This window comes from Drosophila willistoni, chromosome 3R (assembly GCF_018902025.1).
Source record: "Drosophila willistoni isolate 14030-0811.24 chromosome 3R, UCI_dwil_1.1, whole genome shotgun sequence".
NCBI lineage: Eukaryota > Metazoa > Arthropoda > Insecta > Diptera > Drosophilidae > Drosophila > Drosophila willistoni.
The window spans coordinates 14458335-14514749 of NC_061086.1; the positions used below are offsets into that span (position 1 = coordinate 14458335).

Consider the following 56415-nt stretch of genomic DNA (forward strand, 5'->3'; position numbering starts at 1 on the left):
TTGAATTCAATTTGCATTTTTTTTTTGTTTTGGTTTTTTTTTGTTTTGTCAGTTTTTCAACTAAAATACGAATTAGGTTTCTACACTTTTCAAGTTCAATTTGGATTTAAGAATAATCTTTCGATTCCTATTTGGATTTTGTTTTTATTTTAGGCTTTTGTTTTTTTTTGTTGTTTTGATTTTTAGAACTAACTAACAAACATGTGACTTAAAACTTGTTTTTCTTTTAGTTACGAATAGCCATAGAATTAGACATTTACACAAATTCAAATACATACTAAACATTTAGCTGCTAAAAATTATTATTATTTGGTTTTTTTTTTTGGAAATAGTTAAATAAATGTTTTCCATGTGGATTTCATTTTTCTTTTTTAATGTTTATATGTAGGTTTTAAGCGTTTCAATTTCATTTTATTTAGTTTTCTTTTATTCTTGTTTTTTTTTGACTAGTTAGACATTTAGGTAATTTAATGTTCGTAATTCATTTTTTAATGATTTATTTTTATTCTTGTTGGACAGTTTAGGTTAACATTCGCATAAATCGCTCTTAATTAGATTAGAGAAGTTCTTAGTTTTTGGGTGGTTTATCAATTACATAGGTCGCATAAGTTTTATTTTGCAAGTGCCTTGCAAATCGGGTTTGTTTTGGGCAGAAGAAGAAGAAAAGAAAAAACACAACAAAGACTTTTGAAATCAATTGAAACCATCAGATGAAAATTTTCCCTTGAAGCCGTTTCATTTCTTTAAAGTTTTACACAAACTAAGGACAAATTTGTTATGTATAGTGGCATTTGATGGAACCTTGGCTTAATAGGAATAAGGATTTAAACGTAACTTTATAAAAAATATTTCGAATACATTTTAAAGAATTTTAGACAAGTTTTCCGAAAATATTTTTTTGTTTTTGTGCTTTTTAGATGGAGTTTCTTTGTGTGTTTTGATGTATCTCTTTCTAAATTGCATTTTTATGCCTTAGAGCTTAAAAGAAAAAGTATAGCATACTTTTTGCGGGCTGTCATATTTTTATACCCTTGCAGAGGGTATTATAAAATTGGTCAGATGTTTGTAACGCACAGAAGGAGACGTTTCCGACCCCATAAAGTATATATATTCTTGATCAGCATGAGAAGCTAAGTCGATATAGCCATGTCCGTCTGTCCGTCTGACCGTCTGACCGTCTGTCCGTCTGTCCGTCGGTGCGTACGCGTTTTACTCAGCCATCTTAAGAGCTATCGGGATGAAATTTTTTTTGGGAGCTTTTTTTTACCCGGGTGAGATAAAGTATGAAAATCTTTGGGATCGGACCACTATATCATATAGCTCTAGAAGAAACATTTTTGCAAAAATTGGAGTATCCCCATGAAATTTACCAATATGATAGTAATAGATATAAAATCTCAGATGCCAAAATTTGAATCTGATCCGATAAATAGAACACAAGTTACAGTCAATATAAATCGGTTCAAACGCTGCCGGCAGCGCTGCTTGCTGCCTACTACTGCCATCATCAAATCAACAGAGCACACGCATACACACACAGACGCAACGCTACATGAACTGTATGTGTATGCGTGCCGTGCTTTGCTTAGAAAATGATGGAAGAAGAAAAACTTGTGGTAAAAAGAGAAATAATATTTTGTTTGTGTATTAATGAATTGAGTTGCAGGGAAAGAAATTTCAAAAAGGAAAAATATTATTGCCAAGTATACTGCAAGGGTATATAAACTTCGTCATAGCCGAAGTTAGCTTCTTTGATATTTTAACCTTATGCCATCCATGGCCATGGAAGAGCAATTATGTGTCATTGTGTGTGTGTGTGTGTGTGTGTGTGTATGCAAAACTTAAAGATTTAATTATCAAACCACATTGATTGTCTTGACTATGCTATTTTACAAAATATTATCATACCTTTGAAACAATGGATAAACATACAAATTGCTCAATTAATGGAGTTTTTATAGTTGGTTTTACTTTTACTTTCTATATGCAAATGTATATGTATGTATGTGTTTTGTTTTTTATTGCTATTTTCCTATTTCACTTTGCTCGTTTACCTTGGATGAAAGAGAAAAATCATCATGGATGTAGGTACTTGAACGTTAAACGCAAGTGAAGCGTTAATAAATTATGACATGTTAAAAGTTTTTGCTTGTTTACTTCACCTACGTCTGTATGTGCATGTGTAAATGTGTATGTATGTATGTCAGGCTGTCTCTGTGTTGATGCAATTAAATAAAAATTTAATTTAATTGAAAAGGCATGTTTAATGTTCATAAATTTTTAAAATAAACTATAATTGTCGAGTGCTATTCCCTTTTTATACTCCTGCATTAAAGTTGCAAAATTGCTGGCAACAGACGATATTATCTAGTGTTAAAATTATGATTAAACATTGAACGAACAGCAATTGCTTTACAGATTTTAAAAGCAAATGTATTAGAGTAATTAAATTATTATGGAACTGCTTATTTCAGAACTTATAAAAGACACAGAAGTGACTCAAATTAATTACAAGGGCATATCATTTTCGGTGCACAAAAGTTAACATCGGTTTTTTTAATTTTTAGTGTTCATTTGGTTTTTACATATCGGTGGTTGTTACTGCATTAAATATACATATATAATAATATTTTTTAACTTGGTTAAATCAAATTTATGTTCAATTATATGCAATTTTTTCTTGGTAGACAACAAAATTAAGTTTTTAAAATATGCGTTTTTAATTGACTGGAAAAATGTAATCGCTTAAAATTTTGTGGAAAATGTTGTTAAGTTTTCTTTTTTCGTTTACAAAGCCGATGAATCTTTGAAATAGACTTTAAAATTAAATTCAAAAAATTACAAACTAATAATAAATAGTTTTGTATCAAATTTGAAAAAAGAAATGAAAATGCAATTAAAGTAAATTCTTGATACCAATTCCTGTTAAGTGTTTCTTGGTTTCTTTGTTTGATTTTGTTGGTGGTTTAGTTTTGTTTTGTTGAAAATAAAGTTTATTCTTTAATATACATTCCATAAATGTATATTCGTGAATAAATATCTACATATTATAAGTATGTATATAGTAAATACATATACATATAAGACCAATTCGCTTTTGACGGCAGGATTAAATTCATAATATGCTTAAAAAATTACATATTCCTTTTTGTTGTTTGTATTGTTGTTGTTGTTGTTGTTGCTGCTGCGCTGTTAAATTTTATTCATGTTTTCTCGATATTTGGTTTTTGCCTAAACTAATATTAATTGCTAATATGTATGTTTTGTTTTAATCATTTAATCTGTTGCTGTCGCTGTTTCATTTTTTGTTTAACTTCAATTTTTTTGTCAGTGGTGTTTCATTTTGTTTTGTTGTATTTGCAATTACTTTGCTTACTTTACTTTAATATTATTTTCAATTTATAGATCTATAAGCGATATTATAGTCCTTGAATTGCGTATTACGGCCACTTCGTCGTCGTCTTCCTGTCATCAAAGGTCATTGTCGAACATTTGCAATGAACGTGTTACCAAATCGTCCTTTAAACAGGCCTCTAAAAATTCCTCTATCGTTATAATTCCATCTTGATTCAAATCCAATTTGCGAAAAACTCTATCCACCTGTCACAAAAAAGGGAAAAAACGTTCATTATGAAATTCATCGAAATGTTTCATCAAGTTGTAAAAGCGGCCAAATTTATGCAAAGGACCTTTCATTTTATAATCAAATTTCCGTGAAACACACAGACACACATTAACAGCAACGCACAGACAGACCTTCATATACGTATCAATACAAGGCTTCCGGTCATTGCATTTTCCATGCAATTCCCATACTGAATCTTCTCTTGTTTTTATACACATGAGTGTGTTCTTGTAGTGGTCCCATTTGTGTGGGTGAGTGTGTGCGGAATTATAATTACTCATACGCAACATGAATGACTGCTGCAACATGTCATCATAACGAAAGAGCTTAAGTGAAGGACATAATTTTTGTAATAAGCCTACAAAGTGATTCTTTATCCGTCAGAAACAAAGACTTTTGACATTTAATTATCCGTCATTTCGGTTTGGTAAGGTCATTGGTGGGTATATGTATATATATGTATTACCTGATCTCTCGCCTTGCGATCATCTTCAGGTTGATGCGGTCTTCTGCCCATAAGCTCGTGTATGGCCAATACAATTTCACTTAATTCGCCGCGACTGATGCGACCATCACCATTCAAATCGTACAATTTGAAGGTCCAGCGCAGCCGTTCATAGACTGAGCCCCGCAGCAGTGTGGACAACGTGACCAGTAAATCCTAATAAGCAAATGAATGTGTATATGATATGATGATGATCATCAACAATGTAGACAAAACTAATTACCCGAAAACTAATGGCGCCATTGCAATTAACATCGAACGCTTTGAACACATAGTGAGCATATAAACTGGAATCTAGAAAAAATTACAAACATATATTTATAGACATAAATAAAAAAAAGACCCATAAGAAAAGAAAATACATATATTAGAGGAAAGGTTTCAATCTTGTGGGTGTAACTTCAATAATAAATTGCTTTTGTCCAACGGGCATTGAACGTAAATACTTACTGCCATGTGGAAAGAATTTGGCATAAATATCCTTAAAACAATCCTCATGTACCACACCCTCGGGACATTCCTGAAAATAGTGGAAAGTATATAAACATTATAAGAGAATGCTAGAAAATGATGTAAATAAAAGCTTCCTCTATACTTCCAATGCCCATGCAAAGGATTAGGCCAATGTTATTAAAGCAAAACTTCGTTTTTGGAATAACATTTAGACTTTCATTTATTGAGTGACTAACTAAAGTTGCAAAAACAATGGAATTATTCGCAAATAAGAGACATAAACATCATAAAAACAAATTATTAAAAACATTCTTATAAATTTCACTCTAGACTTTTCAAATAATCCAATACCTTAAATTCACCCAAACATAAAGTAAATGTTACCAGGCCGGAGACCTTTGCTTGGTAGACCAACGCTTTAGTTTTCAGTCATTAATAATTTCAATTCTTCCCAAAAACAGGATGATTTTCATCCTCCGCCAAGAGAACCATTATCATGTAATCACTGTGATGAAATATGAAAAACATTTTAAATTGCTCTGTTCCAAATGTATTCTTTTCTTAATAATAAAGGACTCTATACATCCATTAATATTAACAAATTCGATTGTTTACTTGACGAATATTACTCATCTCCAATCCTAACCCTTTGGTGGTGGCCTGGGCTTTGGTGGGGGTCTAGCTCGGGGTTCAGCAGAGCCATGTGACTGGCCCAGAACCATGAGACCGACAATGATAGCAACTAATCCGTATAGGAACTTCATCTTTAGTTAAATGTTTAGTGCGATACAAGAGTATTTATAGGAAAACTTTATGACAAGACAACACTGGAACTGGAATTGCTAAGGAAATTGCAATTAAAATACCTTAACTATAAGATTATTTTCTACACACTCAGTGAAAGAATTTGGCGTTCTTTTATGTATATATAAGTACTTCCTTCATAAAGAATTTTGATTCATTTATATAACTCTAGCAAAGTGTTCACATGTATTTTCTCAATACAGGTAAAGTTCAATGAACATTTTTTAGTTTTTCTTTGGTTTCTGATGCCATGAACATTTTATTATGTTTTAGTTATATGACACAATTACATGCTGATTATTATATAATTAATATGTGTTATGTCAAAAATTGCTATATAGGAAATAGTACATCGTAAATAATGTAATATTATATTATTTTTAAGGAAGTATAATTTGTTATGCAAAACTAATAAAATTAAGCCATGACATTTGCAATTAGTTCAAACCTTTTAATGAACTCTTGCTTTTGCTATAAAAACCATTCGAATGTTCTCAAAAGTTAAGTCAAGATGAATTACCTTGCCGGCTTTGTCGTCCTCCTTGTGGGGCTAATGTTTGTGGGCCAGTCCCAACAAATTGATCTTACCACCACCCGGAAGTGGCGTCCCCCATGGCGTCCTGGATAATCTAATCGTTTGGCACAAGCTGCAACTTGTCCATAACTAATGGGCAATAACTAATATCTCCAACGGTATATGTTTGCAGAACAAACAAAATAAATAAATAAAAAACAAACATAATAACACGTCTTTCTTTTAAAACAGTTTACTTTACCAAATTTATAGAAAATTATAGAAAAACAACTGTTTGCTAAATAATACATTCAACGATTTTTCGTAAGAGAGATGACTTCTTGGGAAACTGACAATCTATTCATTTACTAAAAATGATACGGACTAATATCTACAGGATATTTATTCTGAATGAAATAAGAAAACAAAATCATGCCATTGAGAATCGCAAGGTCGTATGTAGGCTAATTAGAAGAGTGTCAAAGCCGGACTAATCTGACAGACCAGAGTCACATGGATCTACTAATCAATCGACTATTGTGTCATTGTGTCGGAATACACCGAAAACTGTGACGGATTTTGTGGCGGCCTTGGTCTGGTTTTCAGTGAAGAGCTGTGGGATGGAAGAATAATAGTAAAAAGTCGTACTGATGCCAATGCTAGTGATGCGTTTTTGTGAACAGAAAAAGTCTGGACCATTTAAATTAAGCCTTAGAAACAATTAATAGTTAGCTGTTCTGATATGAAATTGTGGTTTTTTATGGTTAACTTAAGATAAAATAAGAACAAAGCTAAATTGTTTAATTATTAAATTCGATCCTTTCGCACCATTCTTTTGACTTGTCAAAAACTATTGAAATCAAAGAAAATGAATGTAACCAATTGGATATTTTTGATGCCCTAATTAAAAATGAAAACAAATTGGTATGTACTCGGCTAATTAGTTTTTTAATCGAATGGGATAAAAACCATTATTAGCAATAAATCCTCTTCTTTACTGGGCGAAAACAAGAAGAATCAATTTTTATTTTCCTGGCACCGGCGATCTAGTTTTGAGGGTGACAACAGCTGAAGACTGTCCCAAAACCATGAGACCAGCAATGATGGCGACTAATCCGGATAAGAATTTCATCTTGACTCTTACTTGATCCACACACAACTTTTAGTATTTATAGTAAATCTGAATAATTATTAGGCTAATGAAACTAATTACCGCACAAATTGAAATTACATAAGTGCCATTTCCTGTATTTGCATTACCGACTTCGTTCTGCCTTTTAAAATAATTGAGATCTTTGCACCAAATAAGCTGCAAAAATAACTCAGCCAAATAAAAAACCTTTTTCCAACATATTTTAATAATACATACCACTTTTGTATATGTATTATATTGTCACACATGCTTAAATTATTTTGGCCAATATTTCGGCAACTAATTTGCCTTCCGTGATAAGTATAAGCATTTTGATGCCAAGAGATTAAAACCGATCCAAGAGAGTTTTTTCATTTTTGGTACAGCTAAATCAAACAAATATCGTAGAGCATAATTTTCAAGAATAACATGTACTAGCTAATATGTACGCTATTATAGGGCCTTTTTTCAGTCGCTGATCGCTAAAGTCTCCATTTTTATCCTTTTTTGAGCACAAGACCAATAATGATAGCGACTAAGGCAGAGAGGATCATTATAGGATTAAAATGGCATTATGTTCTCTTACCTTGAACTTCTGATTCCACCAAATATTTTTAATTACATTACTACAATAAGACTAGAATTTTACTTATCAGCATATCGACTTCTATGATCCGTGAGGAGTGGAAGGGGCAAGCCAGAATAGTGGAAAGTCATTTTGACGCCGAGAAACAAATCTCTGACAATAACATGGAGTTGGCCTCTTTTGATTCCTGTGTCAAATTTTTAAATTCTCTTTTCTGTCGCACCAAATATTAGGATTAGTATATAGAAATAAGTAATTTAAATTTATTAAATCAAATTGTGATATGTTTTTAAAAAGAATTTGTGATTTTACAAATGCAAATTTTAAATATTTTTATTGTGGGCTTGTTCCATTTGGTTTTTGTAGGACAATGAGACCAACGATCATCAAAAATGGGCCAGAAAAATAATTTTTTTTTTATTAATTGATTAATGTGATTCAAATATAGTCCTCCGATAAAAAACAAAACTGTCGAAATCTATCATACTTTCATACGAATAAAATGAAACAACGCGAAATTCAATTGACTTTCTTTTATAGTTTATGAAGACAATACTTTACAATTAATTAGTGAAATAAAATGATGCCAAGTCGAAGAACCAAAGAAATGCTTACAAAAATCGGAAAATTTAAATCTGCAGCTAAATTTGAAATTAGTTTTCCTTAATTTTACTAGACCAATATCTTTTATAAGAGCCAAAAGATGTATTGTCAACTTTAAAAATGTTCCAAAATGTGTTTGTTTGCCGATTCTAGACCTCAATACACTGACCAAATAAAAGCTATATATGTATTAACAAACTGAAACTGTTTAAAAACATTATTGAAAAATCGCCCAAAATTAAAATTTAAGAACCAACAATCAATGTTGAAATTTTGACCCATCCGATAAAAATACAAACAACTTGAGATGTACTCGGCTAAATAGTTTTTTAATAGAATGGGATAAAAACCATTATTAGCAATAAATTCTCTTCTTTACTGGACGAAGACAAGAAGAATCAATTTTTATTTTCCTGGTACCGGCGATCTAGTTTTGAGGGTGACAACAGCTGAAGACTGTCCCAAAACCATGAGACCAACAATGATGGCGACTAATCCGGATAAGAATTTCATCTTGACTTATTTGATCCACACACAACTTTAAGTATTTATAGGAAATCTGAATAACTATTAGGCAAATGAAACGAATTACCGCACAAATTGCAATTACATAAAGCACACTTATGCACTTGTATTTCATAGTCAATTTGAAATTTCATGTATTTACATTATTTCACTGATCAACAATTTGAAACTTACAACCTTTGAGAATTCCAAATTAAGTTTTTAAAAACTTCAGCTACCGTTTCTTCTTTTTTAGGTTTAAAGTGCAAAGAAATGGCTTGAAAAATTGCTAAACCAAAAAAATAAATTTGAATAATAGCATGGAAACCAAACATTTTTGTACATGTATTATATATACCATATATATATGTATATATATTGTTTTTGTAGTTGAGTTCATGTATCATAAATGGATTTGGACCAATATTTCGACTCGTGGTAAAAATTGGTATATATTCCTCAAATATCAGCATTTCGATCCAATTGAAGAGTCGTATCTTGTTGAATGAAGATGCCAAGAGACTAAAACCGAAATACGATCCAAGACAATCAACCTTTTTAATGTCAGTGTCATTGGGGTTCCCCTCGACTAAGTAGAATTTATGATAAACACTAGTGTTTGGATTTTTATTTTATTATTTTAAATAATTTTTTAAATGTAGTTCCAAAAATGATAGCAACTAATCCAGAGAGGATCCTACCATGCCATTATGATGTGACATTGATGTGTCGCATAATTAAATTCACTTTTCTGACGCACCAAATACTAGAATTGATATTTGTATATAAAATTCATTAAATAAAAAATTATTTGCAATTCGTTAGGCCAACAATGATAATGAACGGGGGGCTGAAATAAACTTTCTTATTAATTAATTAATTGTTTATAGGGACATCTTCCTTTGATAAACAAACAAGTTATCAAACTCTTATGCAAATATTTCATTTGGCGAGGAATTCAATTAACTTTCTGTCTATTTTAAAAATATGTTTTAAAGTCTCAGTACACTAACCAAATTGAAACAAGAACCAAAAATCAATGTTCAAATTTTTTATTGCCACTGTAAAGAATTTCTTTTTGACCCATTCATTAAAAATGCAAACAACTTGAGGTGTTATTTCCTGAATGGGTTTTTAATTGAATGGAAGAAAATCCATAATTATGATCGGGTAATTACCGGACGGTAATTTACTCTACTCACAGCCAAGAAACCAACAATGGCGACTAATCCGGATAAGAATTTCATCTTGAATTACCTGATCCAAATAGTACGAGAGTATATATAGGAGACCTCACTGACTGTTGTGTAAATGAAACAAATTTCTAAACAGATTAGATACAGCCCACTTAAGCAAATGCATTTTTTAATATTAAATATGTAATTGGTTCCGTTACGCTTTTTACTAGTAAATTCAACTAATATATAAAGTACAAGTTCAAAGTTTAAGTATATATGTATAATGTAGGTATCAGGAAGAAAGAAGCGTTTTGCAAGGTGTTTATATATATATATATGCCATATATGCCAAATCGAGGCATTATGCAGCTTGAGCCGTTAATGCAAGATATGAACAGATACAGTGTATACAGAACCAGATCATGCATAATGCATTAAGTTTTTCTATTGAGAATGCCTCTTTCTATTGGTTGGTCGTACCAACGAGTGACAGAAATTTCATCGCAATCGGTAATTTGCACATCGGTTGGTCTCTTTATTAGACAAAGTTGTTTTTGTTAATAATTTTAGCAGAATTGAGTTGGAAACCTAGAATGCTCTTTGAAATATTCTTCTGATAGAAACTGAACATGAAATTTTACATCATATAGTGTCTATTTTTTTCCGCCAGCAGGTGCAGGTGTTGGCGGTGGAGGGTATGGAGGTCGTGAAGGTCGTGGTGGAAATCTTTTGGCTTTCGGTAGACCATAGGTCTGGCCAAGCACCATGAGGCCAACAATGATGACGACTAAGCCGTACAAGAATCGCATCTTGAGTTTACTGATCGATGCGACATGAGAGTATTTATAGGAAAACCTGATGCTTATGTTATGTAAATGGAACTAATTATTAAAGTCATCTATATTTCCTATATACTACAATCAGCCTACATACATCTCGAGTAAATCGCTTAACGTATAACTTTTATGTAGGAGAAAGTTAAAAGCTTCAAAAATATGAAATTTAACTAGTTGCTGATATACAAGAGAACACAATACAAACTAATGCTGGTAATCTCTAAATGGGAAATAAAAGAAAGAATAGACATCTGTTTTTTAAAATATTTTTTTGATAGAAACTGAACATGAAATTTCACATAATAACGTCTCTACTTTTATCTGCGAACACGTGGAGCTGTTGGCAGTGGAGGGAATGGTGGTCTTTGGGCTTTTGGTAGACCATAGGACTGTCCAATGACCATGAGGCCAGCAATTATGACAACTAAGCCGTACAAGAATCGCATCTCAAGTTTACTGATAGACGCGACCTAAGAGTATTAATAGGAAAACCTGATGCTAATGTTAGGTAAATGGAACAAATTACTAAAGTCTTTGCAACTCTATATTACATACAAGTGATAAAAAAAGAGAACACAATACAAAGTAATGCTGGTAATCTCTAATTGGGAAATTAAAGAATGGATACAGTCGACTATCGTTAATTCAAAATATAAAACACTTGCAGTTATTTTCTCTTAAAACTTTCAAACCATTTAATATTTTAAACACTCAATAAATTCGAATTTTTGTTGGAAAAAAATAACCAGCTTCCACGTGATCGTTTTCTTGTGGGATTGAAAATGAAAAGTGATTAATAGAATACATAGACATTTGTTCTTTTAAATATTTTTTTAATAGAAACTGAACATGAAATTTTATATCATATCGTGTCTATTCTTATCCGCCAGCAGGTACAGGTGTTGGCGGTGGATGCACCGGCCTTGTAGGTCGTGGTGGACGTCTTTGGGCTAGACCATAGGACTGGCCAATGACCATGAGGCCAACAATGATGACAACTAAGCCGTACAAGAATTGCATCTTGAGTTTACTGATCGATGCGACATGAGAGTATTTATAGGAAAACCTGATGCTAATGTTAGGTAAATGGAACTAATTACTAAAGTCATTGTAATTCTACATTTCCTATATACTACAATTAGCCTACATACAACTCAAGTAAAACGCATAAAATATAACTTTTAAGTAGGAGAAAATTAAAAGGTTAAAAATTATGAAAATTTAACCAGTTGCTGATAAAAAAGAGAACGCAATACAAACTAATGCTGGTAATCTATAATTAAAGAATGAATACAGTCAACTTTTGTTAATTGAGTTTTGATAAATGAGTAAAGTTTCTTTCGGTGCTAACAAACTAGAAATTTGTATTATATATGGATGATGAAAAACCATCAAAAACTATTGACATCAGCGAAATTGGGAATCACTAACCGATGGTTTTGGATGAAAATACAACGATAAAGATAAGGACGATACATCAGAGCCATTGGCAGAGATGTCAGCTAAGGAAGCTGTAGCCTCATTTGATAACTTGGATGAATCAACAGATCAGCCTTAAAATTTAATTTATACATGAGTTCTTTTTAAAGATTATTTAATTCACATTATTAAAATATAAAACACTTGCAGTTATTTTTTCAAAAATTAAATTTTAAACCATTTAATATTTTAAACACTCAACAGATTCGATTTTTTGTTGGAACAAAACACCTAGTTTCCACGTGGTCGTATTCTTGTGGGATTGAAAATGAAAAGTGAGACTGTCTATTTATTGAAAAATTGAATACATAGACATATGTTCTTTTAAATATTTTTTTAATAGAAACTGAACATAAAATTTTACATCATATCGTGTCTATTCTTATCCGCCAGCAGGTACAGGTGTTGGCGGTGGATGCACCGGCCTTGTAGGTTGTGGTCGTGGTCGAGGTCGTGGTGGACGTCTTTGGGCTAGACCATAGGACTGGCCAATGACCATGAGGCCAACAATGATGACAACTAAGCCGTACAAGAATCGCATCTTGAGTTTACTGATAGATGCGACATGAGAGTATTTATAGGAAAACCTGATGCTAATGTTAGGTAAATGGAACTAATTACTAATATCATTGTAATTCTACATTTCCTATATACTACAATAAGCCTACGTACTACGTAAAATATAACTTTTAAGTTCCTTTTCTCCTGAAAATTAAAAGGTTCAAAAATATGAAAATTTAACCAGTTGCTGCTAAAAAAGACAACGCAATACAAACTAATGCTGGTAATCTCCAATTAAAGAATGGATACAGTCAACTTTTGTTAATTTCAACAATTTAAATGAGCAAATTTCCTCCCGGGCTAGCAAATTAGAAATTTGTATTAGATATGGATGATGAAAAACTATCAAAAACCATTGACATCAGCGAAATTGGGCATCACTAACCGATGGTTTTGGATGAAAATACAGCGATAAGGATAAGGACAATACATCAGAGCCTTTGGCAGAGGTGTCAGCTAAGGAAGCTGGAGCCTCATTCGATAACTTACGAAACTGATGAATCAGCAGATCAGCTATTTCTTCTCCCTAAAATTAAATTTGATCATTGATGATTCTGAGCAGCAGCAAAAAGCTGTGAAGCAAACCCATATACAAGAGTTCTTTTCAAAGATTATTTAATTCACATTTTCATATAAAATATTAGTAGTTATTTCCCCTCAAAGCTTTCAAATCATTTAATATTTTAAACACTCAATAGATTCAAAAATTCGGACCCAAAAAACACCTAGCTTCCACGTGGTCGTATTCTCGTGGAACTGAAAATGAAAAGTGAGACTGACTATTTATTGAAAACCGAATGCAAGGATTAATAGAATACACAGAAATTTTTTTTTTTTTAATTTTTTAATAGTAATAAAGTATGAAACCAAGAGTACCAATAAATTTGGATCTGTTTTGGATAAATGCATCTGGTATTTCGTTTATTTCTATCCTGGACGATAGATGGGTGGTATCGTACGCGGTGAAGGGTACGGCTTAGGCTTAGTGTCTGGTCGTGGGGGTCTTTAGGCTCTTGGTAGACCAACAGACTGGCCAATGACCATGAGGCCAACAATTACGACGACTAAGCCATAGAAGAGCTGCATCTTGAGTTTACCGATCGATGCGACCTAAGAGTATTTATAGGAAATCTTATTGGCAATGTTAGGTAAATGGAACTAATTACTTTATAAAAGTCTTCAAATAGGGATTATTTCACATTTACTACAATTAGGCTTTACCCAACTCAAGTGACACGCATAATGTAATATTTTGTAAGAAGGCTGAAGCAATGTAGCAATGTAGCATGCTATTTTATCGTAAATTTATAGGACATTATAGGATATAACACACCTAGACCTCGCTTTGCGTCGTTTCGTTTTGCGTTTTTTCAAAGTTGCGGCGCTGCTTTATTAGTACTAATTTTTACTGTGCGTCGTTATATTCTCGTTGTTGCGTTTTTATACCATACACCCATAGGGTGAAATGGTATATTAAAGTCGCCAAAATGTATGTAACAGGCAGAAGGAAGCATCTCCGACCCCACAAAGTATATATATTCTTGATCAGGATCAACAACCGAGTCGATCTAGCCATGTCCGTCTGTCCGTCCGTCCGTCCGTCCGTCCGTCTGTCCGTCTGTCCGTATGAACACCTAGATCTCGGAGACTATAAGAGCTAGAGCCACCAAATTTTTTATGTAGACTCGTGTAGTATGTAGAGTGATCAAGTTTATTTCAAATTTTTGCCACGCCCCTTCCCGCCCCCGCAATTTAAAAAAAGCGTTTATCTTAAAAACTATTCCAGCTAGAGACACCATATTTGGTATGTATATTCGCTTAGTAAATGCACACATTTTGTATGTATAAAAATTTTGCCACGCCCTTTTCCGCCCCCGTAATTTGAAAAACTTGATTATCTCCCGTATTTTTTTACCTCATGCAATCAAATTTGGCACACTTAAATTTAATACTAATATCTATCAAAATACCAAATTTGATCAAAATCGGATAAAAAACAGTCGAGTTATGCATATAAACGTTTTTCCATAAGGCCGGAGTTGGCCGTTGGCTGGTGGGGGCGCTAGGGTGCTCGTATGATTGAGTGAGCGAGATACTAAGATATGCTTGTAAGAAGCATGTGAAAATGCTTGAAATATTTGCTTTACTGGTGTATGGTATACCAAAGTCGGCGAGACGACTTACTTACTTCATTTTTTTGAATTCGAGTGTTTAACTTTTTTTTTCTAAATCAGCCATTGTAACGCCAATATCAACTTTTACCAACATTGCCTTTGAATTTTTGGCAGTTTTACGTTTTTTAACATTGACGGCTAGCTTACCTACTTCTGTTTATAATTGCGTCTTGCTATCAAAACTCGGGGACGGTTTAGTAGAAATGTTCGTAGAATAGTGTTTAACTTATAAACAAATTTCAAAAGCGATGGGCTTGATTGACGAAACAATGGAGAACGATCCTGACAATGAGAGAAGTTTTAAGGTATCTCAGGCGGTAGCTGCAATTAATGCAATAAAATTAGTATTTTCACAGCCCGGGAACCTATCTTTGATCTTTCTATGGTTGCCTATAGAAAATCTTTATTCACTTTGCGTTGTTTAAGTTTGCGTCGTGTTTTTTGGGAACCCCAACGCAAAGCGCGGTCTAGGTGTATAATATTTATAATATTAAATTTTAGGGCAAACGCGTCAGCTCTTACGGTCTAGGACGAGTTTGCGTTGATCCAGACGTCCGGATGGGCGTACATGGATATATGAATTGACTCGTCATGCTTATCAAGAATATATATACTTGATATGGTAGGCAATGCATCCTTTTATCCGTTAAACACTTCTAACCAGAATTAATATAATCAACCAATGATGTTAATCTATATTAGAGGCGGAAAAAAAAGAATACTTCTCTTAATCGGATAGAAAACGCGTAGATTTTGGGCCCGCTTTCCGTTTAATGAAACTTAAAATAATAGATCTTTTTTTTTTTTATCTACCAAATTATATGAAAATGTTCAAAAAGTTATATGTCCTTATATTTTTTGTCTTGCTTTTCTGAAATGTCTCGAAGAGATATGAAATACCATTTGTAATCAATGCCTTTTAAGTTTCATTGAATTATGGAAATCTGTTCTTTTAAACGATATTTCATTACACATCTGTTTATTTCAATATTTTATAATTAAAACTCATTTGAAACAATAAATTTCCAAAAATTTGGCACTTCAGTGGTTGAATGTGACTGTTATTTTTTTTTTATCCATGATGTGGTCGTTGTGATGGACGTGGATGGGTTCTACGTGGGTCTGCTCGAGGTGGATTATTTGGATATCTAGGCCTATCTGGTTTATTTGGTTGTGGTGGCATTTTTGGGAATGGGTTCCGTGGAACAGGTAGGCCAAAAGACTGGCCAATGGCCATGAGGCCAAGAATGATGACGACTAAGCAACTGATGAATCGCATCTTGAGTTTTCTGATCGATGCGACCCAAGAGTATTTATAGGAAAATCTAATGGTAATGTCAGATACATGGAACTAATTACATTACCTAAGTCAAACAATTCTATAAAAAAGTACATATACAAATGTATCAAATCGTCACTATTTCCTATATGTTACAATTATGCTTAATTCAATTCTATAAAAAAGTACATATGTATATCAAATTGGCACTGTTTCCTATATACTACAATTATGCTTCATCCAGCACAAGGGACACGTATAACCTATTGTTCCCTGATTAGGTACTACGTAGTATATTTTAAAACATTGTATTTCATTCGATGAGAAATTCAAATTACTAATTTGTTTGTTTTTACACGAAAAACCGAGTTATCAGTTGGTAAAGCTATAAAACATCATGAAAGTAGAATAAGTCAGCAAAAAACCCAAAAACTACACGCTTTTTCCTATGGAGTTGGCTTAATTTTTGTTTGAATCATTTTTCGCAAACCAAAATGTTTTTATTCTTTTATTTTGCTTAAATATACATCTTTGATGATAAAAGATAAATGTGAATTTGCAATGTATATGCCCATACAAACGAATGAAACTGCATAAAGACTCCCAGGTGTACAAAGCAAGGTGTACATTTTTAAATCGCAGTTTTTAAAAAAGATTTTTTTCAGAAATCGATAGAGAATCAAAAAGCTACATGAAAGCACAAATCGATAGCTATCCTAGAAGGATGTTAAAACAGTGTCAACGAAGGGTTAATACTCTGGAGAAAAAAAGGATGGAAACGGATCTAGTTGTTAATCTTAAAGAAAACATAATATAAACAGTTACTGTATATCTTGAATAGAGCCAGAAGAGAGGATTATATTTTCCTAAGTGGATATTAACTAACAAGTACATATTAGACTACCTTTCTGTCTAATTTCTTTTCCATTTTTATGCAACTCCAAATTTGTAACTTGTAACTTGTCTAAGTGTCACAGTCATTTAGGCAATTGAACAACGATGATCCCGGCTAGAATGACACGTTAGTCTAAGTAAGCCGAAGCTCTTAGTTGCTAATGCTTAAAAAAATAACCTAACTATTTTTTTTACAGCTTTATCCTATACTAACTAAAATTAATTCTAACTTATTTCTTTTGATTTACCAAGTTTTCTAAAAAAAACTCTGGAATGTCTCTAAGTGAAATGAAATGCTATATATAATATAAACAATAGATTTTTATAGGAAAAAAACCTATCATACCAACAGCAGTTACATCTTGAATTTACTTGTAGAGATTATTTATTGAAAAATTTTTTAATAGAAAAGAAATATGAAACCAATAGTACCAATAAATTTCAATTTTTACTAGATATATGTTACTGGTATATAATTTTATCCGTGACGCCGTGTGGGTATTGTTCGGGGTGCAGTGTAAATCCTTGTTGTGTATTGTCTTCGGTTTTTAAATAGACCAACCGACTGGCCAATGACCATGAGGCCAACAATGATGACGACTAAGCCATATAAGATTTGCATCTCAAGTTTACTGATCGATGCAACACGAAAGTATTTAAGGGAAAACCTAATGCTAATGTCAGGTAAATGGAACTAATTAAATTTCCAAAGTCATTACAATTCTATAAAAATGACATACATCAAATCGATAAATATGGAACTAGCTTATGCCTCTTCAATAGAGGCGGAAGAGAGGAAACTCTTTCTTGACAAGGACAGAAGATGAGTAGATATTGGACTTGGTTCTCGTTTAATTTCTTTTTCACTATGATGCAACTCTAAATTCTCCTTTGGATTTCTGAAATGTTTCGAAGTGAAATTAAATACCATATATGTATCTACATATATTCAATGAATTAAAAGTTTTATTATATTCAATGAATTCGAAATTTTATTGGACAAAACTTTTAGCTTCCAGGTCGTCGTGTTACCAACCATGGCCTGGTTATACGGGTTGTCCCAGCATCAGACTGGCCAAGAACCATTAGACCAACAATTATAGCCACCAAGCCCGAGAAGAAGTGCATTTTGAATAGATTGAGCTGTAGACTTGTGGAGCAAAAGTATTTATTGAAAAATTGTATTCCTTGTTAGGTAAACGAAACTAAGTAATTATTGTACGCTATTTTAAAGCGTTGCCGTAGAAGTATTGACCTTATACATTTATCAGCATATCGATCTTTCATTAAGATGAAGTACAGCTAATTTCCATAAGTAATTGTAAGTAATTATATATAGTTGCATTATAAAATATGTTACGTCATTGAAAACAGGGAAATGAGACTATGTATTAATATTTATAATACATATATATATATATATATTAGAGATTTGTATTTATTTAATTTTGTGAAAATTTATGATGAATAGAAAACTTCACCACTTTTTCACCCGTTATTTGCTAAAAAAAAAAACTATTCGAAAAATCTTTAGCTCTGGTATTATAAATGTTTTCTTTTAATGAAAAAGAAAAACTACAAACGTACATCTACTATCACCAATAGATTAATTTCATTACAGGACAAATATGTCAAGTGTATATTTTAGTCCTTTTTGTTATTATGCAAAGAATGCTACAGTCGACGTTCCATAATTCAAACCTGCAATATTTAAAGCCTCTCATTATTTCAAAGATACCACGAGAACATTACAAAATCTCTTTATATTTCGAATTGTGTCCATTCAATTGAAACTCGGTAATTCGAACGAAAAATCATTGCTACAACGCGGTAGTTCAAGATCATATGGTATCAAATTCGGGATCAGGACAATTCGGAAATAATTATGAATGCTAAAGAACCATCAATAATACAAGTAGTTGACATCAGTGATGTGAGGTTTCAAGACTATGTTAAAATGAACGAAGATATTGCTGGCTCAGGATCAGTTTGAGATGGATACGAATGAAATAACCTTGTAAAAAAATAAAATGGTGTACTAAGAAAATTTAAACGAAAATGTGTTCTTTTTGAAAAAGTTTTTAATAAAAATGGACAGAAAAAAGTCGTTTAATAACCAATAATCGACATCTTTACTGGATTAATATAACTAGTGTCCATTATTATCCTCCCCTTGGATCACGGGTTGGTGGCCTTGGTGGTCTTGTGGGGAAACGTGCCTCAGATTGGCCCAGAACCATGAGCCCAACAATTATGGCGACTAATCCGTAGAGGAACTTCATTTTTAGTTAACTGATTTAAGCGAATCAAGAATATTTATTTATAGTAAAATTTTTTGTATTTTATGTAACTGGAACTAATTAGTTGGAACTAACGCAGTTAAAAACTTGTAATAAATGTATAATAGTTAGTTTTTAATGCATATCGCTTCCTATATACTCATGCGATTACTCATGACTTGGTAGTAACGTTTTTATAGGTCAAACAACTCCTTATTTCCTATATATCTGTTATGTCACCACAAAGATGACATTTTATAAGTGAACTTTTTTTGTTTTTTGTTTTTAAGTAAATAAATTCGAAAATCCTCAACAGTTATTTTCTTTTCCTTCATTGGTATGATAAAGAAATAGATTGATTTTAATGAAATATATTAAATATAAGTATGAAACATATCTAAGCTGTGTTTAGCTAATATTTTAGCTTTTCTGTATAAATTACATATGTATGTAACTCAAGTAGAAACTAAAAAAAAAACAAAAATTTAAAATGAACTTGTTAGAAGAACTAAAGCATCTTAAGCAAACAACAAAGTTGAATCTGGGAAAACTATCAATTTGCTGTTGATTCGCATCTCATCTATTGACCCACATTTTTATTTTTTTTGACTTTTCGCATGAACAGAGATAAGTACACAGTTTGGATGCTGGAATAAGTAAGTACGAGAGATAGTCAGCTCTGGTCTGGCTCTTAATGAATGGCTGGACATGAGCAAATAGAGAAGAACAACCAATTTGGCAATGAAATTCAAAACTCGTGTCAAGTATTTGAAGCTACTAAGTGCGTGTTATTGCCGGTTAAAGTTAAAGTTCAAGTTTGCCTTAGTATGGCTATAGTAAACTCTTAACATATTCATAATTATTTATCAATTTACCGTTTTAAATCCTCTATACATGACGCGAATTTCCTGCTTAGTGAATTTGGTTTGGCGGCACAGATCCTCCAGGGCAACAGGTATGGGTTTAGGCACGCGTGTGTGTTCCAATTCATAGACCACCTCCTCGATGGGACTTTCTGGTGGCGAGGCCATTTTGGTTGTTTGATGGTATTTCTGATTCTTGTTGTTGGATAAATATTAATTTGTTTTCTGATTTTTATGAAGATGTTCTAATCTCCTTTTTAATATCAATTTCCATTTGCTTAAATTCGCTGGCTCACAAAAAAAGTAGAGTTTATCCTTGGTGTTTTCGGTACGTTTTGTTTTTTTGTTCTATTTATATATATATATATTCTTTTCGTGGTATCCTTTTCGGCGGTTACGGTTTCCTTTTTCACGGCATTCTCTAGCCAGTGCACTAAGTTGCTAATGAGGCAACCATGGCTGCAAAACAAAATAGAAAATGTTCGAAAGTTAGAGAATGAGAAACAGAGAGAGATACTGAGATTTACCAGAGTATACATACATGTACATTAGTGTCTGTGTGTGGGTGTGCAGCCAAGGCAAAAGCAAATTGAATAAAAAAGAAGATGGTGAAGAAGGATAGAAAATGTGGCCGCTCGGCTTCATCATTTGTGTGGCGGAAGTGCAACTCATAGCTGCTACTTGAAAATTCAGATTATTATTGCATACCATAAATCAGAGACGAAATCGAGTTATGCACACCGCCTTAACGTATGCAGCGTTTATTTTTACACTCTCCATCTCGCTCTATTACGCCTGAATGGGTTTTAAGGTCGTTTTGTGTAGCCGCCAGATGAGATTAATGAGCACTTTGCATGCATTCCACATAAAACACGATGATGAGAATATTTATTTTGTTTTTTTTTGTGCAATTTGCTGTCTGCCAACAGATTGCAGCTGCAACAATCAGTAAGGTGTTTATCTTAGATGAAATCCAAGTTTCCAGGACTCTATGCAAGTTTTTATAAAGCTGTCAAAATAAGTCTGATCGTCTCAATCGACTACAAGTTAAGAAAACAAGTTTTAAAAGTTAAGTACAAGGTATTCAGCAAAATACTTTTTGGAATTTGAGGTCCTTGAATGCCACAGTCTTGCAATTCAAATAACCTTAAGACTTCTCTTCACTTCAATACCAGATAATTAAGAACGAATAAATTATTTAAATGTTTGTTTATTTGTCTCGAGTCTAAATTTTGGCTTGAACATTGAATAATTGGAAAATTTTCATGTCCTTCGTCCTGCCTATTCACTTTCGGCACTAATCATTTATTTATTCGCAAAAATAGGCAGACTCAAGTAGCTGCAAAATTTTTGCTTCTAATTTAAATTGCAGAAAAGCTAAAAACCTTTTAAGCACCGCACATTTCGCCTCATCCCGCTCCGCCGACCGCTTCCCCACTCTTTAGTTATCCTCAATGTCAACCTGCTGCCGTTTGACAGTAGACTTGAGATTCTAAAGCCTTTCGGAAAGTGCAAGAAACGGAAATTAATGCAGCAAATTGAGAAATATATGTATAGGTAGGTAGGTAAGCCTTCATATATATAGAATATTTTGCATACACTTCTTGTCCGCACGACTTTAGGCACTTGTCAAAGCTATTTCCGGCGTTGTGACCTATTTTCTTTTTTTTGCTCTCTCTTTTATAAATTTGTTTTTTTTTCTTTTATTTTTTATTTGATTCTATCTTCTGCTTAATCAATTCCGACTGAGAAATAGCCATGACGTCGGAAGTGATGGCAGCCAAATGATAGTCAGACAGAACCTGTGAGTCCTTTTTGCTGCGTATCCATTTGTGAGAGAGAACAAATTGAATGGAAATTGGGTGCCGAGAAAACGAGATTCCAACTATTCGTGCAATAAAAAAGTTTGCGAGTTTTCACTGAATAAATTATGTAGAAAATCTGTTGTTATTTATCTAAGTAAATGTTTTAGGGATTGCCAAGTGAAAAATTACTAAAACTTGTCCATTTATATTAAATAAAATATAATTCAGGATAAATCAAAGAAAATGTTTTACAATTAAGATGTTGTTTACAGGTTTGGGGATTAGTATTAGTGGATTGTTTCTGTTTTTTGCTTCGATTATAAAAATTTGTAATGTGAAGAAATTCAGCTCTCTGTCAATTAGTTTATAAACATGTTTCGGCAACCCGAATAAATGCAGCTTATGGTTCAAAATATTTACATTCGAATTTGACTATAAAGTTATCCAATTAACCCTTTTTAAAACCACCCCCCCCCCCCAATGCTGTGTTACCTACTTTGTTTGTACACAAAAACCAAAAGCCACTGTGTAAATGCATGCCTCCATTAGCATAAATAGCATCAGCATCCCCTTACGCTACTTCTTTGCCTCTACCTACTGGCTCATCATGAAGTTGAACCATTTAGGGTCTAGAGTCCATTAAAAAAGAGCCATAAAAAGCAAATACAATGTCTCCTTTAAGCCCCAACACCAAGAGCAGCAGCCAACTAACTAATTTCATGACTCTATTCTGCACAAATCAGAAACGAGACCATACTGAAATGCCCCGCCTGCATTTTAACAACATTTTTATACCATTTAAACAGCGGAAGCTATGTCGAACGCCCCGGCATGGCCAATTCAACTAACTAGCAAAACTCAGGCTCTCCCCCCTTCACTCACCCTCTTAACCTTCTTGAACGCGTTTCTATTTCGCTACTCGCATAGCCATTTAACTTGCAAATGCAGTTTGAGTCCAATGTGTGTGAGTGCATGTGTGTGTGTGTGTATGCGGGTGTGCATGTAACATGTTTGTCAAATATCACGTATACGACATGTGCTTCCGCTTGCACTAGGCAGTCAGGCAACACTTTTCATATAGCTAATTAAATATTAAATGAGGTCAAAGGCGTAAATCGTCGTTAATGCCCAAAATCCGTATTAGAACCAATTTGCAATTGTCAAACGAAGCCAATAAAGACAAATATTTGCCTCAGGCCCAGAACAATGCATTTAAAGTGGGTTTTAAAGTGCCAGCCAAATATGCAAATTGCAATTGCATGTGTGTGTGTGTGTGTGTATGTATCTATGTATGTTTATTCATTTGTCTAATTGTGTTGTGGTTGTGTAAGTGTGTATATATATATATATCTGGGTGTATTCTGTATGTGCATGTCATTCCTTTTTTCACTTTCTCAAATAGAAACACGACAACAGCAGCCAACAGCCAACAGCCAACAGCCAAACAGCCAACTTGAAGGACAAGGCTGGACGACTAACTCGACTTCGAGTTGGCCGGGGCTTTCTTGCATGCAGTCATGCAATGCCACTCGAATGAAACGAAAAATAAAAAAAAAAAGGACACCAAGTCAATAGGGTGCGCATGATGGCCGCCCACAACTAAATGAAATTGTCAACCGTGGTTCAGATATCCTAAAGTGCCATTAGGTATTTGCCAAATAAATACATTGATAGTGCATAAAAGAAATGAAAAAGCGAATGGGAATCAATAACATTTCTATATATGTACATATAGAAGGACAATTGGAATAGCAAGGTTTGTTGTGCAAATATACGAAATGTTATTCTGTATTCCCCTTTCTCTCACAGTCATTAAGTATAATTGCTATCAATGGCTTATAAAGTGGGCCTGAAACTACAGTTGGACACTTGCTAGAATAAATGATGTGGCAAATAGTAATTAATAGTAATAAATAATATTTTCATGCATAAATAGAGTATCCAATACTTTCTTACACTACTTTCTTCCGCTTTGTAATATTAAGTATTAGTATTTTAGATTAGAAATGTTATTGAGGCCAGTTTTTGTTTCGTTCTAGTCCTTGATATATTAATAGTTTCCAAGTAAATAGTTTCTACATATTTTCGTTACCTCTCAAACTAATGAGATAAAAGAGACTCCAAACGGAACCACTGTTGCCTGCACTCTATGAGCTTCACCATTGTGTCTTCTGTCATTTCCTGCTGTTTTCATGCCATTTTCATGGACATGGAAAACCGAGGAGTGCCATCACGCTTGAAAGGCAACCAAAACTAAAACTAAACCAACTATCTAAATAGATAGAGAACAGAGGCAGGCCACATTCACAAAGAGATACACATACAGACAGACAAACAGACCGTCGGACAGAGGGACAGAGGGACAGACAGTCGGAAAAGCGACACCCAGTTAGAGTATATACCAAGCCCAGAACCACCGACACGCAACCGCAGGGAAAAACCGCATTTTTGTTGCGTTTCCGAGAGCATTATTAAATTGCGGCTAAATTTTTTGTTCATAGTTTGCTCTGTAGTTGGATTTTTTCTTTATTCCGTGTACACTCTTTCTCTCTCTATTTTGGCATGCCAATTACAAGAATTGAATTATTTTTATCTATTTTTTTTTGTTGGCGCACATTACAAGGTTAGACACTGAGCATATATCTTGTTCGGGCCCACTAAAATCCTAGACAGACGATAAATCTACGCCAATTAGAATAGTATATTTTTTTGTGAGTTCCTTTGTTCGTTTTGACCACCTTGATTTATGACTTTTGGTACTTTCAATACATTTCAATCTGCACAAAACCGCAAAAGGAATTGCCAAATAATGAACCACAAATCGTTGAGCCAAGAAAAATCACTGACGTCAACATGTTCGAGATAAACTCGAGTTGCAAATTGCATTTGCAATTGCAACTGATTATAAATTTTCTTTTTGCTCAACTTGACCAGGCTTTTCTCGTTTGGCTTCTCTGATAACTGATGCTGACATGTGTCATCTGGGGATTCTGGTTAGATAAGCCTCTCATCATCGGACTCAACAGACAGGTAGGTTGAGACTAAAATAGTTAGATTGATATTAATGCATTATTAATGTGTCAGATGATGCCAAACCAACGATAAAATGCATTTGGAACAATTAGATTTTCATGAGAAACTGAGAAAATTAAAACTACATTATTTGTAATTAGAAATTGTGGCAATATCACGTTTCATTTACCTTATTGAACAAATTTCATTAGAATAGCTAATGAAATATAAACAATGTCAAAATGATTAGATAATTACCGTTCTAAATTCAAGCAAATGTATTAAATGGTATTTAACTATGTGAAATATTTGATTGAAAGTTGAGCTCTAATTTGATGTATTTATTAATTACACAGGCCAACATGATTTTTGGTGACGTTAACCTGAGAGGTGTTTTTAACTTATTCGGGTACGCTGTTTCTGACTGCATATTCAGTTTTTGTTCATCACTTCCAGATTTTGTGAAATTAAGGGATATAGGGTTGGAAAATAGGCACCCAAAAGTATACTATATAAAGTTAAAAATTGTTTTTCGACATTTTTAACGAATTGTAGAATTTCTTGTTTAAGAAAAATAGCTGTTGTTTGCCAACATTACTAATAAACAATTTGTTAGATGCATAAAATTACAATAATACTTTAAAATTAACAAGTTGCAAATTTTTCGAATCCCTATAGCATACTTTTTGGTTCTTTTACTCATTTTGGAACCATATCCAAAGAGTATGATATTATGCATGATAACAAAGAAATGACTCTTTGATTTTGTGTAAATTGCGTTTAAATCATACCTAATATATTAATAGGCTAAAATAATAACGTTTAGAGTATAATAACTTGTGTATATTATACTACAAAATATTGAAAATGAGGCCATTTTGAATAATTTCAACGCGTTTTTTCGAATTCCTGACGTGATGGGCAAAAACTAAGTACAGGGCCGTGATCAGCACCCCCAAATTACTATAAAAGACCTATTGAACTTAGAACACTTTTTCATGACCTCGAAAATGTCGGCCTGTGTTATTAACTGTAATAATATATATAGAAAATATTTCATATATGTAAAAGTTTTTTCAAATGGCCTAAGTAAAAAATTAAAGGCCTTAAAATTGTTTGACATAACTAAAAGTCATTTCCTGAAATGAAAACATAATTTTTCTATATTATTATTTAAAAAATCGAACCTTAACATAATTTTTTATTGTTTCTTTTTAGTTTTTTAAAGTTAAAGTCTGCCTTTGCTTTGATCTTTCAACCTATTATTGGCAACTAACTAATTTTTTTCAAATTATTTTCAAACTGTGGTAATGATGTATACTTTCGTTTAGCAATTAAATATTTTTTTATGGTCAAAGTCTGCCTAAAATGTTTGACCATTTGACCAGGGATTCAATTGATTCTTCGAAAGAAACAACTGCATTATCAAAACTGACCTAAATTGCACTTTGGAGTTGATCTGTCAATTAATTCATAAGCAAATTCTTGCCGAATTCCCATTGAGATGGATATAAAACTTATCCATTTATTGAAAGATTTCGCCTTCATGAATCTATTGCAGATTTAGTAACTACTAGTCGATTAATTCTTATATTATTAACATTTGGAAAAGCAATTAATGCATTGATCAATATCAGAAGACATCAATTTGAAAAGACTATAATTGCAATATGCATTTTATTAACTGTTATCAATATTTTATTTTGCTTCGCAATCTGTTCAATATGCATAAGTACCATATTTGACTATAGATAAATATTCTTGGGTATATAAATTTAGCAATTTGACAGCATGACGCATAATTAAAGTTTGTAGCCATGCCAAAAAGGAAGAGAAAAAAAAAACAACGAGAATTCGCCAACGAAATTCGCTGAGAGTGCAGTGGGGAGGGTAAGAGGTTTGGCGAAATTGGATGCCAGCCAGTTGATATAAATGAGCCTATAAATGCGATATGCGATAGCCAACGGAAGTCATTAGTTATTATTATCAACAGCAGTTGCCGCAGCAAAAAATGAAAAAAAAAAACTATGGCATAATAGTTAATATGGAACTTAATGAAATTTAAACTTTATGAAATAGAATTTTGTAGTTTAGCCATTTGACATTCAGTTAAGAGTTTCTCAGTTACTCCACAGGGGAAATCAAGCAAAGAGTGTTGCAGAATATTTTGCGTTAGTTTTTCTCTTTTTGGTTTTCACTTTTTTTATATGTATCTACATATATATATTTTTTGTTTATATCTTTTTTGTTGTCTTTTTAGTTTGGTAATGAAAAATTCTTCGACTGTTCCCTTTGCACACTTTCGGATAATTTAAGTGCAAATTTTCCAGTTGCCATGCACGGAGCAATGGCAAACATTTCCTTAGCCCCAGCGGAGCTTTGAGATAAGCCAAGGAACAATAACAAATGACTCCCCAGGGCAGGAAGACGACAAAGCCAACAACGACGACGACGACGACGACGACGACGATGACGATGAGGACGACCATGAAAGAGAGTCGCATATGGGTATGGCTCAGTTTTGCAAATAATTTCTCAGTTTCTTAGACATTTGTTTTGTATTGTATGTAGTTTAATATTGTATTATACCCGAAATGGCAATTTTAAGCGAATTAATGTTTGTAATGATGGCGGCGAAAGAAAGAAAAAGGGAATATATCTAAAATCAACAAACTGTTTGGCAAACCCAAAACTGTTATTAGTGAAAGAGACGTGTGGCTTTTAATCGCATATCCGACACGCGACTCTTAATAGCTTTTGGTGTTCCTACTTTTATTTCTAGATAGCATCAAAAACGAAAAAAATATATGGCCTGGGGGTCAAAGTAGAATGTGGTTCAACATCTACAATATTTGGCCATTAGCTATGCTAAGTAGATTGCAATAGTTATCCCATAAGAGATAACAGCTTGTTTTTATAAGTAATATATGCTTCACATAAATATCTTTAAAGTTTAAACTGTATAAAATAAATGTTTATAAGTGGTTTAGAAAGCTGTCATTAACTTACATAAGCAAACATCAATAAGAGTTACTCTTCTAATATGTGATTTGGGATCTATTTGGATTTAAAATCGTTAGATCATTTTAAATAGTTTAGGAATGACCAATTTTTTATAACAGATAATATTAGAAAATCTATAAAGACTTTAATTTTTTAAGGCCAATGTTGGTTTAAAATTTAAACGGTTAAATGCTTTAATACTTAGGCTTAAATTTAATTACAAAGTTTTCATTTCTCAACCAAACTTAAAGAAGAAAGTACTTGAAAAAAAAAAAATAACTATCAATAAAATTGGCTATCTAAGCATTTGATCAATTTTGTGCACTTAAAGTCATCGGCCAAACATAGCAAGCGTTAAGAGAGACACTTGAGGGAAATTGAGCCAGAAACCTTGACTCGATTTCAGTTAAGAGCCAATCGAAATATACAACACATACACTTATAAACACACCCCCAACGCACACCCAAAATCAACTAAACACTTACACACACACACACACACACTCAATAAACCGGAAACTAGTTACAAACATGTGTATACCATTTCCATTAAGTTAGTTTGACTTTGACTCTGTACGGCTGCATTTATCGCTTTTAGACACTTGTTTTCATTAATTTGGCAACATTTAGGACTTACTAAAAATGCAATCAAGATGAGAAACAAGTAACTGCCGTATATAGTAGAATGTATGCAAAAAACGAAACAATGTAGCAGAAAACTTCGCCTTTTCTGCTGCATTTCCTGGAAAGTTTGGTGGAAACTTTCTTTTTTTTAGTAACTCCCACAAAGAAAACTGAATAATTTTGGCACTGGACGAAAAGCTGAAAAGCAACTGACTTCATTGTGCTGGCCAGGCAAAATAGTTGCCAAAATAACTTGCAAATGTAATGGGGGATGGGTTGGGTTTGGGGTGGGGTGGTCTATAAGTTTATATGGAAAGAATGGGCGAAAATTTCGTATTCAACTGTGCGAAATGCTTAACAATAAAACGCCATTGAATGGAGTCGTTCATAGTGGCGACACATATATACACAGTCTTACACACACATTCATGTTCACCCACTAGTCTTTATGGCTCTGGGCACTTCCGGTTTCTTGTGCGATATTCGCCAAGTTTTAGACAATTATTTTTGTTCAGAGCAAAAAGCCAAAACGCAAATGCTTAGCCAAGTTATAAATATGCCCAGTTTTCCCTTGTTCTGTGCATGTGTGTATGTGTGTGTGTGTGTGTGTGTGGGACCACAAAACTTTGAGTGGACAACTAGTATTTGTTATTATTTTTCTTCTATTTCACCCTTCACTCTTGTTTTTTTTGGCTTGAATTGCTTTAATTTATGAGCTGACTTAATTTATTTCCTGCCTTTGTATGTGGGTGCAAAAATATAAGGCAAATAAATAAAAAATATTTGATTTTCTCCATATAAATCATCGACAAACAAAAACTTAGTTAGCCCAAGCTATCAATAAAGCGGACTCTTGATTTGATTTCATTTTTTTGGCATTCAGTCAGATAGACATAATAATTTTACTGATTATAATTAGGATAATAGAGAAACTGCCAATTATTGAATCAACTTTCAATATTAAGACATGCTATATTTGCTTAAGGCTCGGCTTGTTCGACTTTACTTTTAGACTACTCATCTTAAATATACATGAATGTTAACAACAAGGATTTAATTCACTAAAAAGCAATTCCATTTGGTAAATATATATAAACTTTTTCAGTTTCTCTTGAAGGCTAATTAAATTTTAGTTAATGTTGCTACTCAAGTAAAATACAAGAAAACAAACCGAAAACTTTTCGATTTTATTTTCTCGTCCTTTTTTGCTTTTTTTGTTGTTGGTGTGGTTGTTGCTTTTGTTGCTTCTTCTCTGTTTTCAACACATTTTTATTACGCTTTTGGCAATTTTTGGTGTATTCACATGTATATATACATATATATTATACATACATATTTTTATGTTCATCATCTACCACAGCAAGAACAAAAAAATTGGCAAAAAGAAATTTTCTTTTCTGGGCTAAAAATAAGCAACAGCAATGGCAATGGTAACGGCAACGGCAACGACAGCAGCAGCAGCAGCAAAAGCAACAACATTGGCAATAAAGAGAAACATTTCAACTCGAGCAACTCATGCCCAAAAAAGTATGCTATATATTTTTGTTTTTCTGTTAAATCGCCTCCAACTTTTGACTGGGACCGGCCACTCGACAGGCTCAACACAGTAATTAATGCTTGTAAGTGCCTCACTCTCTCTCTCTTTATCTTTCTCTCTCGTTCTCTGAATACCTCCCTCCCACAACCTTTCCACTTGCACAGAATGTGTCTTTCTCGGTCTCTCTTTCTCTTGCTTCTCTCTTTCTCAGTCAGTCAGCTAGAGTTGCCACATTTTTCGTCAGATTTCACATTTTTTTCGGCTCTCTCTCTCCTCTCGTTTGCTCTTCATCCATCTCTTCATGCTGCTTGCTCCCAACTTTTTCCCGGGCTGATTGTTAATTGCATGTTCCCAACATATGTTCGCTTGTAACTTGTAACTGTGGGGATAAGACCGGCACCTCCCCACCGATCCACCCACCACCTTTTACTTCAACACCCCTCGGTCAGGCTGTCTTGGTTGCTTTCTAGGCAATTAAAAAATGTTACCAAAAATCCAAGGCCAAGCGCATTGAGAGCCAAAAAGACATTTAACTTTCCGTTCCGTAACACATGGCGTATGCGTGTTACGGCTGCAGGCGCTAACTTTTGGACAACTTTGCTTTTATCAGCTGGCGATAAAAACAAGAGAAGAATACCAAAGAAAAAAAAAGAAAAGAAACAACGCACACACACACACACACAGGCTGGCAAAATGTACATGTATATATATTATATGTGTATAGGTTTTATAGACACATCTGTGAATGGATATATTTTATGTTCGGGCACAAGTTTGTTGTTCTTTTGCTGCCCACTTTCTTTCGATTTAATGTTGAAAGTTAAACGTTCGTCTTCTAGCTGTTGAATATGTTTGATGACACATGCATGGAAACTTAAGTGAAACTTATAGATATTTGATGCCATTAGTGAATTTATGTACAATTTACTTATATAGGATTGTATGGGTCGTCATTTGACTTTTACTACATATACACATACATACATGTGTGTAAAAGAGATCAACGCAAATGTGTTGTAAACATGAAAAATGTTAGATAATCTTAATCTTCAATCCCATGTGGGTATCAAATGCAATTTGGTTTAGCCAACCACAAACACAGAAATGATTCATTGTTAAGTTTTCTTACTTTGGCTTAGAATTCAATTTTCAATATTAAGTTTAATAAAAATTTTAGAATAATGGGCAATGAATTGAATATACTTTATTTCCATTTCCATTTGCAGCCCTTTTATTTAAATGAAAGACATATTAATTCATTATAATAGCAATAAAAAGCCGCATAAGACATTATGTGTCTTATTCGTAGAATTTTTTCTAAACTTCTTAGAAACTTTCAATTTTGTTAATAATTTGCATATAAACATATATTAAACATAATTCAATAACGTCTTGTTAAAAGTAGTTCAAATGAACTTTCCTATTTAATGCCATGACCTGAAATATGATATTAATATATTGAATATGCCTCTAGGGCATAGCCAAAATATTTGTCTTTGGTAAATATAAACGTTACAATTCTATAGGTACATTAAATTTAGTTTACTTAAACGAAGAACCTTAATTTATTGAATACATTACAAATCGTCAAATGTCCTTATGATGACAATTGACCATTTTGTTGGCCAGAAAAAGTCATTAACCATTTTTCAGATGTTTACAAGACTTTGTCATTGCTTTATACTTATTTACTCAAAAAGTATCTAAACGAAAGTTACGTTCGAATTGTTATGGCTTCTTTGTCAAAAGTTTACTGTCTTATATAAAACGCAAATACTTGGCTTTAATTATCCGTGTAATTCAATAGGTGAAGGCGGATTAGGTGGAAGTGTAAAGAAATAGCTGAATCATTGGCAACAAATTTCCCCACTTGCGTGTTTTCAAAACGTACATACATATCTAGCAATATATCAACTATATTTTATTCATACATACATAGGTATGTACATACACAAAATCTATATATTAATCTATGTACGAACATGAAGGTGGTGGAATTTTATTGCAAATCCTTTAATATATTATTGATTTGTGGTTATTTTATGCTAACGTTTTTGATCAGATTATTTTTAACTTATTTCTATTTATATTTTTGCAGTTTAATGCTTCATATAGGACACTTTGGGTCTGTGTGTTTTTCTGTGTATGTTTGAGTGGGTTTAGGCTTTGTCTGTGCTTATGTATGTAGGCTGTGTGGGCGTGAATGAAACTAGAGCGCACCTTGATGCTATTTTTAAACAATAACAATGCAACAGCAACAACAATTGTCGCTTAGTTTCGCGTTAAGTGTTTTTCATCCAACCGGCAGCAGCAGCAGCAGCAGCAGCTTCCCTTAGCCAAGAAGTTTCTTTTTACATTCAGTTGGGGTTTCTATATATACATATATACTATATACCTTTATATATATATGTATATGTACATGCTTTGTTCTTAGTAGCTGGCAGCACTCAAAATAGTTGGGCAAATAACGTCAAGTATTATATAAATAGATGAGAGTGAGCACTTTTTTTCTGATTTCTTTTTGTCAACCGTAACAGTACACCTGATAAGTTTTTGTACCATAGTTTTAATAGATATTTCTTGACTCTTTTGTTGCCATTGTTCTAGTCTTTGGGGTTAAGCTAACAAAAAAACAAAGAGGACTTTCATATACATAAACAAAACTGTTATTATCAGGATTAAGAAAAAATAATGAAATTTTTCTGTTCATTCTTTCATTTATTGTTTTCTTTTGTCGTACTTTTAAGTTAAATCTTATTTTAGAAATGAGTTGCATCAGCGTGTTGACTTTCTTATCTATTATCAGATTTTCAATGAAAGTTATCCTAAGTTTCCACTTTAATCTTTCAGTTTATATTTTCTAAGAACTATTAAATTCTTTTCTGAACTAAATTAAATAGTGTAAGCATACTTCTCGCAGTCAGTGTGTGTGTGTGTGTGTAGCGTCAGGTGTCAGGTGTGTAGTGGGTACATACATATATTACGTTTTTATATTCCACCTCAATGATGTGTGTGTCTTTGGCGCCTAGTCAAATAAATCGCATGCGATTAAAATTTTATACAAATAGGCTGCTTGGTGGGGCGTGCATTTTGGTGCCGCTTTTGTGGTGTTTGTTATGTGTTGGCCAAGTTAAGTCAAGTCAAGTCAAGCCCAAGTCGAGTCGTGTTGGGTTGAGTTGAATCTAGCAATAAGAATCCATTTTGGATATTTGGTCTCAGGTTTTTTGTACTTTCTTCTTTACAATTCTTTGGGTTTTATGGGGGGCCTGGCGTCAGTTAAATGAGTTGTTGTTTATAGTTCTCAAGCAGAGAGTGTGCGAGTGTGGGAGTGTGTGTGAAAAATTTGCATTTGTAGCGTAACGCTTTTGTTTACTTTGTAGGTTAGTTTGTTTGCTATTGCCGCTGCTTTTACCTTTGCTATGTATATATTTACCTTTGCCTTTGACGAACGACGACGACGACGTAGAAGTAGACGTAGACGTAGACGGGTACGACGCAAATGAAGGAGTCTAACGTGGGAATGTGTAGAACGAACCAAAGGAAGATGATGTCGATGTTGATGATGATGATGATGATGATGTTGCTGGTGATGATGGCAATGACGATGATGAGGTTCAAGGAGTTTGGCCTCAAAGCATGCCAATGGCACTTGACTAGAGTTGCTGCTTTTTCGTTACAATTTGCTTTTCGTTCTTCGTTTAACGTTGTGTCGTTTTTTTTTCGCGTGTCTCGTTTTAATTTGTTAATGATTTTGGCTTATTAATTTATTTGCATAGTTGAAGCACATTTCTACCTTTATTTGTTATTATTGTTGTTGTTGCTGTTGTTGATGTTGTTGCTGCTGCTGTCCGAGATAGAAAATAAGTGAATTGGTTTATTGAGGTAAACTGGAGTGCCATCTAAGGTGGTGAAGGAGAAGCACAAGCAGGGACAGGAAGAGGCGAGCAGGAGAATGAATGGCAAAAAGGAAAAACTGTATCTTTTAGATCCGGGCATATCCTTTATCTCGGACATACAAGCAGCGCTGTTGACGCCAGCAGCAACACCAGCAGCAGCAGCAGCAGCTGTAAACTGGAAAATTTCCTTCAACGGTTTCGTTTTTCTTTCTTTTTTTTGCTTCCTTATTTTTTGTGATTTAGAAAGGTGACAAACAATTTTTAGCACAAACTTGAATAATTTATTAATTTGTTGTGATTACATTTAATTGAATTTCGTTTGGGTTTTTACGTTTAATTTTTCAATTTTTTTTATTTTTTTTTTAGTTACCATAAATAAAACCGTTCAAGAGAAGCAGCAGAAGCAGGCAAAACCGCGCAGCGTTCCCATCCGTTTATCGTTTATAAAAATTTTTGCTTACAAAAAAAAATCAAATGAAGGAAAACTGAAGCAAATGCCAACACACACAATTCAAACCGTTCGGCGCGCGCACACACACGAGTGTCCTATACACAACTGATTACAGCAGCGGCGGCGGCGGCTGCCAGGACTAGCAGCAGGAGCAGCAACCGTTGGCGTCTTGCCTCGGAAACCGTTTCGTTACGCTTCGCCAACTGTCGGCATCTGACAGGAAAAAAAGAAATAGAAGGCGAACGGGGAAAATAACGGCTGAGGCGGCGGAGGCGGTGACAGTGGTTTCTGTTACCAAAAATTGGACTAAGAACAGCTTTAAAGCCAAATTCTAACAGCTTCTCTCGCTCTGCCAGCTCTCAACACAGAGTACAGAGAGCAGGAGAGCGTGCGAACACATTGCGACAGACTGCGAGAGAGTAAAAGCGAATGAGAGAGAGAGAGAGTCTCTATAAAACTGAGAGAGTCTTGATGTGACAGCGTCGTCGTTAGCAGCTGGGAGCATTGAGTGGGTGCAAATTCTCGATGGAGGCAGTTAGGTGGCAACCCGATCCCATAAACAGTGGTATGCAGGTCTCAATGACTAATTCAAAATGTAGTTAAATATGAATAATTAGGAAAAATAACTTAGAGAAGAGCATAATTAACAGTTAATTTTAATTTAAAACCGTAAAAACTTTGTAAAATAATGGAGTAGTTTGTTTTATTATAAGTTTTCGTTGCTGCATATAAGCTAATAATAATTCTACAGATCTTTTATTTCCACAAACATTTTTAATAAAGCCTTTTATATTTAAGGGTTCCGAATAGTAAAAACTTTCTTTTAACATTCTTTAGGTTAAGTGAGGATTAATTTGCGATATTGTTATTGATAACAAAGTTCTTTGTGTGTTCCACTGTAGTCAATGGCATTCACCTACTTTTACAGACACAGCAGCACTGCACACGCACACATTGGACATTTTCACATTTTGGGCCAATCTTCTTCTTGTTGCCTTATCTCTGTATTGTCATACAGTCTGGCAGCTTTAACCTTTACATAGTTAGCGTTGCTTGAGTTGGCATGCTACTGATTTCTGGTTCCTGTTTGTCTCGTGTGCAACTTAACTCTCATGTAGCAAGTCAAGTTAATGTCGCGCCCCTTCTACACCCCAAAGAGCTTAGCCAAGGAATCTGCTGTTCTACCTCCTCCCACTTCTTCCCACTAACCACCTCCTTTCTTAGTCGTACTTAATATGTTGCTCATACGCCAATGCGAGAAACCGTTTTACAACGCCAAATGACAAGTGTTTAAATAGTGTTTGTGAGTGTGTGTGTGTGTCTTGCCTTTTTATTTGAAGCATTTTCATCCGGCCAAGCACTTGGCATGGCACCCCACGCTTGCGCGGCTTTCAAATTTAGCGTATTAACTCATTAAATGTTCAAAAGCTCATTGCCTGCGAAATGTGCACACATCTGGTGTGTGTGTGTGTGTGTGTGTGTGTGCCGGTAAGAGTGTTTAGTCGTTCGTTTTGTATGTATGTACGCCAAAGTGGCAGGGGTGAAAGGTTGAGCGACAAGAATGAGGGTGTTAAATATGCATACGTAAATGTAGCCAGTAAGTGTGTGGGACTCACCTTCACACCCACCTCCCACTTGCTTGCAGTGTTGACAGTTCCTTAACATCATAATGCGGCAGAGTATATGGGAGTTCACTCACTTTTCGTTCACACACATTGGCCTGCCGAAAAAAGTATGCTACACTTTTTTTTTGGTTCAATAGAAAACATTTCACAGAAGAGTTCCTCTTTCACAGTTTTCATTTTCACAGAAGAGTTCCTCTATCTCATATAGGTGAAAGAATACATTTTTGATTTTCAGGTATTACTTAATAAATTTGAATGACTTAAGTGCTCATAAAGTTTCGTCTGATAGATTATGATCTCAACTAAAGCAAAGGGTATTAAGTTGCTCGTTAGCTTAATTTAATTTTTACAACCTTACACACTTGAGACTTGGCTATATGTTTTTCATTATTCCCTTTTTTTATGAAATGTCCAAGCCTCTGGCTTTATTATGCAGTTTAAATTAATTTCTGTAATTATCTTAGTGCCGGGAAATGGCAACATTTAAAATTCACATACACACATACACACACCCAGAGACTCAGTCACATAATGTAGTCCAGTGAGCTGGTCCAACCATTTTCACCCCCTTCGGCTCGCCTTACGGCCATGACATTGCATGAGCTTAAATATTTCATATTAAAATCTCTGGCTGGTAAAAATGACAGCTGCGTGTGGGAAAATAATTAAGCAGCAATTATAATGACCAGCCACGGCTGCAGCCATTCCATACGTCCTCTCCTTCACCATTGACCACATTCCACCCACAAGGACACACACACGCACATACCATTCGCACTCTCACATCGAGTCTAGTGCAATGGCAATTGTGGCAAAATGTGTTGTTGCATGCCGCTGCCAGCACAGACACGCTGGCGGCAATAATAAACTCCATTCCTCCTTCTGCATTATGTATACGACGCGTAAGCCACTTTAATTGCATACGAAAAGTTGTAAAGGAAGGTTCAACAAGAAAAACGAATTGCCTTCTAACTTATTTGTGTTCAACAAATTGCGCACTTGATTTGATTTATCATAAAATTGCTGAGGCAATTCAAATATAAATTTGCAATTGAAGAAATTATTAGAAAGTCATAGAAAGTATTTGAATGTTGCTTGTCAACCATGAAAGTCTGATTTAGTTGTTGGACTAGGAAGACTAAAAGCTTGATTGAGATTTAACTTTTTTTTCAGAATAGATTCTTGTAAAAGATTTGACATTATAATTTTCTTTAATAAATGTTTCATTTAGGCAATTTTGTTTGACTGAATCCGACAATTGGTTTTGTTAATAAATACATTATACATATATATATATGAATTAAAATAAATAACTAGTACAAAAAAACTCTTCATGTTTAATGATTTGATTCCTGAAAAATGGATAATGACAAAATGCTCAACGTACACGAGGGCGGGAGGTTCTAAACAAATAGTCTAGACAGTCTATAGAGTCTAGATTTAGTCTCTAATCAGCAGCAGCATCAATTAGAGCAGGCACTTCGGATATATCGACGGCATCGATGGTTTCGTTCGTGGGGGTAGAGCAGCCATCGTCATTAGATCCATCAGATTCCAAGTCATCGGTTGTTGGCACTTTTTCGGCGGTAGTTGTTGTCGTTTGCTGTTGAGCATCCTTAGAGCTGGCGATGTTAATGCCATCTCCAGCCGCGTGCTGTAACTCAGCATTTGACTGTTCTTCCAATTGCTGCTCCTCCACAACTTTATCCTGTTGATTTGGTTCAGTCTCTTGTTCAGGCTCAGTGGGCTCGGCATTGGCAGCGGCGGCATTTGCTTTGGCTTTAGCCTTCGATTTCTTATCCTTTTTCTTCTGGTTTTTCTTATTATTTGTGTTATTTGCCTGCTTATTTTGTTGATGAGAATTTTGTTGTTGCTCCTCACTTGCCACCGATTTGCCCTCACTGGTGGTTAGCAGTTTCATTTGATTCTGCAAATTGGCCAAAGTTTGCTTCAATTCGGCACAATTACGCGTCATTAGTTCCATTTTGGCCTTGTCATTTGTATTGACGGGTGCCACTTTAATCGGCTCCGGTTCTGGTGGCAATTGCGGCATTGCCGGAATCTCAATATTATTGTCTCTTAGGCAAGTGTGTAGCGACGTTCTTTCCAGCTGAAGGGCTCGCAATAGCTTCTGTAATTGCACAACTTGCTTATGGAGGCGATCCGACTGTTGATCCCGCAATTGCTTCTCGGTGACCAATTCAATCACCATGGCATTGGACTTCTCATACTTTTGACGCCAACCCAGGGCCTCTTTTTCGATTTTCTTCGAATTCTTTGACATCTTTTCCAGCTCGACTTTGTAGCTGCCAAAGACTTCATTTGATTTCTGCAACGATTGCTGGAAGTCATCATATTTGGCCGTATAGATATTCAGTTGTTCCTTCAGCTGTTGCTCTCGTTCCGTTAGAGCCTTGATGGCACGTTGGGCTTGCAATAGCTTCTCCAGACCAATTTGATTTTCTCTAAACGAAGAATATTATATAGATATTTTACTTCTTTAGCCAACATCTACTTACTTGGTGAGAATTTCCTTTTCCATGGCTGCCTCCACTTGGGCCTTACTAAGTTTGGCCTGATGCAGCTGAGATTCCAGATGCACTTGCTCATTTAGCTTTTCCAGGTGCTGTTCGCGCGTCTGATATTGTTCGGCCAATAGTTTTAACCTAAAAAATATAAAAGAAACCAAACATATGGTTATAGTTCTCTTATGCGTACGTATATATGTGTGTGTGTGTGTGTGTGAGGCAGCGTGCAGTGTCTATATTTAGGCATCATCTATTGATGGTTCTGCCCCTGCGCCTGCCCCAGCCACAGTCCCATTGTGTTTTTGGTATAATTCTACTTACTTTTTGGTCATTTCGATGTTGTAATCGCGCAATTTGATGTTCTCATCGTTGTTTTTGGCCAGAGATTTTTGCACTTCGTTGAGGGAACTCTGAAATTTCAATTGGCTCTCCTTGCGACGCTCTTCCTCCACCTTGATTTGTAGCATGCCCTCATTCTTCACCGATTTGATGATACGCTGCTGCTCCCGGCACACCTCTTGCAGTTTGTCACGCATCAGGACACTCTTATTGAGTTCCCTCTGCTGGTTCTCCATTTGCCGCTGCATGGCACGGATCTCGGTGGTAAGTCGGTTCACCGTTTTCTCACTCTCCACCGAGCGTTGCAGCAACTGTTTGACTTTCTCCTCATCATTGGGACAGTCATCCAGCGATTTGAGCACCTGTCCAAGAAGGCGGGGTAAAGGATAATTCATGTACATACATATATATGGTTGCTGATTCAACTCACCTGCTCTTCCATTTTCTGGTCTCGCTGCTTCTCCTCACGTGCCACACGCTTATTTTTGCTTAACTTTTCCATAACTAAACAAAGTAAATGTGAATGCTATATATAAACTGCTAGATTCTCGTTTCGAATTTTTACTATATTTGCCGTAGCAGCCTGCTGTATTTCCTACATATAAACAAAGACCCAGTTGGAAATGGGATGCAAAACAAATAAAAATCTTGATCAACACTGGCAGTTGCCATAGAGAAATTCGCGCTAAAGCAAAGTAGCCATCTTCCTCTTGCCCAAGAGAATTTCTGAATTGAAAACATACTAATTTTTAGAGAGAGTAAGGAATTTTTATTAACTGTAATAATTTGCTGTAGGAATTTTAATTATATTTATTGGTGAAATCACAATTTAAAAAAGAACAGGGTGACAGCCCTTAATAACAAGCAATCGATAGTTACAACGGCAAAAATATCGATGATGGCTCATTTTGAGTAAAAAATATTCTCAACCAGTGTTAGAGAATTTTGAAATACTGGGCAGAGAATTACAAACAAATGGCGGGTATAAGTTTAATAGTGCTGTTAAATGTCGTCACTAATATTACAGTTATTTAAATTTTACAAAAAGCATGTGATTTACGTTTCCTTTATTTGCAATTGTAAATACATTTAAAATGAGCGCTTTAGAAGAAGAATACATGAACTATCTGAAAGAGTCGGGTGTCTTGCCACGCCTTTTGGATATACTCAAGCAATTGGTAAATATTTGAAATCATAAAGACATTAGCTCTCTGTACCCCATGTTGCATTTCTTGAAACTGCAGTCAGACAATGATCCCATGCCGGTAGACCCTCTAACTTTCTTGCTAAATAAACTTGGCTGTCCGCTCAAAACGCAGGTGAGAATGCTTTTAACCATCTTTGAAAAACATATGGCTATAACCTTTTTGTATCCATGTATCCCGTTGCAGCCCCAAATGAAGACGCTGGAGCGTAAGGTGTCACGGGCTCTCGATGAGTTGCGCTACCTGCGTCGCTTGCTGATCGACTTGGGTGGTGGCGACCAACTCTACGATAGCGACACCGATGAGGAGGAATTTGTTGGAGCTGTTGAAAGCGCCGAATCTTATGATGGGTATTTTCATGTGCCGCCAACTTTTAGGCACGCTGAAACCATTGTCTTAAATCAGGGCATCGACATGGACAAGCCCTGCTGCAGTAGCTCCTTGATGGGGGAACAGCATTAGTTGCATGCAATATGATTTAAAACATTTCCGGGACAGCACCCATTTCCATTTTTAGTAGTAGTAAGTCGTTTTATTTTTTTTCATTTTGTTTATGAATGCATATTGAACAGTAGCTCAAAGACAACGTTGCGTTTCGCGTTGCATTAGTAGAAAATAATAATAAAGGTAAATATTTTGATGTATTCATTGTTGAACCTATGGGAAATCAATTAGCATATGAATATGTAAGCTTCCTGCTTCATTTCGATGCCAATGTTCGTTCGCGTGTTGCCTGTTTGCATTGCCAGGAACAGAAATTCAATTAACTGCAACATCAGTTTTGGGAAACGAAAACTACGTCTATTTTGCCCCAAGGATGCAAGTGTTGAATTCACAGGCACGGTTAGTAGGCTCTTAAAAATTTATGATCTAGTATTTAAGTCCAAAAAATATCTTTAATATACGAGAAATTGTTTTTCAATCGCTTTGCAAAAACGCCAAAACAAAAAGCCCACTTTAATCTATTTTTATGTTTGTAAAGTATGTAAATATCTGCTTTAAATCATCATACATATGTACATATGTATGTATGTATGTAAAACATATGGCTTACAACAATGAAGGGAAAATATTTGTCATTGTGCGATAAATCCATCTAATCCATCTGGTGTGACTCTCTACAGGAAGGGTCGTTTCGGGGAGGGTATTTGGATAAATAAACTGCACTCGGAGCTTACCATAAATATTTAAAACACAAAAAGGAAAAAACAAGTGAAAAGGATAACATTTATGTATACATAGTATATTCAAGTGTATTGCACAATTGCTAAACAACAAAAATAAAAAAAAAAAAAATAAAATAAAATACTAAGAGGAACTGAAGCTGCAGCAGATGCTTTTAATTGCCAAAGTGGGTTTTCGGTTTGCAGTTCCATTTTTTTCCTCCCTTTTGACGGTTTTAGTTGACGTTGAATAATCGCTGCGGAAATTGTCGTTTAACGGCAAATTGTGGCCACACCAATAAAACAAAAAAGAAGTGGATAAAACGAAAATTGCTGAACGAGACCAATAATTGATTGAAACAAAATAGTTTGGTTTAGCGTAAAAAGTTTTAGTCCCTAGCGATACTGTATTTCCCGGAAAATAACAGTATCTTGATTCGTTTATGGAAATTCAAAAATTATGCCAATTATATTGTGAGGCAAACTTAATTATTGAATTCCTCTTTCTGGGATACAGACACAGACCAAACAGTTAGTATGTCCTTTGAAGAACAAAAAAAGTTACTTAAAGTCAACCAACAACATTCCTTTCGAACAGAGCGACGATTTCCTTTTAGAATATAGAATAGTTCACTATGGAAAATTATTAAAACAACTTGAGTTTTGATGTTCCGAATGTTTTTTTCTTTAATATAAAAGGACTATAAGTATGTCCATTAATATTAATATATTCGATTGTTGACTGGACGAATATTACTCATCTCCATTCCTAACCCTTTGGTGGTGGCCTGGGCTTTGGTGGGGGTCTAGCTCGGGGTTCAGCAGAGCCATGTGACTGGCCCAGAACCATGAGACCGACAATGATAGCAACTAATCCGTATAGGAACTTCATTTTTAGTTAACATTTCAATTCGATGCATGGGTATTTATAGGAAAATGAATGGCTCTTCGTGCAACAGCCACTGGAACTAATTACTAAGGAAATTGCAATTAGAATGTGTTTAAAGTACAACTATGAATTCCAATATATTTATATATTTACATACATAGAATATAACATTATTTTCTTTAAAATACAACTATAAGGAAAATTTGATTCATTAGCTAGTGATTTCAATGAGATCATTTGAGGTGTCCTTTGGTTTCTAAAGTTATGAAGGACAAAGAAGGAAGTCTCAGAATTCAGATAAATGCTATGCTTTTTTATTACTTGTATACAATTTCATAATGAAGGAATGTAGGAGTACATATGTATGTATGTATATGTGTATAATGTAATCTGTGATATTTGATATATAGGAAATAAAGTCAAGCTTAAAAGTATTTAAGGTAAATACAATTTATCAAATGAAATTACGACATTCCTATTGCAATTAGTTTAACCCTTCGTTAGTCCCAACAGATGGATCTAACCACCATCGAAATGGAACGTACCTCGTGGCTAGTGACTTATTTGGCTTATAAATAGTATCTCTACGGATATGTCAAGAATTTCCCAGAATTTATGTATACAATCTATAAAATTGAAAAACCGCCCTTGAAAATATTTTGACTTCTAACTCATTTCAAACTATTTAACTGATCGCAAATAACCTGGTCTCTTGCTTGGTCTATTAATTACAGTATAGAATATTAAATAAAGTAAGTAAGTCGCCAGTATTTTCCAAATTTTGGGGGCTGAGGGGGCTAATTCAAAATAATCCTAATGTCTACAAGATTTTTCTAAACTTATTTAATAGGAAACAAAGTCAAAGTTTTCAAGTTATATATTCTTTAATCCTTATTTCTTTAGTAGTTTTTTAATCATCCAATTAGTAAGTTTAAGATTTAATTGTTCTTTTTTCAGGGTTATGTGAAATGAAAATTCGGTATCAATTACTTTTACCAAAGGGTTAAAATATGTTAATAGGTTAGCGCTATGCATGTGCCTTGAATTTGTAGTATATAGGAAATATTTTTGCTTATATAGATGTATGTGATTATATGAAATAATATGAAAGCATTCCAAGTTCTAGCCTCAAGTAAATAGGAAATAACAGTGTTAATTGCAATTTCTTTGGCCATTAGTTCCAGGGCATCACTTGCCATTAAGTTTTCCTATAAATACTCTTGTATCGCATTCAAATGTTAACTAAAAATGAAGTTCCTATACGGATTAGTTGCTATCATTGTCGGTCTCATGGTTCTGGGCCAGTCACATGGCTCTGCTGAACCCCGAGCTAGACCCCCACCAAAGCCCAGGCCACCACCAAAGGGTTAGGAATGGAGATGAGTAATATTCGTCCAGTCAACAACCAAAAATATTAATATTAATGGACATACTTATAGTCCTTTTTTATTAAAGAAAAGAACATTCGGAACATCAAAACTCAAGTTGTTTGTATACTTTTACATTGGGGGGTCAGAAGGAAAGGGTCCTTAAAAAATGGCAAGTCAATTGATTGAAAAGCACGCTTATGCCATTTTTAGAGGATTTTAGAGGAACTGTGTAAAAAAAAAAGCAACGTTGAGATTAGCATTTACATGTATTCCTTTCTCTGTCGGATCAACAATTAGTTTCATTTCATTCTTCATTGTTCTGTGGTTTATTTAAAGATTCAGTTGGATCAATAGATAGTACAATCATCCGATCTTTATGAAATTTGGCAAAGTCATTAGTAGATGTATTAAACTGACAAATTTACATTAATTCTTATGACCATCGCGTCAAAAAGTAAAGAAGATCTTGAAAAAGTGATCTGATCAGGCGGCATCCGAGATATATAATCCCTACAGTATATAGAAGCTCAAATGCAAAATTTCAGCTCTGTTGCTCTTACGCTAATCCAGACGGACGGAGGTGGTTATTTGAACTCGTCTCGTCAAGCTGATCAAGAATATATAAACTTTATAGAGTCGGAGATGCTTCCTTCTATGCGTTGGAAGGGCATAAAAAAATAGTATATAAATGTCTTATATTTTTGTGAATATTGTATTTAGTTAGGTTTAGTTTATGTATTATGGGAATTCGACGTTGCGTCAATTGGACAACAGTTAATGGTAGGCAAAGTCCATCAACCTCGTGGTGGGGATCGCCTTGGTGATGGGGTTCGTGGTCGCAACCATGGTGGGGTTATCCTTTAGGTCGGTCGTGATGTTTGACCAAATGATTCACCCACAATCGTGAGAGCAACAATGATAACGATTAAGCAGTAATAGAATTGCATCTTAAATAAATTGATCAAAATAATACGCCTATATTTATGGAAAAATATAAAGGTAATGACTAAAGTGCCATTAGTCACACTTACTAGTATACTTATGTGGTCTTTCCTTTTTCACAATTGAAGCGAAAATAATGATACTAACAACCAGTAAGTATAATTAACTTTAAAATTTATTACACCTTTGATTAGGTGAAAAATTCTGCTGACATGGGAGGCCATCTAGATTTAGCTCCACAAATCGACAATTTACAACCGAGATACTGGCGCAACAAAGTGGACGAACTTTTGTCATCAAATCAAAATATTGATCAGGACTGAGGTACTGATAATTATTATAGTAATTCATCTTTATGGATCGGATGTGTGGAAATAAAACTAATTAAAACAAGAAACTCAACGGAATCTGAACTAAAGAATCGTAAAATTGTAAATCCAGCTTATCATTATTTTCCAGGACCTCTTTTAAATGTCTATTTTTATTCCAAGCACCCAAAGGGTGCAAAATGTATGTAAACACTCACGCCAAGAAATTAAATGGAGACAACAAAACGCTTCATTTCCAACTCAACTTTTGCCCTGAAAACGAACACCGATAAATGGCCGATATATATTGGAATATAAAAAATATGGAAAACAAACCGTTTTTTATATTTATTCGGAAAAGAATTGATTTCGAGCCGGCAAAGCAAGTTTATAACAATTGAAAGGTCGCTACATTAACAATTATAAACCCGTCATTATATTTCTTAAATATTTTTGATACATTTTCAAAACTTTTTGCTTTTTGGCATCGTAAGATTAAACTCAATTGATTGATGCTGATTATGCGTTCTGTATTGTTATAAAAACGTGCATTTAATTTTAAGATTAATCCTATAATTGACATATGATTCTAATCAGTAAATTTACATATTTATTGGATATATGATCATTAAGGCTATGATCTTAAATATGGTGGACGTGTTCTGGGTTTGCTTTGTCCGGATATCCCTTGAGGCTGGGCCAGAAGCATGATACCAAAAATGATGACGAATAAACCCGAGAGGAACTTCATTTTTTATTAAATCAAAACAAATCTTACGTATTTATAGGGCAACACAATGCCTGATATGTAGCTGGAACTAATTACTAAGGAAATTCAATTGTAAAGCGTTGTAATTGTAAATAAATTATATTTCCTATATAATGACGAAATAATGACGTGTTTACAATGGATTTGTAGGCTTGTAAATGTTATACATCATTAACAATAACACGTCATTATTTCCTATATATTTTTTGAATTACTTTTGACATTTTCGCCTGAACTTTGGTATTTTTGGCTTCGCCCTGGCTTAAGATCAATTTTAGTTAAAATTGACTTCATTCTTACGTACAAAGAAAAATCCCAAAATATCCACGACTATACCAGATAAGAACTGCATCTGGAACTAATATAAGCGAAAAGCATTTATAGAAAAGACTAACCAAGTATTGACCTAGTCAACAACTCTTTTGAATTTTTTAAATACTTTGCTATATAATAAGTAAAGACTACTAATCTGTTGTCTTGCTTCACATAGGGAAAAACAACTTTTACTTATTAATTTGAATTATCTACAGAAATCGATGGAAAATTTGATTCCTTTCGGAGTACTGGGTGTTCATCTTTGGCTTCTCATGCAGATATAGCACAAAGCCTTTCTTTTCGTCGCTACATTCAGGTCATGGGTTCTTCTCTACTTCCATTTTGATATGTACTTATTAAGTTAGGTATTGGCAAACAATTTTAGCATAAATAAATACACAAATATGTAGAAATATATATTTTTATTTATTCTCTGCGAATATAGGAGATCTTTTTCATTGCAGATTCAGGTAATCGATAAAATTATCCACGCCATTTCCTGGTTGTGGTAAGATCCACTTGTTGGGACTGGCCCACAAACAAAAGACCAACAAGCACGAGTACAAGGCCGCTTAGAAAATGCATCTTAACATAATTGTTTGAAGTGATGCATCAGTATTTATAGGCGAAAGAAGGGTTGAACTAATTGCATAACCTTCTCTTAATTAGGGTAGACCGGGGCTAATGTGTGGGTGTAGCTGAGATCAGACCATTTAAAATTCGAAAATAGTAACTAAAGAAGGTGCTACAAGGTCAAAATTAAAAAACTCAATACACAAAAGTCTCGGTCTGCGTCATTAATAGGGACTGGAGAAGAGAGACGCAAATCAAAACATGATTTTCTTTGCAAATTGATAGTTATTTTAAATCTAATAAATAATCAATTCAAAATTAAATTTATTTAATTTCTTCACATACCACTGTGGGCATCTTCGACTCCATAATGTTTATATATTCTCGAAAGGCTCGACGAGACGAGTTCAAATAGCCATGAATCCGTCTGTCTGGATAAGCGTAAACTCCTCCGAGAGCGTAAGAGCAACAGAGCTGAAACTTTGCATTTGAGCTTCTATATACTGTAGGGATTATATATCGCGGATGTCGCCTGATCAGATCACTTTTTCATAAAGCTCCCATACAAACGGAAAAATCACAACCAGTGACTTTTGTCAATAACTTCGTTATTTTATACGCTTTTATGATTTCATTTTCATGAAAGTTCATATTTGACGGTGTATCTATCTTGTAATGACTGTGCCGAACTCAATCAAGATCGGGTAACTGTATCATATAGTTCATAGGCTATCTGTCGATCTGTCGAAAACAGTGACTTTTATCAAGATCTTTGTTACTTTTTGGCGCGATGGTCATAAGAATTAATGGAAATTTGTCAGTTTAATACATCTTCTAATGACTATGCCAAATATTATGAAGATCGGATGATTGTATTATCTATCCATCCAATTGAATCTTTAAATAAACCACAGAACCGTAAAAAATTAAATGAAACCGATTGTTGATCCGCCAGATAGAAGAATACATGTAATTGCTAATCTCAATGTTGACATTTTTTGAAGATCCTTTCCGTCTGACCTCCCAATGTAAAAATATACAAACAATTTGAGTTGTTATGTTCACAAATGTAATGTTCACAAAAACAACTTACTCCGGTTGAAATCGGTGAACCCTAAAAGCCCGCAAAGCTGTTGTTCGGTATAGAATTATATTATATTTTTTATTATTTTTTTAACCAACTAATATTTAAGTAGGATGTGTGGAAGAAATAAAACTAATTAAAACAAGAAACTCAAAGAAATCTGAAGAAAAGGCCCTTTGTGCAAGGGAGGGTTATTAGATTCTAGATACAAGTTTTCAAAAGGTTTCTTTTGTAGATACAAAGAATAAAAAAGCGTTAAAATTTATTAAATTTTAATTGAAAAATTATTATAATCAATAAGTTTACATCTTTGTATGTCTGTACATATGTAACTATTGTTCAATTTTAACCCCCCCTTGGTGGAGATATTGTAGGACGTGTAGGTTTGCGCTGTCCGGCAATCTCCTGGGGCTGCGCCAGAAGCATGAGACCAGCAATGATAGCGACTGAACCAGAGAAGAACTTCATTTTTAATTAACCAAGCAAATCAATAACGTAAGTATTTATAGGGAAGCTGAATGCCTGATATGTGGCTGGAACTAATTGCTAAAGAAATGCAAATATAGCTATACAAAATTGGTTTTTTATGTCATATTATTTGAAACATGCTCTGAAGGCTCGATGTCAATTCTTTTAGAGCTGAACACTGATTAGTCCCTAGTAAATGTCTATATAAATAAGCTCAGTAGATAAGACGGAATATGACAAAAAAAAAAAAATTCCTAGTATACTTAACGATTTAAATACATATAGAATTTTAAGGAAGGACCCAACCATTTCAGACCAAATTACAGATTACAGACCAAAAATAACGGATTGGTGGAAGAATTCAACAAGAATGAACTTATTTCAACGACCGAACGGAATATGGTAATACCAAACACATAAATTGCACTAAGAATAAACGCATTGCCTTAAATCCATAACGAGGGGACACCTTTTGAGACCAATCTGCTCATCAATTGGTTCTCCATCCTATGGTCCGTCCAAATAGATAGTCAACATATTAAAAAATATAACAGTAGACTCTGCATATAACGTAAAGAACGCCTCAGAATTTAAGACAAGGATTAATGACACATACATTTACGACGATAAAAGATTGATATCATTTGACGTAGTCTCACTCACTACCAATAGAATTTGGACATAATTAGACAATAATTAGACAATACTGGACATAAATAAAAGAGCACACTAACATTCCAAAATCAACTTTCATGGTATTATTACGACGTTTTTGCATTCAAGAGAAAAGGGTATTTTTATATATAAAGACAATATATACATACAATTTAAAGGAACCCATATGGGATTCCCAGCCTCAACCATAATAGCCGACATAATTAAGGAAGAACTCCTACACAAAATGACGAAATAGTACTATACTATCTGAATTATACTAATAATGACTAAAAATGTATCTTTTTGCCAAACTAGCATATGTATCTTGATTCATCAAAACGCAGATACTAAATCTACAATTCTGTTGTTCTCGAGTTCGAACCTCGATGTAGGTGGAGTTTCCCCCCATCAAAACACAGACCAGGAAACGAGCTAGAATTAAAATGGTACAAAAAATCAAAAGCTTGAGGACGAATCATCAACTTCAACTCCAAGCATTCTAGGTCGATGATATTGAATACATCAAGAGGTTTTATACAACGGATGCTCTACATATCGATCCCGATTTTTCATGAAGAAATCAAAGAGGAACTAAGACAAGTTTTAATAGATAATGACTTTCAAAACCACAGCATAAAAACATTAGTAAACACTCACGCCAAGAAATCAAATTGAGAACCTACAACAAAATATCTCATAGGTCCTACAACTTTTGATCTGAAGACGAACTCCGATGAGTGGCCGAAATATATTGAAATATAAAATATTTATATATATATTTATTAGGAAAAGTATTAATTTCGAGCCGGCAAAGCATGTTTATAACAATTTAAAGGTCATTAACAATTATATAACCGACATTACACGTGGACGTGTTGTGGGTTTGCGTTTGAAGGATATACTATTTCCGGCCAGAAGCATGATACCAAAAGTGATGACGACTAAACCCGAGAGGAACTTCATTTTTAATTAAATCAAAACAAATCTTACGTATTTATAGGGCAACTCAATGCCTCATATGTAGCTGGAACTAATTACTAAGGAAATTCAATTGTAAAGCGTTGTAATTGTAAATAATTATATTTCCTATATAATGACGAAATAATGACGTGTTTACAATCGATTTGTAGGCTTGTAAATGTTAAACATCATTAACAATCCCACGTCATTATTTCCTATATATTTTTTGAATTACTTTTGACATATTTGCCTGAACTTTGGTATTTTTGGCTTCGCCCTGGTTTAAGATTAATTTTAGTTTAATTTGACTTCATTCTTTTTAAGCTGAAATTAAAAAAAGTGAAACAAAATAAAAATATACAAATCTACATTATATTTTTATTTTGCGTCTGATAAGATTTACATATCGAACTCGATTTTTCATGAAGAAACCAAAGACGAGTTGTAATAGATAATGACTTTCCAAACCAAACCATAAAAACATTAGTAAACTTCTCTACTTCCATTTTGCAAACAATTTTATCAGAAATAAATACACAAATATGTAGAAATATATATTTTTATTTATTCTCTGCGAATATAGGAGATCTTTTTCATTGCAGATTGAGGTAATCGATAAAATTATCCACGCCATTTCCTGGTTGTAGTAAGATCCACTTGTTGGGACTGGCCCACAAACATGAGACCTACAAGCACGAGTACAAGGCCGCTTATAAAATGCATCTTAACATAATTGTTTGAAGTGATGCAACAGTATTTATAGGCGAAAGAAGGGTTGAACTAATTGCATAACCTTCTCTTAATTAGGGTAGACCGGGGCTAATGTGTGGGTGTAGCTGAGATCAGACCATTTAAAAATTCGAAGATAATAACTAAAGAAAGTGCTAGAAGGTCAAAATTCAAAAACTCAGCTTTTAGTAAGTTGTTTTTTAGTTTTCTTTAAATATTGGCCAAACTTTTGTTGAATTCTATCAGTTTTTTCCTGTTTTTTCCTCTAAAGCATTGTTCTTTATTTGATGGCAACAGCTCAAGTCAAGTCTTGAAGTCTTATTCTCCCATTCCATCAAATTCAACAAGTTTTTGAGACTCTTAGAGTGCACAAACTGGACAAAGTAGTTTACCGCCTTTATATATTTATCATAGAGATCATAGAGATATGAAAATTGTTGAAATAGATTATTAACAAATTACTCCAATTATAAAAATTAGTGCCATTAATTGACCATTAATTTGCCCAGCCAATTCCCCTACGGCAAATTTGTGATACATAAGTTAGTCATACATTTTTCGATCTATCTTGGCCAATTATGATGAAGAATACACCAAAAAATGTTTTTACAAACAACAAGATTGAAAAATTTTAGATATGTACACGTATATTTTATTTTTCCTTTATTTGTTTATTTTTTTCCGCCTCGTGGTGGAGGGGGTTTCGGGGGAAATCTTGGAGGCGGTCTGGGATGATATCGCCCATCGGACTGGCCTACAAATAAAAGACCCAGAATAGCCACGACTACAACGGATAAGAACTGCATCTTGAACTAACTTGTAGAAGTATTATAATAATATTTATAAGAAAAAAAGATGTGGATTCGAAGGGTTGAACTAAACGCAAAAGAATATTTCATTAGTCTCACTTATGCAATTAAATGAATTTTAGTTGCTAATGTATATAACAGGACATTATTTCCTATGTACAAGTTAGCACATTAGTTTTTCCACAATACGTTGGCTCTTACAGAGCAAGTAGAATCATGCCCTGCTCCCCGATGCAGCGTGGTATACCCGCCCTCATTAAAAGTCACGTTGAGACATCTCATGTTTTGCAACTTTATTTAGCTGCATTTTGTTCGGCAATTATGGTTTTAGAGAAATAAGCAATATATCGTAAGATAGGAGTATCTTTGCTTAAGCCGACTTAAGGCTTTCATGATATTTACTTCTACATCAGAATTCAAAATGGTAGATAAAGAATTAGAACGATCTTGAGATCGGCACATACAAATTAGGAAACAACAGTAGAAAAACTTCATGCAACCGTCATGTGTTTTATTTGTAAATGTTTTTCGTTTGATAAACTACAAACATAAATTTATTGCTAGTGGAATAAATGTGCAGGTCAACCTGCGGGCCTACTTCGGGTTGGATACCAAGTAATTGGTTGCGTTACTGGAACGTCTCGTTGACCAAGTGCATGGCCCACAATCTGAAGACCAACTATGGCCATGATTATAGCTGATAAGAACTTCATCTTGAACTAACTTGTAGAAGCATTACAGTGATATTTATAACAAAATAAAAGTTTTCAGTAGAGGGTAGAACTAAAGGCAAAAGCAATTCGCATTAGTCTCACTTATGCAATTAAAGAAAATTTAGTTATTTCCTATATATGTTGGCTAAAAGTCTGTCTAATCCGCATTTGCTGCAAAGGCTTTTCCTTTGCCCATTTTAGCGACTAATTTTGAACCCACTAAAGCAACTTTAGCAAATAATATTATAATTATAATTGAATATTTAAGGCCCTTGAGGTCAAATTTGCAGTCAAAAAATATGTAAAGGTTTTCATTTACACGATGCAGTGATACATTTTTTATGCAATTCAAAAGTAAAAGAGAAAAATATGAAAGAAAATAATATGTATAGTTAAAAACTTTTGCTTTTTTTTAGACGGGGTTGGGCGCTGGTATTTTGCGTTTTAAACCAATATTTGGATGGGGGTCCAACATCCCGCTGTCCAAGTGAATTGCCCACAATCTGAAGACCGACTATGACCAGAATTATGGCTGATAAGAACTGCATCTCGTACTAACTTATTAAAGAAATACAATTTTATATATATTTATAGGAAAACAAAGTTTTTTTTCCGATAAGTTGAACTAATTTCAAAGTTATTTTCTTATTACATTAGTCATGTTTACTTCATTATTATTTAAAACACACGTTTAAATTTAAACTAACTTTTGATAGAAAATATATATGTACATATATGTTGTAAGGCTTCTATCAAAATGAATCAAGGCAACAAAAAAGGGGAATAAAAATGAATGGAAATGGATGCAAAAGCTTTAGTCCAATTCCATGTCGAATAAATTTTAATTTACTGCTCTTTTGTGACCGCAGGTTGTGCCAACATGTGAGAGCCAAACGAAACTTTTGGCTTTTTCTATTTTCCTGTGCCACAATGGTATGTCCTTTCAAACGGTATTATAGAATTTTTAAATTGTTTGCTCATATAGCTTGATCTATAAACATATTTCAAGAATATGTTAAAAAAGGCATAGGAAGAAATTATTGGATTTCGCAATTTTAAGATTTTTGCTTAAAATCACAATTAATTATCATAATTTATTTGTAATCATTTGCAAGGGTATTTTATCTTCGGTATGTTTGTCCTGCATTCTTTTTCATTTTTTTCTCTTTCGGGTAACTTGTTTGGTCTGAATGATATATCCGGTTTGTCGGCCATCCTACACGAGAATTTTAAAGCCCAGTTTGGCCATTAGTTTTAATGACCGCAGAAAGGCAGAAAGCAAATAAACCGTAAAGGGTGTAGGAAACAAACACAAGCAGAGCGAAAAAAATGCAAATAAAAATACCGTCAGCTAATTGAAGTTTGGCTAGCTTCAGAGTTTCGTTTATGGTGGTGGAATTGGGCAAAGAAATGTGCAAAACTATACAAAAAGCAAAACTCTATTTGCCTAATGAGGCAGAGTTTCGGCCAGCCGTAAAAACGTGACCGGCTTAAATATTGTCAAAAATTTATTTGCTCAAAACAGCGACAACAACAACAACAATTTAAAAGCAATTAAATATGCAAATTCGTAGCGTTAATGAGGCGGAAAGAAAATAGCGTAAAATCGCATAATTTTCTTTATTTCTTAAGGGAGGGCGGCGCGGCAGGTTGAGCAGGGTAATCATTGTTCGTTTTTTGGCAAATTGTAGACACAATGCTCTTGCAAAATTTGACCCAAATACATCAATGTCTATGAAATGTTTTACCAAATGGCTCACACACACGAAGATAAAGACATTCTATCATCGCCATTCATTTTTCATCCGAAAGAAGGGTTAAACAATTTTTATGTGTCAACAAGAATAATTTCTGTCACTAACAAAAACGACTAGAAAACTCAAACTTGACAAAAACTTGGCAAAAATAATAGAGGCAACGACAAGGAACAGAGCCGACAGAGGGACACAAACAAAAGGCATGCAGCATATTAATAATGAAAGTGAGAGAAAGTAGCAGAAAGAAATGCTTCTTTGGATTGAAAAGGAGACAAGACAAAAAGAGGTCAACAAAAGGGTCACAAACACGTTCACATTATCTAAAGTGAAGGTATCTTATACCTATAGCAGCTTGGAAATTAATACCACATACTGCAATTTCTTTTAACACATAACTAGAGTGTTCCTTGTCCCCTTCCAATGTGATTTTTAAGCAACCGTTTTGGCTGAGATGTCGTAATTCATTACATTTCAACAAAATACAGAGAACTTAACTTTATTGCGATGCACTCACGTACAGATATGACATAGAAGGATGCACTTAGAACAGCTTAGGTTTCTATTTTGGCTTTAAATAAAGTCAGATCACATTTCATTTTAATATAATAAACTTTACATTTACTTACAAGTCCTGAAAGTAAAACAACAAACAGGGTTTTTATGTTTAGTGTAGTATACTATCTAAGTAATTCTAGTCTAAGTAATTTCTATCCATATAGAGAACAAATTGAACTCTTACAATATCTATGGCAGACATTTTAAAAACTTAACCAAAGGAACAGTAAATTAGGAAACCATTGCTGCTGATGAATGACTTAATCATGCATAAAAATGAAAAACAAAATGCCCCACACAAATCAACAAGCAGCAGGCAGGCAGGAGTAAACAGCCCCACAAAAGCGTCGTCTGTCACAGAGGTTTAACTGCCAGACTGTGCTAGAGCTCAAAATTAATGGAGCAAATCGCAAAACAAAAAAAAAAAAAAATACACAGTAGCAACATATATACAGATCAAAAAAAAAAAGAAAAAACAGAGAAGAGGCCGCTTTAATAATGGCAAGATTTGTGTGGGCTGCATACCAAATTAGTTGTTGACATAGTTTCACTCCTTAAAGTTGCCTAGGCCATGGTCAGAGCTCATTAATTTCTTAATGTGCTGGTACTTACTCCCTCTCCCTCTCTTTTTCCTCTTTTCAATGTGTCATCCCTTTTGTTGCTACTGCTGTTGTAATTAAAGTCAAGCGAAAATTGCAAAAATATAAACTTCCTTCCAGCACCAAGCCAGACAAGCGTTATTTCGAACTTAACTACTATACTAAAATCAAAGATACTCTATAAATAATTCTTCCATATCGAATTTCAAATCGTTTTCGTAAAAAACTCCAACATTAAGAAAATATTAGGGACATAGAAAACAGAATGCCAGGCATTTTCTTTATTTATTGAGAGTAGATCTATAATAAAGCCAAGAAATAACATTCTTCTGTTCCATTCACGACCCAGTGACATTGAACTATTTCTTACTTATGTAGGGTATAAAACAAACACTAAAAAAAAAGCTATGTACACATTTTTAAAACTTCATTTTCAGCTTTGTGTACACTTTGTGGGTGCACTTTAAATTTATGTGCTTCGACTCCTGCTCTGCAATTTCTTTTTTTTAATAGTTTCAGTTGAGTTTTCCGTTTTTATGGCTGGGCTTTAATTAAGCAAAGAGCTAAACTGAGCAGCGGAAATTACCTAGCGAGAAGACAAACGGCAACCCACAATCCACATGCGACTGGCTTGGTGAATTTTCTGTTGAATTCGCATAAAATTGTTATAATCATTTTCATATTGTGCTATGGTTTGTTTTTTTCATTTTTTTCTTGCAGCAGTTGTTTTGCGCGTAGCCACAATTTGCAATTCATTTGAATTTTAAAACTTTATTCTTGCCTTTTTTGCCATTCGACCACGAAAATGCAAAAGGATTTTGCCACTTCCACCCTTTGGCTCTTTTTCTTGCTATCGTTTTGGCTATGCTTTAAAGGACTTCTCTCGGTCTCTCTCTATGGCGAAGCTGCAGCAATAATAATAATAATATACATCATTAAGTAAGCTTTGGACTTGCATATTATCATGAATTTGTTTTACACTATTTCTGCGGGGTACTTTATTCGGCTCACCCTAAAAGCAAATTTTTTTATAGCATACTTTTTTGGGCAAGTCTGGTAAATCGAATTAATTGTCTCAATCACAATGAAAAAACTAGGAAAGTCGTTGTTTGTTCTATAATTTTCTTTTCATTTCATTTTTTCATTCAATTTAATTTTTCTTAAAGTTATTTTTGAGTACTTTTTAGTTCTTCCTGGCATTGTAACCACAACTATATAGTTGTCCTTGTTTTTTCGTTTGGTAATTCTATCACCACTCAGAGCTTAGGCTAAGCTAAATGGGTTTTATTTAAAGTTAAAGTAGAAAAGAACAAGGGAATTTTCTTGCTGACTTTTCGCTGTAATAAATCCTTTGTCAAGCAAAACTAAATGCTGGCTTATTTCTACAAAAGATATTTATATTTGTTTATAAGAAGATTGCGAATTACTAAAATAAAATACAATAATGCAGGACAAGAAATA

General features: G+C 34.0%; 3 protein-coding genes and 4 long non-coding RNA genes across 8 annotated transcripts; 3 read left to right on the forward strand and 4 right to left on the reverse strand.

Annotated features, from left to right (window-relative positions):
- Positions 1-2881: 2881 nt before the first annotated feature.
- LOC6650884 (Kv channel-interacting protein 1) lies at positions 2882-20500 on the reverse strand. The gene is made up of 5 exons (XM_002073925.4): positions 20282-20500; positions 4581-4650; positions 4354-4424; positions 4092-4286; positions 2882-3600 (listed from the first exon to the last, which is right to left on the reverse strand). Exons 1-5 carry the CDS (start codon positions 20435-20437, stop codon positions 3472-3474), a joined length of 621 nt encoding a protein of 206 aa, XP_002073961.1. The 5' UTR covers positions 20438-20500; the 3' UTR covers positions 2882-3471.
- Positions 5118-5699, reverse strand: LOC124460710. Of its 2 annotated transcripts, none has more exons than XR_006954727.1 (2): positions 5478-5699; positions 5118-5416 (listed from the first exon to the last, which is right to left on the reverse strand). It is a non-coding gene; the product is annotated as an uncharacterized LOC124460710 (long non-coding RNA). The 2 variants fall into 2 exon arrangements; XR_006954726.1 differs by having other exon boundaries at positions 5118-5425.
- Positions 11589-12389, forward strand: LOC124460709. The gene is made up of 2 exons (XR_006954725.1): positions 11589-12008; positions 12099-12389. It is a non-coding gene; the product is annotated as an uncharacterized LOC124460709 (long non-coding RNA).
- A 16914-nt stretch (positions 20501-37414) lies between the features above and the next one.
- LOC6650211 (alpha-taxilin) lies at positions 37415-39695 on the reverse strand. Its single transcript, XM_002073926.4, has 4 exons — positions 39520-39695; positions 39072-39451; positions 38742-38888; positions 37415-38687 (listed from the first exon to the last, which is right to left on the reverse strand). Exons 1-4 carry the CDS (start codon positions 39589-39591, stop codon positions 37670-37672), a joined length of 1617 nt encoding a protein of 538 aa, XP_002073962.1. The 5' UTR covers positions 39592-39695; the 3' UTR covers positions 37415-37669.
- A 379-nt stretch (positions 39696-40074) lies between these two features.
- Positions 40075-40938, forward strand: LOC6650212. Its single transcript, XM_002073927.3, has 3 exons — positions 40075-40267; positions 40334-40408; positions 40481-40938. The coding sequence occupies exons 1-3, from the start codon at positions 40184-40186 to the stop codon at positions 40754-40756; spliced, it is 435 nt and encodes a 144-aa protein (XP_002073963.1). The 5' UTR covers positions 40075-40183; the 3' UTR covers positions 40757-40938.
- Positions 40939-44409: 3471 nt separating this feature from the next.
- On the reverse strand, positions 44410-45000 carry LOC124459764. Its single transcript, XR_006953781.1, has 2 exons — positions 44748-45000; positions 44410-44663 (listed from the first exon to the last, which is right to left on the reverse strand). It is a non-coding gene; the product is annotated as an uncharacterized LOC124459764 (long non-coding RNA).
- Positions 45001-51864: 6864 nt separating this feature from the next.
- LOC124459765 lies at positions 51865-52888 on the forward strand. Its single transcript, XR_006953782.1, has 2 exons — positions 51865-52397; positions 52460-52888. It is a non-coding gene; the product is annotated as an uncharacterized LOC124459765 (long non-coding RNA).
- Positions 52889-56415: the final 3527 nt, after the last annotated feature.

Excerpts from the sequence above, each read along its gene's own strand:
- LOC6650884 (XM_002073925.4), bottom strand. The coding sequence starts at position 20,437 with ATGGCCTCGCCACCAGAAAGTCCCATCGAGGAGGTGGTCTATGAATTG. Across the intron at positions 4,651-20,281 it reads TGTATAGAGGATTTAAAACG|GAATGTCCCGAGGGTGTGGT; the intron begins GTAAATTGATAA and ends CACTATTTTCAG. Across the intron at positions 4,425-4,580 it reads CAAATTCTTTCCACATGGCA|ATTCCAGTTTATATGCTCAC; the intron begins GTAAGTATTTAC and ends AATTTTTTCTAG.
- LOC6650211 (XM_002073926.4), bottom strand. The coding sequence starts at position 39,591 with ATGGAAAAGTTAAGCAAAAATAAGCGTGTGGCACGTGAGGAGAAGCAG. Across the intron at positions 39,452-39,519 it reads ACCAGAAAATGGAAGAGCAG|GTGCTCAAATCGCTGGATGA; the intron begins GTGAGTTGAATC and ends CTTCTTGGACAG. Across the intron at positions 38,688-38,741 it reads GAAAAGGAAATTCTCACCAA|AGAAAATCAAATTGGTCTGG; the intron begins GTAAGTAGATGT and ends TTCTTCGTTTAG.
- LOC6650212 (XM_002073927.3), top strand. The coding sequence starts at position 40,184 with ATGAGCGCTTTAGAAGAAGAATACATGAACTATCTGAAAGAGTCGGGT. Across the intron at positions 40,268-40,333 it reads TGGATATACTCAAGCAATTG|TCAGACAATGATCCCATGCC; the intron begins GTAAATATTTGA and ends TTGAAACTGCAG. Across the intron at positions 40,409-40,480 it reads GCTGTCCGCTCAAAACGCAG|CCCCAAATGAAGACGCTGGA; the intron begins GTGAGAATGCTT and ends ATCCCGTTGCAG.